The following is a 72,089-nucleotide window of genomic DNA, read 5'->3' as shown; positions in this document are numbered from 1 at the left end:
CATGTTTATTTTAGGGGCAGCTAGATGGCTCAGTGGATAGAGCACTGGACCTAGAGTCAGGAAGACCTGAATTCAAATGTGACCTCAGACACTTATTAGCTGTATGACCTTGGGCAAGTCACTAAGCCCTGTTTACCTTAGTCCACTGGAGAAGAAAATGGCAAAACACTCCAGCATCCTTACCAAGAAAACCCCAGGGACAGTATAGACCTTGGAGTCACAAAGTGTTGGACACAACTGAACAACATTTTTGCTTTATTTCTAAGAGCTTTTGAAAAATACAGGAACCTTTCCCATCCCCATGGCATAAATTCTAGAGACCCATATGACTAAAGCAAGTCCATCCATGTACCAAGTTCTAAAAAGAGCTGCCCACTTTCTCTCCAGCCTTCCTCTTCAACACTAGAATAATACATTTAGAGCTGTAGGATACCTCACAGGCTAAGTGCTATCTGAATCCTTTCATTTTACATGTGAGGAAACTGAGGTCTATGATGGTTAAGGTGACATAAGATTTAAATCCAAGTCCTCTCCCTCTTGAACCACTGCCATTTTCAGCACACCACACTATTTTTTTGGGGGGGGAGGGTCCTAGCCTTAATTGGGTACTAATAATATGAATAATTCTCTCTTCCCTTTTAGCAAAGAAGGCTCAGAGCGGTAAGGAATATTTGAAAAGCCTACAAAAACATTAATATAAGCTGAAGCCATTCTGACATTTTTTCCTTCTAATCCTAAAGTTTCAAGGAACCTGTTTCTTGTTCTCCCCTTTTAGGGCTCCCACACCCATAATCCCAGCCTTTCCCCCAGGATTCCAAATTCTATTCACCTCCAATCCTGTGAAACATACCACATTTGTCTCCACTCTGCACTCCTCCTGAGAATGGGGGCACACTATATGTACCCAACAGCAGCCTAACCTCCATACCCCACCGCCCTAGTTCTTGACTCACCCTGATTCCACCATAAAAGTGTATGTGTGATTTCAATATTTCCTGACTACAGGCGGGGCACTTCTTTGTTGTTGTTCAGTTATTTCAGTTGTGTCCAATTCTTTGTGACCCCGTTTAGGGTTTTCTTGGCAGAGATACTGGAGTATTTGCCATTTCCTTCCCCTAGCTCATTTTATAGATGAGGTTACTGAGGCAAACAGAGTTAAGTGACTCGCCCAGGGTCACACAGCTACTAAGTGTCTCAGGCCAGATTTGAACTCAGGTCCTCCTTCCTCCAGGTCTGGTACTCTATCCACCGTGCTACGGTGACAATTTACTAAAAATAATTTAAGGGTTTGCCAATTTGTCATTTTTTCAGCCTCTGAATTCATCATGACCTGTATATACACGTAGTTCCTACACACATACACATAGATTCATTTCTAAAGGATGAAATTGTACATTTTAAACAAAAAACAATTAAAACCGGTACCTCCAATTTGGCCCTAGAGATGACTTGAGAAAATTGTTATCTCTCCTTTCTTTGCAGAGGTGGGGGACTATGGGTGTGGACTATTGGACACACTGTCAGACACTCCTAATGTGTTGGTTGATTCTGCTGAATTGTGCAATTTCTCTTTATTTTTCTTTGTCCTAAGAAATGGCTCCCTGGCTAGCAGAGGGGATAGGAATATATTCAGAGGAGAAGGAGATGAAGAAACAAAAGATACTAATGAAATGAGGTCTAGTCTTTATCCCCTAATATTAATAAAACTTAGAAGATCTATGGTTTCATTGGGATAGGGAACTTCCTTCCTCCGCCAATGGAAGTAGAGGAACTTAGTTACTTAACCTCAATTTGCCTCAGTTTCCTCAACTATAAAATGGGTATAAAAACTGCAAAATGTTGGGTTGTTGTGAAGCTCATCTGACATAATATTTTTTTTGGATGGGGGAAGGCAAGACAGTTGGGGTTCAGTGACTTGCCCAAGGTCACAGAGCTAGTAAGTGTCAAGTGTTTGGGGCCAGATTTGAACTCAGGTCCTCCTGACTCCAGGGCCAGTGCTCTACTCACTGAGCCACCTAGATGGCCCTAAGATAATATTTGTAAAGCACTTTGCATGGCACCTGGCCCATAGTAGGCACCATATAAATGTTTGTTCCTTTCCCTTATGGTTTTAGAAAGATGCCTAAAGCAAAAAGAAATGGGGGCCACTAATCTGTTACATAAGGATCTCTTTTGGCAGCATATTTATTTCATTTCAAAATTCAGTATAATCTTTTTTTTTTACTGTATTTTCATTTATTTTCTTAAATATTTCCCAATTACATTTTGAAGTGGTTTGTGTGGCACTCCTGCCGCTGACATGTTTGATACCTCTGGCCTAGAACACTGAGAGATTTGACTTGCCCAGGGTCATTAAGTGGCACATGTCAGAGGCAAGACTTGAACTCAGCTCTTCCTGATTTCAAGGACAGTTCTCTGTCAATTATACTAGGCCACCTAGGATTTTTAAAAAATTTAAACTAGGGTCTCAGGATCAAGTTAGACAGGACCTTGGAGGTTATGAAATCCAACCCTGTCTCTCTATTTTGCACATGAGGAAACTGAAGCCTGGGAAAATAAAATGACTTCAAGGTCACGAAGGCAGTAAGTGGCAGAGTAGGGATTAAACTCAGGTCAGCTAATTCCAGACGAGGTGCTCAGTAGACTACATAATGATGCTTTTTAAAGATAATTATTGATGGAAAAAGCAAAGTCATCCTATGTTGAAAATATTGACTGAATAGAGGAAGGATATGGTGGGGGTAGGTGGGATAGGGGGAAGCCGGGGAGGAAAGCACATTCTCTTGTGTTCAGATGACTGGAAACCCAGCTAGGATGGAAAGGCCATTGTCAGGAGATAGACGGCTTATCTTGGCCTCACCACGCAGAGTGGCTTCCTCCTCCTGGAGAGAGGGAAAGTTTTGTCTTCTTCCCATGGCTTGTCATTAGGAGGCACCCTCAGAGAAGGACTTTGCTGAGATCCAAGATTCCTGGTTCCTGAACTAAAAGTTTCTACATGACACTCACCCAGAGGGGATACTCTCAGAATGAACATGCCCAGGGCCCGGAGTCCCCTGGTTGTGTCCACCATGCAGCTATATTCACCAGCATCCTCCAGCTGCACTTCATCCATCACCACTTCAAGTAAGCCTTCACCCAGGTCAGTGAGGTGGACCTTTTCACTGCCTGGGGCTCTCCTGTCCACGACTGAGGTGACAAGGGGTCTGCATTCTGTGGAAAAGAACTGACACCACACCTTCCGGGCCCGGGCATCCTCTGGGTTATAGTGGCACTGCAGGGATATTGAATCACCAGCAGTGGTCTCTATTATTTCGGGAGCAGCACCTTCAACAATGCAACCTGGAGAAGAAAGAGGGCATGGTATAGCAGGTGGTGCACCTTACATGAGTAGCTGATACCCACAGGCATGATGGTATTAGGGGAATGCAAGGCTGGTCTCCCCTTCCCTTCTGACTAAAGGAGGTTGGATGGACCTTAGAGATATCTAAGGCAGGAGTTGTGTGTGTGTGTGTGTGTGTGTGTGTGTGTGTGTGTGTGTGTGTGTGATCCCTTTTTAGAACAGTGTTTCAAAATGCATAAAATAAAATATATAGGATTACAAAGGAAAACAATTATATTAAAAATGAAGAAATTTTTTTCCATCCAACTTCATGGTCTCCCTGATACCTCCTTCACAGACCCCATGTTAAGAACCCCTGGTCTAAGGGGACAAAAGAGAGGAGAGGACTGTCTAGCGCATCAGTGCCAAGCAGCCCCATGGGGGTGTCTGAGTGCTCAGGACCCTTTTCATTGAGAGAGTCACCAACCCTCTTTAGGCCTTACCTGTCATACCCAGGAGAAAGAGCAAGAGTAGGGTGGAGCCCATAGTGGGACAAGCTGGAGGCTCCTCTGTCCAGGGAGCAGACTGAGCTCAGATACTCAGTCCAGAGAATGATAGAGGGCCCTCCCAGATGCAGGAAATGCTTTCTCAGGGTACAATCACATGGGTCTCCCAGTGACCAAAATAGGGGCAGCTCAGTAGAATATGGCAAAGAGGCGGAAGATGTTAGGAGGTTGACAGGCACTTCCACTGAATTGAGATGGATGGGAGTAGGAGTGGAGAAGATGCCATAATGAATCAGTTTGCCAACTCTTACCAATTCTACCTCCACAACATTTCTGATACTGTACTAGCTCAGGCCTTCAACACCTCCCACCTGGACAACAGTCTCCAACCGGTCTCTCTGCTTCTAGTATGGCCAATTCATCCTATCAAATTGATATTCCTAAAATGCAAGTCTGACCATGTCTCCCACCCCGCCCCCTGCCCCCACTCAAGAAGCCCCAGTGGCTCCCTATTGTTTCTAGGATCAAATACAAACTTCCATTTGTCATTTAAAGCTCTTCACAGTGTAGCTCCAGTCTACTACCTCTCTAGGCTCATTGATTACGTATCACTCTCCTTCATCCCATATCCAGCCACGATTGCTATACTGAATCGCATTTCATTTCCCCGTTGGTGACTTTGTACATTCTATGACAGGAATGACCTTTCCTTACCTCTACTTCTTGGAGCTGCTATCACCCTTTAAAATTCTATTCGAATTTGGTGCCCCTCCATGAGTTCTTGATTTCCCCAGTTATTATTAACTCTCAAATTGCATCCCACATAGACAGCCTTTCCTTTCATATGTATATGTGTCCATCAAGCAGTTTCCTTTACAAATTGGGAGGTAAGATGGAATATTTACTTTATGGTTCAACCAGTAAGCCAGTTTCAGTAGAATTTAAAGTATGTAAAGAATATCATAAGACTTCTGTTAACAGGGCTGAGTGAGTGGTTATATCTTGGTCCAGCTTCCCATTATCAGCTCAAAAAAATAAGAAATAGGCCAATGTAAAAGAATAACAAAAAAGAAAAAGAGGAAAGGAAAAAGAATGCTTCACAAAGAAAACTTCCCTGAAAAAAAACACAGTAGAGGGACTAAAGAAATCAGTAACCATAAAAGAGGCCACAATAGAAAAATGGGATAAATGAAATCAAGGAGAAATCTCTAGGAATAATGCTATAATAATAAATCCCCAGATAATTGGAGAAATGCAAATGAAGACAACCTTAATTTAACACCTTATACCCACTGGAATGGCAAAAATAGCAAAAAAGAAGATTTCAGATAAAATCCAGTGTTGTCAGAGTTGTGGGAAAACAAATACTCTAATGCATTCATAAGACTGTAGATTAGTGCGAATGTTCTAGAGAAAAATATGACAATATACAATATAAATACAAAAATAGATCATACCTTTTGATGTAGTGATTCCTAGGACTCTATTACTTTTATGTGTTTTTAAACTAAGTGAATATTTTAAAATTAACAGACATTTTATTATCAAGCTCCTAAAAAGACTTATTGGCTCTTGTCTCCACTTCATCAACACTTTAATTTATTTCTCCCCATTATAATGAGGCTTCTGACCCCCCACCAAATCCATACTGCTCTCTCAAACCTTTTCTTAATGACTAAATTCATGTCTTTTCTGAGTCTTCATTGCAGTTTTTGACACTTTTGGCTACTGCCTCTCCTTCTAGATATCATTCCCTTTCTTGAGTGCCTTGACACTGTTCTTTCTTGGTTTTTCTACCTTCATGATTACCTTTTTAAAACAAAATTTAAATTTAGCGAACACAAAAAAGTCCATTTCCATATTCAAAGTAGAATAGAAAAGAGGATTGCATGTGAAATGATGAATCTCTATTTTATACTCTTTGCTTTTTAAATAAATTCAGTGTGTTCCCTTTATGCTTATGTGTGTGGTTCCTTCTTAACCTTATTTCTGTTCTATGCATTTTAAAAATATGCCTCAATGATTTTCTTTGTTTCTCCTTTTTTGGGAGTGGGAGCAGTGGCAAGTCATAATTAACTTTCCATTCAAACCTCCCACCACAAATAAAGAAAAAAAATACAGTTCTTAATGTATATGTAGTACCTATATTAGATTGCATGCCATCTTGGGGAGGGGGGAGGGGAGGGAGGCAGAGAAAATTTAAAATATGGAAGTAAATGTTGAAAACTAAAAATAAATAAATTTATATATGAAAAGAAAATACAATTCTTGCAGTAAATAAACGTAGTCAAGCAAAATAAAGCCATACATTTTCAATGTCCAAAAATGTACGTCTCATTTTTCATCTTGATTCCATCACTTCTCTGTCTGGAGGTGGATAGCGTATTTCCTCCTCAGCCTTCTGGAGCCATGTCTTTTCAGTCTCTTTTGCTGCTCTGTTGCGTATATCACACCCCTTAAGCACGATTATCCTTTTAGGCGCTGTCCTGGATTCTTATCTCTTCCTTCTCTACTCTCTTTCCCTCGATAGCCTATTGGACATTTCAAGCTAGATGCCCTGGAGATATCTTAAATTCAACATGTCCACAAATGAACTCATTTTCTCCATACCCCCTGACCCCAACCAACGGTACTGCCAGACTTCCTTATTTCTGTTAAGGCACCACCTTTCTTCTAGTGTCCCAGGTTCCTATCATTAGCATCACTCTTGACTCTTCATTTTCCCTTTTCCCCAGTTGTCAAATTTCATTGTTTCTAGCTCCGCATGCCCTGAATCCAATTCCTTTTCTTTAGTCACACAATCAGCACTTTGGGTTCAGACCTCCATCACCTCTTGTCTAGGTTATTGCTACAGCCTTCTAATATGTTTCCCTGATTTGAGTTTTTCCCAATTTTAGTTCATTCTTTACACAGCTGCCCAAAATACAGCCATTAAATGGAGCTTGGGTAGGGTCCTATTGTAGTCCAATCTATGAGCTTCAGAGTGAACTGGGTTTAAGGTTGAGAGAGAGAGAGAGAGAGAGAGAGAGAGAGAGAGAGAGGAAGAAGGAGGGAGGGAGGGAAGGAAGGAAGGAAGGAAGGAAGGAAGGAAGGAAGGAAGGAAGGAGAAAGAAATTAGCTAGTAAACCCCAAGTTAAGTGGGCAGCTTCTGCAATCCTGAGGGTCTTCCCCTCCCAGCTTGATTTTTTTTCTTTTCTTCTAATTAAAAGGGCCATCCCTTGATTCACTTCTTAAAGATGCCTATTTATTGAATGGGCGTTACCTCACTCTAAGTGAGTACATGAACCTAAAATGGCCAGTATCTCCCATTGCATCCTGGGGCATCTCCAGTCATCCTGATGAATATCAGATCATTGGATCCAGATGGCTCTGGAGGAGAAAGTAAGGCTGGGGAACTTGCAGAGCCTTCCCTCCCTCAAATCAAAGTCAACTGCAAGTCACATCATCATTTCCCTGATGTCATGGGCCTCTTCAAAAACGAAGGACAAACACAACACTGCTGCCAAAATGATTATCCTTAACTACAGATCTGACAACATGGCTCCTTGCTCAACACATTCCAGTGGCCCCTATTACCTCTACAATAAAATATATGCTTTTTTTGGCTTTTAATGTCACTTGACCTCTTGGAGTCTTATTTTCTACATCTTTAAAACAGACATAATATATATGTATATAATTATATTTACATATATTTTATTTATATGTATATATAGTGATAATTATATTTATGTGGTAATATTTAATGCTATCTACCTTGTAGGAGTGTTGTGAGGGAAGCTTTACATAAATGAGAACCATTCTTCTTATTATTTTTATTCCTAAACCCTCTTGCCCAAGCTGTGTTTCACTCTACCCTCTTCTCTCCAGCCACCTCCTTAACAACATTCTTGCCAACTACCTTGCTGTTAAATTTGTATCCTGGACCTCTACAATTCTGAAATCATGAGCCATGATCAGATTAGTTCTATTGTTCCTGATTGGGGCATGTCAATCTGTTACCCTGTGGAACTACTCATCATTCTTGTAACTTTGTTGGCCAAAGTGCCTCTCCTGGGCCATGACTCTTTTGTGTGTATTGTTACTTGCATTTGAATATCAGCTCCTTGAGGTAAAAAACTGCCTTTTCTTTTATATCAATATCCCCAACACCTCCTATAGTGCTTGGTATGTTGCAAGTGCCTATTAAATGCTTTTTAAGAAAAAAAATTCCCTGGAAGGAAATAGTGACATTTAATTCCCATCCTCAAGCAGATGGATAGGTAGCCTGAGACTGTCAGGCTAATTCCAGATTTGGCTGTGAGTTTTCATGAATTCTGTATAGGTCTTGTTTGTCAGTTCCTAAGAGGGGACTCTTAGGGCCCTCAGTCCCTTCTTCACCAACTTCAAGAAGTCCCTCTCCCCTCCCTCTAGTCAAGGAAACAGAAAACTGAGGAGAGATAAGAAGTTAGAGGAGGAGGAGGAGAGATGACTACTGTTCCCTTCAAACAGAGACCATAGCATTCCTTCCCCTCCCCCAACACCCACCAGATCTATGGTCTCTTCTCATCCTCAACATCTCTCTGAAAGGCATGATTACAAAACGGTAAATATTGGAAGGGCCATGGGAATACAGAGATGCTAATGCTCTGTTGGAGAAGAGGGAAATTGACCCAGGAATTCTAGAAAAAAAGCCCTTCACAACCTGGCCCCCTCTCACCTTTTTAGTCTTCTTATACCTTATACCACCCCGTGTACTCTGTGATCCAGTAACACTGGACTCCTTGAATCTTCTTCCATAAGACCCTCCATCTCTCAGATCCAGGCATTTCTCTCCCTCCTCATCTCTGCCTCCTGGTTTTCCTGGCTTCCTTCAAGTCCCAGCTAAAATCTTATCTTCAAGATGGAGCTTTTCCTGATCTTCCTTAGTCCTAGTGTCTTCCTTCTCTTGATTATCTCCACTTTATGCTGTTTACATGTTATTTGAACCTGGGTGACTGAGAAAATGAGGGTGCTGACCTCTACATGGAGATTAAAATGGAGGAAAAGTTCCTGTGGATAAAAAACAAAACATTAGTATTTATAGCAGCATTTTTTATTACAGCAAAGGATTTGAAGGAATACAGGTATTCATTGGTTGAATAAATGGTGGTATATAAATATAACAGAATGTTATCATACTCTAAGAAATAATGAATATGAATCATAGGGTGATAGTCTTAGAGTTGGAAGGTGATTTTAGATGCTATAAAATCCATTTACCCCTCACTCTATAGGTGATAAAACTGAAGCCCAGTGAGGTTAATTGACTTGCTCAGGGGTCATACTGTGATAATCATAAGAAGCAAGATTTGAACCCAGGTCTTACTCCAAATCCAGCACTGTATCCACTATAATGTAGTGGTCCTCAGGTGCGGCCTTTTGACTGAGTCCAAGTTTTACAGAACAAATCCTTTTATCAAGAGGATTTGTTCTGTGAAGTTTAGATTCAGTCAAAGGTCCACACTTGAGGACCTAGAGGGCTACATGTGGCCTTGAGGCTGCAGGTTCCTCACCCCTGCACTACATTATCTTGCTACTCTGAAGAAGTCAGAGAAGGACATATAATAGAACTGATATGAAGTGCTGTAAGCAGAATCGGGCAAACAATTTATGTGATGACAATAATGGAAAATAACATTGAAAGACTTTCAGAATTCTAATCAATTAAGTGTCCAATTGAGTGTGATGGTTAGAATAAATATAGTGCACCACATGCTGTCTGGCTAGGAAGATGTTATCATCTCCCTCATTCTGAACACTAACCTTCCTTTAATGCAGCCTAAGCATTTTTGACTGCTCTCCCACACTCTTTACTCATAGTAAGCTTACAATTCACTCAAAGTTCCATTTTTTCAAACGTGGTGATGTTTTGAGATTCTTAAATTTCTCATGAAAATTCTTAAATTCATAAAATTCTTCATTTATAATTAGCATTTTTAAACATTAATTTCTTGAGATGGGGGTGGGGGTAAAAGGGCCACACAAAGGGACATGTGTGAGTATAGAGAGAGGCAAAAGGAAAAATGACCCACTGTAAACCTACTAAGAGTGTGTGTGTTTGTGTTTGTATTGTGTGTGTATCTGCTTGAGCACAAATATTAGAAGAAGGAAATAAGGTTAGAGGACCATTGGACCATAGATTTAGAGATGGAGGGGACCTCAAAGACCATCAAATCCAACGCTTTCATTTTACAGAGGAGGAGACTGAGTTCTGGGCAGGTAATCACAGACCTTTAGTCCCAGTTCCTAGCCTCATCTTTTAGATGACTGTTTCTCTTCCCCTATTCCATGAGAGAAAAGTCACTTGTCCTTTATGAGACAACTCCACATGTCACTGAGTCATCAAAGCAGAGAAATACAGACCAAGACTGCCATCAGAGAAAAGTGGGGGAGGTGGTAAAGTGAGAGGCTTAAGGATCAGGGTAGAAAGAGTAGGGTACAGGACTGGGAGGGATTGAGGAGAGGTCTCAGGGGGAGAGTATCAAACTAGGAAATTTGGTACAGAGGTCCAGGGGAGTAGCTGAGGGTTAGGAAAGGGCATCAGGGAAAGGGCCTGGGATCTGGAGAGCAGAGTATAGGGGTAGGCAAAAGAGTAGAGGGGAAAGGAGGAGTGGGGGGCCTGGGGTTTAGGTTTGGGGGTAGAGGAGAGTCATGGGTTCAGTGATAAGGCTGAAGGGGGGCCTACAGCTTCCTGAGGCTATTCCTTCCCCAAAGTCATAAAACCAGCAGCATTCATACTCATGGCCCTAGTTGGGTGGCTCCCCAGGTCTGGGAAAAGCACAGCAAAGAAAGGGCTATGGAGTCAACAGTCTAACACACAAGCTTCCAAAGCTGATGATATCTAAGGCTTCATTAAAAGAGACAGTGTCTGCAGTGAAGGAATTGATAATGCCACTTTATTGTGCATTATCTGATTAAGCTCTATTTTGAACACCACATTTTAGGAAAGACATTGGTAAGTTCAGAAGGACTGTGACCAAGATGGTGAAAAAACTAGAAAGACAAGGCCACAAATCCAAAAGAACTGGAGACACTTAAATTAAGGGAGAAAAGACTTAGGAGTATTATAATGGCTATCTTCAAATGTTCCATGGCCTGTGAAATCGAGTGTGTTCTGCCTGGCTCCAGAGGGAATAACTGGGAGAAACCCATGGAGCGACAGATTTTGGCTCTACTTAAGGAAAAAAAATCCAAATGATAAAATCACCCTAAAGAAGAGGGACTTGAATGCCAGACTAAAGAATGTGAAGTTTGGGACTTGATCATTAAATAGCTGTGCGACCTCAGGCAACTCACTTTCTCCTTCTGAGTCACCTAATTTGTCGGGGAGGCAGCTAGGTTGCACAATGGATAGAGTGCTAGGTTTGGAGTCGGGGAGACCTGAGTTCAAATCCAGCCTCGGACATTTCTGACTGTGTGAGCCTTGGTCAAGTCACTTAACCTCTGTTTACTTTAATTTCCTCAACTATAAAATAGAAATAATAAAGGCATCTACCTCCCAAATGAGGAAATATTTGTAAGGTACTTAGCATAATGCCTGGCACATAGTAGGTGCTTACTGGGTAATTGTTCCCTTCTTTCTTTCCTTGTAATATGAGGAGCTAAGATTCGTTGATCCCTAAGAAACTCCTAACTCCAAAAATGATGTGATTCCATTACTCGATGAGACAGACAATAGGAAGCCCTTGTTCTCGGGGGTGGTGGTGATATAATTATAGTGATCAGCAGAGAGTCTTTACCAAAAGAATGAAACCTTTTCACATACATTACTGTCTTGCCTTTTCCTGAAATCAAGCGCAGCCCACTTCCCTACTCCAAAGCAGATTCTCATTATAGTCTTTTCCTCCTGTCCCAAGAGACCCTCTTCATGTTTGAAAAACTAGACTGATGCTTTTGGAAGGTTTTGGAAGATTAGCATAGCAGTGACAATGGAAATGGCTTTAGTATGAGAGGAAGCTGAAGAGATTGGAGTCGCAGAGGTCAGAGAGAAGACTGCTGCAGCAATCCAGGTGTGAGGTTGTCGTTAGTGGTGGTGGTGGTCCTTCACTCTTGAAGAGGATCAATGACGCGACAAGGGTGATGTCTTGACTTGAGTATTAATTGGATTTGAGTGAAGCAGAGCTTTGCAAAGTTGTCAACCTCACTCCCTCCTCCAGAGGCATCAGAGTCCAGTGGCACGACAAAGGTCAAGATGAGTGGCAATGGCTTAGGATACTGTGCTTGACCTTGGCCTTTCTAAAACATGGTCTTTCCCAGCTCTCAGTTTGTCTTTCAGTGAGTAAGGGATGAGTGCCTGAACTAGAATGGAAGTGGGAATAGAAAAAATCAGGAAAAATGTGAAACATGTAATGTGGCCCTCACCCAAGCAGGGTAGGCAATGAGCACTACTATGTTCATGCAGAGGGAGATGTGATTCCTAATTGCTGGTGAGAAAGCTGAAGTGACACTGTTCCAGCTTAAGGGTTGGAGGTGGGACAGAACTTTTAGGAGAGAGAAAAGTATGGTTTCAGAGATTCTTCAAGAGACACACATGGAGAAAAAAGCAGTAAATGTCCAGGGAAAGCTGACTCTTCAACATGTCTCTGATTTCTAGCTTGTCTCCCTAGATATTTCTTTAATGTAACTCCTTGGGTGAGATTAGGCCCTCTCTCTTGGTTTGAATTGAGATCCTCTCTCATTTCCAGCTAAGGATCACTCATGTTTTTAAATTCAAATTTAAAAATGTATTTCCTTAACTATTTACCAATTATATGTAATTTTTAAAAATTTATTTTTTAAAAATTTGAGCTCCAAATTCTCTTTTTCCTTCTTGCTTCTCCCCTACCCATTGAGAAGTCAAGCAATATGATATCATTATACATGTGAAGTCATGCAAAACAGATTTCCATATTAGCCATGTTGCAAAAGAAAACACACTCACACAAACAAGAAGAATCAAGAAAATTTTTAAAAGTGTGTTTCAATATGCATTCATAAGTTCTTTCCCTGGAGGTGGATAGCATTTTTCATCATGAGTCCTTTGGAATTGTCTTGGATTATTGACTTGATCAGAGTAGCTAAGTCTTTTACAATTAATCATCTTTACAATAATGCTGTTACTATGTATAATGCTCTCCTGGTTCTGCTCACTTCACTTTCCATCAATTCATATAAGTCTTCTCAGGTTTATTGAAACCATCTTGTTCATCATTTCCCATAGCACAATATTATTCCATCACAATCATATACCACAACTTGTTACCTCATTTGCTCTTGAATATTCTTTGTTATGGGTATAGGACTCTTTCATTGGCAGAAATAAATACCCTGCTCTGTGTAAGGGACAGGGCAGAGTCATCCAGAGCGGGAAAACTCTAGCCTTCTTCAGTCTTCTTTGGGACTCTTCAAGGGTTTTAAAAAATCCTTTTTAAGCTCTTCTATGGCTCAAATCCATATTTTTCTTGGAGGCTTTGGGTGTAGAAGCTTTGATTTTATTGTCTTCTTCTGAGTGTATATTTTTGATTGTCCTTGTCACCATAGTCATTTTCTGTAGTCAGAGGTTTTTTCCATTGTTCACTCATTTTCCCAGGCTATTACTTGACTGTTACTCTTTGTTAAAGTAGGGCTTTGCTTCTAGGGTGGAGGGTGCATTGTCCCAAGCTTCAAGGTTTTTTGCAGCTGTTTTCAGAGATACCTCTAGGGACTTGTAAGTTTTCAGTTCTTCCAAGGTGGTATTATCTAAGAAGAAGTGTTTACTATTCTCCTGGTCTGTCAGTGATCACAAGCACTCTTATGCGTGCTGTAACTGTGAAAAGAGTCCCACCTCCACTGTGGCTGCAAGCTCTGCTATGCTAGTGCTCTTCATCACTCTGGACTGCCACCCAGGATTGCAGCCCAGATCTGAGAATGGGCAAAGCAACAGAGTCCTGCCTCAGTGTTAGCAAAAAGATCCCTGTAATCTCCTTCTAACCAGTTATTTGATCTCCTTATCATCTGTAGGCTGAGAGCTCTGGAAGCAGCCACTGCTGCTGGTGCTTCAATCACTCTGAAGACCTTCTCTTGGTTTGCTTTGGCTGGACCTGTGCTGGTGCAACCTGCACTGGACTGCGTTCCTTTCTCACTCTGATGCAACAGATCTTTCCTGCCAACCTTCCAAGTTGTCTTGGGCTGGAAATTTGTTTCACTCCATCTTTTTGTGGGTTTTGTTGCTCTAGAATTTGTTTAGAGTCATTTTTAAAGATATTTAGAGGGGTTTGGGGGAGAGCTCAGGTGAGCGCCTGCCTTTACTCCACCATCTTGGCTCAGAACTCAAGTATTGAGTCACTTCTAGCATTTCTGGCTTCCAGCTTCAAGAGTGAATCTGGAAGAGACCAACCTCACTTCATATTGCTGAAGCAAAAGATCCTGAGAAGGAGCTGACATGAGGGGAGCTGGCAGTCTTCATCATGCCCCTATCCTTAGCTTGCTACAATTGAAACTTTGGAGAGTTGAGTAAGATCTAGGATATTCTGTCTTGGTTGAGCTGAGCTATCTTGCTCCCAATGGGAGAGCTCCTTCACTCTGTACTGTATAATATATATTATCCTATGTATACCTTCTCTGATTTCTGTTTTGTCACAATTTGGATAAATGGATTTCTTTGTTATTTGCTATCTATGTTTTTTATGAAATGTATTTGGTGGGAAAGGGTCACATCTTGGATATAGAGCTCGAGGGCCTCATTTCCCCACTAAAGCCATCAGAAGTTAGCTTGAACCTGAAAACCATATCCCTTAGAATAATAATATTTGAAGGACCAGATATATATAGTTCTAGCTTAGTATCCCCTCTCTCTGAGGAGAGCAGAGTGGACAAACCTCTGGCCCTCATATCCTGCTTCCCCTCCTGGCAGGAATTAAAGTCTCCCTTGGAGAAGTGTGAGGAGAGAAGAGGTTAGAGACGTTTATTCTGCCTCCCTTCAAGCCACACAGTGATATCCTTACACTACAGATATGGAGACAGCTCTCAAACATGTGGGGCCTTGCTGCAAGTTAAACCTCTCTATACTTGGACAAATGGGATTGTTTACTATTTGCTATTTTAATGGTCTTTTGTATAATCAGTATTTGGCTGGAAGGAGCTAAGTTAATGAGTGAAAATGAAGAGCTTCTTGTTGTTCAGTTTTATCTGACTCTTTGTGACGTCATTTGGGGTTTTCTGGACAGATACTGGAGTAATTTGCAATTTCCTTCTCCTGTTCATTTTACAGATGAAGAAACTGAGGCAAACAGGTGACTTGCCTGGGGTCACGCAACTAGTAAATGTCTGAGGTCAGATTTGAACTTAGGAAGATTAACTCTAGGCCCAGCACTCTATTGACTATACCACCTAGCTGCCCCAAAACTAAGACCTATCTTACCTCCTGAAGAATGATTAGGACTCAGGCCAAAGTGGCTGCCTGAATGGAGGCTGGCTGTCTAGATCTCCATACCTCCTCTAGCAAATACCTGAAATCTATGCCAGATCAATTACAATTGGAATTATAATTGGAAATTATAGTGAGTTCTTCCACCTCAGAACTTCACAAAAAGGCAGCCAGCAGCCTACATACAATAAAAGCCATTGCTAGATCTAGCCTACAGTCAAATAAATCCATAGTTTCCCAGAACAACCAGCAATAGGTTAGAAACATATAATGTGCAAGCTGTGAAGTCTGGAAGGAGCAAGAACTGAAAAAGCCCCAGGATGGTCAGAAAGCCCCAGGGTGAGGATCATGTAAACTCTGGGGATCAGCAAATACCAGAAGAGCCTGGTAGCACTCACATGGACTGGGCTCAGGGACTGTAGGGTCCCTAGCATTGAGTCCTGAGATGCTAGATAGCAGGGATTCTTATTCTAGGATGCAGTATAATTGCTCCTTTTAAAAATTTCTGATAAATATCTTTCAGTATAATCGGTTTCCTCTATAATCCTATATATTTTGTTTGCTACATTTAAAAACGTTACCCTGAGAAAGGGCCCATAGGATTCACTAGACTGTCAAAGATGTTTAATAACACAAATATATTTAATAATCCCTGCCATAGAGAGCCATGAATATTCAATATTGTGAACCACAAAGATCTGAGGGGTAAAGAGAGGTGAGCATAAGTAAGCTTGGGAGGTGAGCATCTCAGGGGTCCCAAATCAAGGTTAAGCGAGACCGACCACCCCACCCAAGAGCACAGTGTGGGGTGGAGATTGACCCTGGAATAAAGCCCCAGTACAGGAACTAAAGTTGGAAAGATTAATAAATCCAAGGAGACATCACCCAGTATATAAAAATTTACAAATCTAAAGATCCCCTAATAGAGTAACTGTTAATACCTGCAAGTAGGGACTGAAATTAAAAAAAAAGAATTTTCCAGGGAGACTGAACAAATACATCAAATAAATGAAGTAAGAGATTAAAAAAGAAGATGAATTAAAAGCTCTGGAGGAATAAATTAGAAGGGAAATAAATAGCTTAGAAGAGAAAGTAGTAAATGTAGCCAAGAAATAAACTCCCTGAAAACCAGAATAGAGCAAACAAAAATCAATGACTGTGAGAAACAGTGGGGAAAAAATCAAAGAAAATATAATATCTATTTTCAAAAACAACTGACTTGCAAAGCAGTTCAAGGAAAGATAATTCTAGAATAATTGGACCCTCTGAAAACCACAAATAAAAAAAACCTTGAACACTAAATTTCATGAAATAATAAACGAAAATTGCCCACATTTATTAGAATCAGAAGGCAAAGTTAAAGACAGAAAGAATCTACTGGATGGATCATCCTCTGAAAGAAACACCAAAAGGTAAAGTTGTAGGCTTGCTATAAGACAAAATCCAGAGTTTGTACATCAAAGAAAAAAACAGATCAAGTACAGAGGAGTTACAGCCAGCATTACACAACACCTGCTAACTCTTATTAAAATAGGAAATCTTGGGCAGCTAGGTGGCACAGTGAGTAGAGCACCGGCCCTGGAGTCAGGAAGACCTGAGTTCAAATGTGGCCTCAGACACTTGACACACTTACTAGCTGTGTGACCTTGGGCAAGTCACTTAACTCCAATTGCCCTACCTTCCCTCCTCCCAAAAACAAACAAACAAAAATATAAAATGAGAAATCTTGGAATACCATATTCCAAAGGCAAATGATACAGATTTATAACCAAAAAATAACTTGTCCTGCAAAGCTGAGTATGATCAATGTCTATTCATTAATATTAAGTTTTGAATTAAGTTTTGTTTGTATTATTGATGCCTGGGATACATGAGGATGCTTGGTTCTCATTGGCAATTGTATCACGTGGAAAATGTATTTTTAATGGAATAGAGAACCTTAAAGAATGCCTGATAAAAACATCAGAGATGAGTAGAAACTTTGAACTGTGAACACAAGACTTGAGGAAAACCTAGACAGATAAATTAATTTGAGCATTTGGAAGGGGCTATATGATGAGGTAGTGTTAACATTTTAATAGGGAGGAAAGAAATAAGTGTTATAATAAGTCAGAACCTTAATGTTTTCAAAGGATATTGGGGGAATTAAACAAGAAAAAACTGAAATCTGGGGGCAGATAAGTTCTGTTCTGAAGATTTTAAGAAGGGGAAGAGAAGGAACAGTAAAAGGTACACACTATTGCAGAAAGGAAGAAGAAGGAGGTGCAATTTTCTATTTCTCCTAATTTCAGTAGGTAAAAAGAAGAATATGCAAATATGGAGGAAGAGGCGGTGGGAGTGAGGATAAAACAAGCCTCTCTCTTATCTGAAATGGACAAAGGGTGGAACACATCCATCCACAGACAGTTTAGTGTAAAAATACATCAAACAATGTAGAAACAAGCAGGAATGGGGGAAGATAATATAAAAGAGGGAATAATAACCAGCTGAATAAACTTTCTGATCCTGAGGAGGAGATTTTAAGGGGGGAAAATGAAAAGAAAAGAATTAAAATCTGAAAGTCCCCATCAGGTTATTCAATGTCTGAATAAGTTGTGGTATATAATTGTAATGAAATGTTATTTCACCAAGGAAAAATTTTATAATAATGTTTTATTTTTTCTCAATTACATGTCAAGACAATTTTTAGCATTTATTTTTATAAGATTTTGAGTTCCAAATTTTTCTCCCTCCCTTGCTCCCCTACCCTCTTCCTAAAATGGTAGGTAATTTGATATAGGTTATACATGTGCTATCATGTAGGACTTATTTCCATATTCATCATAGTTATGAAAGAAGAAATAGATCAAAAGAAAAAAAAACATGAAAAGGAATAAAGTAAATGAATACTTTGATCTGTATTCAAAGTCCACCTGTTCTTATCTGGATGTGAATAGCATTTTCCTTCATGAAGGCTTTGTGCTTGTCTTGGATCCTTATCTTGCTGAGAAAAGCTGAGTCATTCATAGTGGATCATCACACAATGTTGCTAATACTGTATACAATGTTTTCCTGGTTCTGCTCATTTCACTTGGTCTCAGTTTGTACAAGTCTTTCCAGGTTTTTTCTGAGATTTGCCTGTTCAATGTTTCTTATTGCACAATAGTATTCCATTACATTCATATACCACAGCTTGTTCCAGCCATTCCCTAATGATGGGCATCCTCTCAATTTCTAATATTTTGCCATCATGAAAAGGGCTTCTATAAATATTTTTTCACTTGTAGGTCCTTTTCCCTTTTTTTAATGATCTCTTTGGGATACAGACCTAATAGTGGTGTTGGTGGATCAAAGGGTATATACATTTTGGTTGCCCTTTGGGCATAGTTCCAGATTGCTCTCCTGAATAGTTGGATCAGTTCCGAACTTCACCAACAGTGCAACAATCCCATTTTTCCCACATCTCCAACATTTATCATTTTCCTTTTTTTTTTGTCATATTAGCCAATCTGATAGGTAGTACCTCAGAGTTGTTTTAATTTGCATGTCTTTAATTGAAAGTGATTTAGAAAAATTCTTCATATGCACATAGATAACTTTAATTTCTTCACCTGAAAACTGCCTGTTCATATCCTTTGACCATTTATCAATTAGGGAATATTCGACTTGTATTCTTATAAATTTGACCCAGTTCTCTATATATTTGAGAAACGAGGCCTTTATCAGAGATACTTGATGTAAAGATTGTTTCCCAGCTTTCTTCTTCTAATCTTGGTTGCACTGGTTTTGTTTGTGCAAAAGCTTTTTAATCTAATATAGTTGAAATTATCTATTTTATATTTCATAATTCTATCTCTTGTTTCATCATGAACCTGTAATTTAACTTCTCCTTTAAGAATTTAGATGCTATACCACTTGGTGCATACATGTTTAGTATTGATATCACTTCATTGTGTATGGTACCTTTTAGGAAGATGTAGTTTCCTTCCTTATCTCTTTTAATTAGGTCTATTTTTGTTTTTACTTTGAAATAAGGATTACTACCCCTTCTTTTATTTTTTACATTTCAGCTGAAGCATAATAGATTCTGCTTCAGCCCCTTTACTTTGTGTGTGTCTCTCTGCTTCTAATGCATTTCTTGTAAATAAGATATTGTAGGATTCTGGTTTTTGATCCACTCCACTATCTGCTTCTGTTTTATGGGAGAGTTCATCACATTCACATTCACAGTTATGATTATTAACTGTGTATTTCCCTCCATCCTATTTTCCCTCCTGTTTGTCCTCTTTCCTTTCACCCTTTCCCTCCTCGACAATGTTTTGCTTCTATCTATCACTTCCTCCAGTCTGTCCTCTCTTTTGTCAGTCCCCTCCTTACCCTTTTACTTAATCTCCTCACCTCCTACTTTCTTGTTGGGTAAGATAGATTTCAATATTCAACTGATTGTGGTTATTATTACCTTTCCAAGTCAATACTGATGAGAGTAAGGTTCAAGTGATGACCATTGCCCAGGCTCCCATCTTTCCTTCCACTGTAATGGGTTTTTTATATCTCTTCATGTGAAATAATTTACCCCATTCTACTTCTCCCTTCCTTCTGTACCCAATATACTTCTCTTTCTCATCTCTTAATTATTTTTTATGTAACTCCCTCAAATTTACCTTATTCCCATACACTCTGTCTATGTATATTCCTTCTAGCTGTACTATTAGTAGTTAAATTTTTAAGAATTACAAGTATCATCTTCCCATGTAGGGATGTAAATAGTTCAGCTCCATTGAATCCCTTTTGTTTAATTTTCCCTTTTTTCCTTTTCCCCTTCTTCAGCTTCTTTTGAGTTTTAATATTGGAGATCAGTTTTTTTGTTCCATTCTGGTCTTCTCCTTATGAAAGCTTGAAATTCCTCTATTTCATTGAATGACTATTTCCCCCCTTGAAGTGTTATGCTTAATTTTGCCAGGTAAGTGGTTCTTGGTTGTAGTCCTAGCTCCTTCGCCTTCTGGAATATCATGTTCAATGACCTTTGATCCTTTAATATTATAGCTGCTAAGTCCTGTGTAATCCTGATTGTAGCTTACTGACATTTGAATTGTTTCTTCCTGGCCACTTTGTAGTATTTTTCCTTGACCTGACAGTTCTGAAATTTGGCTATAATGTTCCTTGGAGTTTTTATTTTGGGATTTCTTTCCTGAGGCGATCAGTGAATTCTTTCAATGCCTGTTTTGCCCTCTGGTTCCAGGATATCAGGGCAGTTTTCCTCGATAATTTCTTGAAAAACGCTTTCCAGGTCCTCCTTTTGATTTCAGGTAGTCAAATGATTCTGACATTGTCTCTCCTGGATCTATTTTCCAGGTTAGTTGTTATTTCAATGAGACATTTTCTTCTTGTTTTTCATTTCTTTCAATTTGTTTGATTGATTCTTGATGTCTTACAGAGAATTAGCTTCCACTTGCTGTAATGCCAATCATGGGAGCACACTTGAGGACTGCTGCTGTGAATAATTTCAAGGGTCTAATTGCATAGTATAATGAACTCTATTTATTCAGCAATAAACTAAAACATTGTTCAATAAACTAAGCATAACATTCATAATGACACCCTCAAGCAAAATGTATCATCTAATACATATATATCTATACACATACATATATATCTCATAACACTCAGTATATCATATGGCACATAGCATGTATCATTGCATTCAGTAGCATTCCCCAAAATACTTGTTTACACAATCAGGGGGTCTTAGGCTATGGTCTTCCCTAGCACAACACAGCCTTAAGAGGTAGCAAAAAGTACCATACCATGCACCCCTAGGTCACAATAAGAACAATCTTCTTAATCAAGCATCAAAGTAAAGTCCTCTTTCCTCTTGACTTGAGGTTGACTTCTAAGTCCCATGGCTCTTCCTCTGAGGGGTGACCTATCCCGACTCTCTCCTGGATTCACACATAGGCAACTCTTCACTTCTGCTCCCTGTCTCAGCTCACAGGGAGTGTTCCACTCCAAGTTCTTCCTACTCCTGCCTGACAGCAGGTTCCAGGGTTCCTGCCTGAAGCTTCTGCCTCTGGGAAAACAAAGCTTAACAGGGCAACAACACACACTACCAGCACCACCATCTCAATTCACCTCCAAAGTCCAGAGGCTCTATGTTAACAGCTCAGTTCACTTTAACAGCTCTCAAAAGAGGCTTGAGCTAAACCTCCTTTCCATGGCCAGGTTTTTGCCCTAAACCTCTATTTACTTTCAAGTCTCTGCCATCAAAGGTGTCTTCTCTGCTCTCAGAGGTCTCCTTCCAGCTCTCAGAAGTTTCTTCTCAGCCCTTAAAGGTTTCCTTTCAGCTCAGCTCTCAAAGCTCATTCTTCTTCTTCTTTGTCTCTTCTCTTCATTCTCTTCTCAATGCTGGCTCACCCTCTTGAGGCCAGCTCTTTCAATGTCTGCTTTATCGCAACACCTGCTCTCTTTGTATATAGTTCTAGTCAGCATCTGATTAGCTGAAACTTACTCCACGTGTCTGACTGGTTAAAACTCACATATAAGTCTCTGATTGGCTAGAACTCAATCCAGCCAAAAAAAAAAATCCTACTTTGCTTGCCATTACACTTTGCCAATTCTAACTTTTTTCCCAATTCTAACTTTTAAAAACTTGTTTTCCTCAATTAACTTTTGTACTTCCTCTTCCATTTGGACAATTGTACGTTGAGGGAGAAAAGAAACCCAGGGATGTAGGAATCCCAAACCAAAGTCCCCAGGGCAAGGTCACCTAGAATGAATTCATGATCACAAGCATTCTTTAAGTCAAGGTGGTGAAGATTTATTACACTTTACAGCAGGCAAGAGTTCTTAGGGAACCTGCAACCTTAGAGGAGTGCAGGGAGAGCTTTTGTAAGAGATTTAGGAATGAAATATGCCAATTAGGTGTTTTGGGGTGGGATTAGGGAGTGGTTAAGGGGTGGTTAAGGAGTGGTTAGTTCTTAAAGGAACATGCACATTTTATATCTACTGCACAGGCATATTACCTAGAGTTCACTGGGAAATAGCTCAAGGGGGAGTTACAGTTTTGACTGAAATGTCACTAAGTTTACTATTGGTCAGGGCTAAAGGGGAATCTCTATGTAGTTTCTCATCTAATGTCTTGTTAGACAAAATACTATGTCTGGGATGCATATTAGAAAGGTCAGTAAATAGCAAATACGGTCATGACTCAGTGTATAGTCAATTATCAGCAACCAGCAATCAATCCATAGATAAGCATAGCTGCTTACTGAGGACGGAGCAGAGATAAGCTGGGGCACACCACCCTTTAGCTAGAGAGAGACTACCTGGAACACAATATGTTTTGAGAACTTTGGAATTAAGGTTTAGGCACAGTCATCCAAGCAGAGGCTGTTAGAGTTAGGGTCCAAGCACAAGTACCCCATCAGTACTTTTTAAGGAGTTGCTTTGTTCAGTGGATTTTTGTATCTCCTTTTCCATTTGTCCAGTTCTACTTTTTAAGCAGTTGTTTTCTTTTTCCAAGCTGTTGACTTTTTGTAATTCTCTTGCATCACTTCTATTTCTTTTTTCTCATTTCTTTTTCTTCTTTCTCTCTTATACGATTTTTAAGATCAATCACATAAGCTCCTTTTTGAGCTCTTCCATGAGTTCTTTCTGGACTTGAGACCATTTCCCATTTTTCTTTGGGCTTTTTGCCCATAGGTGTTTTGATATTGTTGGTGTCTTGATCTTTCCTGTCACCATAATAACTTTCTATGGTTAGATATTTTTATATTTTTTTTGGTTATCTTTTTTGGCCTTTTCCCTTACTTTTAAATTTGAGCTCTGTTCCCAGGGTGGAAGGGTCATTGTCTCAGATTTCTTGTGTCAGAGGCTGTAGGCCCTGGATGTTTTACCTGGTGCTGCTCTGATGTTGTCCTGAGACCCACAGGAGACTCTCATATATGGTGCTGTGCTGAGGGGGTGGGGTAGGGAGTTGCTGGTGCTACAGGAAGTTGTAGGGGTTTGGCAGATTACCTGGTGCTGAGCTGGAGTCTTAATGCTGATGTGTGATATGTTCTGAGGCCAGTGGGGTACTTCTGTGTTTTGCCAGGGCTACACTGAACTACATGGTGGTCTGGCCAATGGAGGTTGCCTATTTTCCTGGGGCTATGCTGAAACACATGGCAGTTCTTGGAATTTGGAGTCTGTGATTCCTCTGACTATACTGAGATCGTGGGGAAGGCCTGGTATTGGCATTTGCCTGTTACACCACACTGGGGCTCAGGGTCTTCCACTGGTTTGCTGAGATGTGATACTTCCTGTCTTGGACTTCATTCCTCCTTAACTTGAGTGAGATGGACCAATCTTCCAAGTTTCTTGAACTAAATGATTGTTTCACCCTTTCTTTTTGCTGGTTCTACTGTTCCATGACTAGTTTGGGGGCCCACATTTAGGCTTATTTGGAGGTGAATATGGGAGAGCTGTGGCTATTTACTGCTTTTTATTTACCCACCATCTTCGCTCTCAGAAGTAGATGATGATTCTTTTGAGAGAGAGAGAGAGAGAGAGAGAGAGAGAGAGAGAGAGAGACTATTTTGCTTCTGATGTCCTCCACCAAAAGAAATTTGGAAAAAAGACATTTGCAGACAATCAAATAGTAAGAACCAGTACAAAAATGAAGTGAACAAAATCGGGAGAACAATTTATACAAATATAGCAACATTGTAAAGAAAAACAATTCTGAAAGACTTGAGAGCTCTAATCAGTTCAATAAGCAATTATGTTTATGGCGGATCTATGATGAAACATACTATCCACCTATGCACAGAGGGGTGGTGGACTCACAGCATAGGAGACATGTTTTTGGACATGGCGTGTTTTTCTCCATTATTCTTATTTGTTACACGTTTTTTTTTCTTTCAGCTTTTTAATTGGGGTGATTGAAAGAAGAAGGAGGTTAACCATACCCCCAAAAAGGGAAGTTCATATTTTTAAAACACAGAGAACACATTTTTAAAAGCAGAGAAGAGAACAGAGAAAGTTCAGAAGGAAGTATAGAGAAGCAGGACAGTTTTGAAAGTGATGTGTAGAATTTATTATCTACTAAAAAACAAAACGATTGGTATGAAATGGGGATTCACGGCTTCGTATTCAATCTCTTTTTGTATTGCTGAATATATGAAAATGCTCTTTTTGTGGGGGGGGTGTATCAGGAGGGCAGAGTTTATAATCTCAAAGAGGATCATAAACATGTCTGAAAGGTTCGGAATCGCCGGATAGAAGAAACTCTCAAAGTAGAAGGCAGAAGAATCAAAACATTTATTTAGGCTCCACAGTAACCAACCCATGAACCAGAAGCCCCATTTTGATATGTTGATCATAATCTTCCAGGCCCAATAAGTACGCCTTGAAAGAGTAACCAGGAGGCTACAGAGAAACATGATTGCGTAAAGCAAAATCATGTTTCCCCCTTTTATGGTAATAAGATTACCCACTGGACTGAAGTCTTTGTTCAGCTTCCTCCCGTAGATCAGCTCTGCTACTGGCAGCTCCTGCCTCAGCTGTGTCTGTGTCTGTAACTGAAGCTGCAACTGTAACTGACGATGTAACTGTCGCTGTAACTGACGATGTAACTGTCGCTGGCTCCAACCGAAAAAAGGAAAAGAGAGTCCTCAAGCTGTCCTCTCCCCTCTTATAGGGTCTCTGACATCATCAAGCTCCGCCCGAATGACCAGGGCCGATTGGTTCCTGAGTTGGCCCCTCCCCCTAGGGTAGAGGTTAACACCTCCCCTCAGCCAGCCCCATGACTCATCACACAGGAAGTTGTCTGCTTCCCGGCATGCTCCCCGGGCCTCCTGCCCCGGAAGAGCAAGCCACAGTGTCCAGAGGCTCAATGAGGCAAGCTGAGCCATTCAAAGAAAACAAAGGCCATTCTGGTTACACTCCACCCCTTGTTATAGGATACATAATCTAATCAGCCATGTATCCTAGAACATACATTGTGATTCAATTACAAAGGAAACTAAAACATATCATTCACAATAAAGCAAAACATATCATTCAGTGACATTCCCAAACATTGGTTAACGATTCAAATGCGATCCACCCCTAGATCCCAGCAAAATAATCTCTTCAATCAATCATCCCCAAAATAATTATTAATAATTCAAATGTCCACCCCTAAATCCTTGTATCCATTACATAGGATCAATAATATCATAACAATAAAACAACACAGCAAGGATAACACAAAATAAGTAAACAGAACACTATCATCATTTCCACCCCCCTTGAACGATTGGGGCTCAAAATCTTGGGGTGAGGGGTGAAGGTCTCATTTTCCATAGCTTCTTCATGCTGAAATTGGATGTAGAGATGGCCCTGCCCCCAAAAAGTCCCATTCCAGAGGTCATTTCTTTAACGAGCTGGCAGGAATTCCAAGAATGCTACATGCTTAGGCAGTCACCGGAAAGTGCAGGGTGCTTAAGCCTGAAGGAAACAAAACTAGCAACAAGGTTAGCCAAAACAAAGGACAAAAAGAATAGACAAGTATGGACTATAATTCTTCAAATAAAATCATCTCAAGTTTGGTTGAGATTTCAGTTATGCAAAGATCCAACATCAGAGCCAAACTCAGGTGGGAAATGTTTCTTTTCAAAAGGAACATAATGAGGAAGCCAAGAGGATCCCACCCTAGATAGAGACTAAGATTGTCCTCCCAGCCTTTCCCAAATGTACAAGTTTTCATCCGTTAATCACACAAGGTCACCTTCAGTCTGAGTGGCTTGTGGGCTTGCAGGAGCAGTTCTTATTTCCCTATTTCTCGTGTTATCAAGTCCTCTATACATTCTATATAATTCATTGGTTGGAATTCCATCTATCATTTCAAAACCTACCCCTGCTCTCAATAAAGTAGTAAACATTTCTTTCCTTGTTACTCTCCTTTGGCGCCAAGTTTGCTGGTTATTCACCCTTCTCTCTCGAGGAGATCTATCCCTTCCCCAGTCACCTAAGTCATATAACTGTAAAATCTTATTTATCACTGTTGTAAGACGGCTCCCTACTTCTCCAAGTAATAAATTCAAAATTAGTTGTTTATAAGCAGGGGGAGCTGTCCTAATTATTAAATTCCTATGAGGCAGTTCCATTGAATCATTGTAATATTTGTCTGCAGTTCCTGTCATAATGGCAGTCTTCATTACCTCCTCCTTTAGTCTCATGATACAATCTCTAAGTGAATACCAGGGTCTGTGCTCAGTGGGCCACATAGAATCAGTAGCATATCTCTTATTGCATCCCACAGCGGCTAATGCCAACAGAGTAGTCCTGCTATCACCATCTCCTTGCTGATGATGTTCCCTAAAAGCTTGTTGAACTAGAGGATCATGGCTGATACCTATGAATCTCATGCAGTCTGTCCCATCTACTGATATTCCACCGGCCCCTTGATCACTGAGTCTTACCATCCAAGATATCAATGGTTCTCCTATTCTTTGGCTGAATCTACTGAAAATATCTGTGACCTCTTGCGGTGAGAAATCTTCCTGAATTTCCCTTGTAACTGAATCTTCACCTCGGGTTTCTGTCTTCCTCCTTTGTATGGGTCGAGCCCTTGTCTGATCATTTAACCATCTCCTATTCTCTGTGTGAGGCACATCCTGAACCCCAGTAGTGTTTTGTGCCTCAGCCCCTAACATTGTCTCATTCTCTCCCCACTCACTTCCTCTGCCACCATGGCTAGGACGAAGCAGGCAGTCAGGCTCTTTCTGGGCTGGGTTGAAATGCACTCTGGGCTTTTTTGGTCTCCTGTTGCTCTTAGCCACATTAATAGAAAAGTTCTCATTTGAGTCAGTTTGGTCTCCTGCTATCTGAGATTCCTCTTCTTCCTGTGGGGTAGGAGTGCCCCCATGTCTTTCACTTAATCTCAATCTTTTGTATACTAGCCGGTAAGCTGATAACACTATCCAGCTTTGCCTAGATAGTGATGCCCCTGACTGAATCCCAACTTCTCGTAAACACTTTTCCAAATCCTTAGGATCTCCTCTCCGTAGCCTTGGTTCCCAGTTTTCACAGGGTCCAGCTTTTTTAGCCAATTCTTTTGCTAGGGAGGAATAAAATGGATCCTCCCATCCTGGGATATTCATCTCTTCCTCTGGAATTGTTCTGCTTCTAAATAGAGATCTTATACCTAGCGATCCTGTTCGTGACGCCAAATGTATCAGGAGGGCAGAGTTTATAATCTCAAAGAGGATCATAAACATGTCTGAAAGGTTCGGAATCGCCGGATAGAAGAAACTCTCAAAGTAGAAGGCAGAAGAATCAAAACATTTATTTAGGCTCCACAGTAACCAACCCATGAACCAGAAGCCCCATTTTGATATGTTGATCATAATCTTCCAGGCCCAATAAGTACGCCTTGAAAGAGTAACCAGGAGGCTACAGAGAAACATGATTGCGTAAAGCAAAATCATGTTTCCCCCTTTTATGGTAATAAGATTACCCACTGGACTGAAGTCTTTGTTCAGCTTCCTCCCGTAGATCAGCTCTGCTACTGGCAGCTCCTGCCTCAGCTGTGTCTGTGTCTGTAACTGAAGCTGCAACTGTAACTGACGATGTAACTGTCGCTGTAACTGACGATGTAACTGTCGCTGGCTCCAACCGAAAAAAGGAAAAGAGAGTCCTCAAGCTGTCCTCTCCCCTCTTATAGGGTCTCTGACATCATCAAGCTCCGCCCGAATGACCAGGGCCGATTGGTTCCTGAGTTGGCCCCTCCCCCTAGGGTAGAGGTTAACACCTCCCCTCAGCCAGCCCCATGACTCATCACACAGGAAGTTGTCTGCTTCCCGGCATGCTCCCCGGGCCTCCTGCCCCGGAAGAGCAAGCCACAGTGTCCAGAGGCTCAATGAGGCAAGCTGAGCCATTCAAAGAAAACAAAGGCCATTCTGGTTACAGGGGGGTGGAAGAGTTGTTTCAAAATCTTAAAAGAATATTTTAAAAATGAAAAACTAATTACCAGAGAAATGGCTTTTCTTTTGAACCAGACCAGTACCCCTAGATGACCAATATTTGAGGGGGCAGGTAGATATACTTGTAGCCCTATATTCCTCATACACATAGGTGAGAAAAAGAGTAAGCATCTCGCCATCACCCTTGCCCTGTTCCCTTCAAGGTGGAAATTGCAGTCTCTCTTATAATAAAGTATCCCAAATTCCGGAGATATCTATCCCATGCCATCACAAGCTCCAATCTATATAGATAACCCATGTGGACATACATCTCTTATATTTTGGCCTAATACATGTTACAGCATAACTGATTAAATTAAAGGACATCATGGTGGGGTAGGGGTGGAAGGGGGAGAGTCAGAGATGTCTTCAAGGGGGACTGAAAAAACATGATGGTGCTACTGAATGGCCCTTGGTGCCTCCCAGGGCCAGATACTTCTCCTTCCATTCCCACTCAAAATCTCCCTTCCTCCCCGGGCTCTTAATCCAGACTACCTTAACCTTAAACATAAAAAAGACTGATTTTTATCAACAAATTCCTTTAATGTCATGTTATACAGAATTCTGCTTGTTTCTATTTACAAGTTCCTGCTCAACTCTCTTAGCTGCATCTGGGAGCAGTGTGAGGGACTTGGGACAGACGGACCTGCCTCTACTCTCCACAAGGCAGGCAGAAGGTCTGTGCGTATTCCACCAAGGTAGAACACATGTGTTGGCCCATGAGAATCAGTGAATGGACATATTAGTAGTTTGACTAGTGTGTGGCGCCTCAGGAGGCTTCAAGAGTGTTATGGAGGGTATGGTGGGGTGGAGGAAGGTGTGGAAAATTGGCTGGAATCCAAAGTTGCTCCTCTTCTCCCTCCTCTTGGCCACAGGAGTAGAATTTCCTTTCAGACTTCACCTTGCCCTGCAAAATACAGAACAATCTAACATTTACATGGCCACTTTCCCGCTTGCCTTGTGGAAAGTCGGGGCTGAATGTAGACTTGCAGAAATGAATAGGTGGCATAGTGGACAGAATGCTGGACTTAGACTCAGGAAGACCCAAGTTCAAATCTTGCCTTACACACTTAGAAAAAACATGACCCTGGACAAGTCACCGAAGTTCTGTCTGCCTTGGTCTCCTCCTCTATAACATGGGGATAATAATAGCATCTACTTCCCAGTGTCATTGTGAGGATCGCATGGGAATGTATACACACACACCTCGTACACACACACACACACACACACACACACACACTATAGCACACTATATCCTACCTTCCCAACCTCAAATCACCCCCCACATCTTCCCTATCTCTTTCTTGCTAGACACCTCTCCACGCTCACCTGGCAGGGGTTGGAGCTGGTACCCGTGACTGTGCCTACTCTCTGGTTTCATCTTCTGGCTCCTCTTGTGCCAGGCTATGGCCCAGAGGAACCCTACAGCCAGGAGTTTGCTGATCAAGAGTCCGGCAACCAGGAATGAGAAGACAGTGGGGGAGAGTGGGTGCCTGGTTTCTGAAAGGCTCCTTTGGGAAGACAATAGCACAGAATTGTAGAGGTGGAAAGGACCTCAAAACCACATCATCCAACCCCTACCTGAACAAGAATCCCTTCTATAATATACCCAGCAAATAGTCCTTTAGTCTTTTCTTAACAATGACTCATGAGGGGGGACCAAATATTTTCTTTACCCAGGACAGCCTTCCTTCCCATTTTTGGATAACTCTAGTCAAATTTTCCTTACTTCAAAACAATGTGGGGGCTCTTGGGGTGGGGTGGCAGCATTGAGGACACAGGGTAGATAGAATTCACTTGTCCCCTCTCCAGAAAACTAACCAAGAGAAATCCCAGGAGCTTTTCCTCAATTCAGAATGTCTCTTCCTTGCTCCCAAATAGAGTTATTAGGGGGCCAGTGGTTAGAGGAGAACCCACATTAACCTGCTCAGTTTCTGGTGTCTAGAAGCAATCTAGGATTTTCCTGGAAAGTGGGTTAGGATTAGGGAGCTGTACCTGGAGATGCTGGCTTGGACTTCAGGGTCCTCAGGGCTCTGGGGCTCCTTCAAGATCTGGGGATCTTCAGGGATCCAGGAATCTCCTGAGCTTTGGGGTTCAAGGGGATCTATGGAAGAAAGCTCGGTTGTTCCTCCTGTCCATTCCTCCCCACCTCTGTGAGGCAGGCAGGGATCCAGATACTGAGAAGGTCCCCAAGATTCTTTGCTGACCCCATAGCACTCCAAGCATTTTTCCCCCAGGGCTCCTCTTTGTTCCTCTTTCTAATAATCTATTGCATATCTCTTTCCCCCCAGAGAGAGCCCCCATCACTCAGGATTATATTTCTTTCCTCAGGGCTCAGATAAGGGGTGGGAGGACTGTGAAAAAGAGGTGATTTATTCTCATTTGCCTTTTCAGTGTATTTGTGGAATGGAGAGGTATTTCAAGAAAGGAAGTGTCTATATAATGGTTCTAGAGTAGGAAGGATGAGATTTTCTTGGTTTCATGGAGTGGGGAATCACAAGAAATGTGTTGTAGGGGAGGATGGGTGTGAGGATGAGTGAAACATTTGGAGAGCACCCAACAGGTCAGCTGAAGAATTTGAATAATACATAATGGGAGATCCTGGGGCTAATATTTCAGGTCTGATCCCCTCATGGACCAGCCAGCTTCTCTCTCTGCTCTACAGTCATAGACTGTGCCATTCTTTTCTAACATTGACCCACCACCTTGAAGTCATATGCCATTGGTCACCAAAGGGAAGAGATTAGCAAATTCCATGCTGCTCATCCCCACTTCTGTAACCACAAACTCAGCATCATATAGGTTTAGAGTGGGAGATGTTAGAGATCATAAGCACAGATTTGGGCATGACTTGCTCAAGATAACAAAGTACTAAGTAGCAGAGGTGAAATCTGAACCCAGGAACCTCGGATCTGAAATCCAGCAAACTTTCTTTATCCTATCCTGTTCAAAGAGTATAACCTACTAACACTCACAGCCATCTACATGTAGTGCCTCCATTTCTCCTGTCATTCTCTTCTAAACCTTCTGATATCAGCTTCCAACTTCATTAAATTGAAACTTCTCTTACCAAAATTACCGGGGATCTCTTAATTGACAAATCTGATAGCCTTTTTTTAAAACAATGCTCATCCTTCTTGATCTCGCTATAACTTTTGACAACATCAATCACTCTGTTCCATACACACTTTTCTTTCTGTGAGTTCATGATACTGCCATGTTGTGGTTCTCCTCTTACCTGTCTGACTGCTTCTTCTTAGTCTGCTGTGATAGATCTTGAGCTAGGTCATATATACTGACCATAGGTATCCCTCAAGGTTCTGTCCTGGACACTTTTCCCTTCATCTTTATATTATTTTGCTTGATGATCTCATCAGCTTTCATGGGTTCAAGTATTATTTCCCTATGGATGATTTCCAGATCTAAATATCCACTCCAACCTTTCTCCTGATCTCCAGTTTCATATCAACACCTGCCTTTTGAATATCTTGAATTGGATGTTCTGAGGCATCTGAAACTCAACATGTCCAAAGCAGAACTCATTATCTTTTTCCCTAAACCCTTCCCTCTTCTGAACTTCCTTATTACCATGGAAGATACCACTACCTTCCCAGTTGCCCAGGCTCACAAATTCAGTGTCATCTTCAACTCTTCACTGGCCCTTATCCCAGTTAACCTATCTGCTGCTGTCTTGTTTCTACCTTCGTAGCACCTCCAATGTACGCTCCATTCTCCCTTATCATACAACTGCTTCCCTGGTGTAGACCCTCATCACCTATTGCAATACCCCACTGTTTGGTCTCTCTCCCTCAAGTCTCTTCCCATTCTAATCCATTCTACATTCAGTTACCAAAATGATTTTCTCCTGAACAATATCCTCTAGTGGCTCCATATCTTCTCCAGGATCAAATATATAATCTGGTTTTGAAAGCCCTTCGCCATCTGGTCTCTTCCTACTATTCTCTTCCACATACGCCATGATAGTTACAGGCCTGCTTATGACACTCCAGCTCCCAACTCTATTCCTTTTCAGGGGCTGTCTCCCATGTCTGACACGCTGCCCCTCCTCATCTCTGCCTCCTTGAAGACTCAGCTCAAATCCTACCTTCTGCGAGACACCTTTTTCCAGTCCTCCTTAAAGCTAGTGCTTAGCTTGAGATTAGCTTCCACTGACACTGTATATATTTAGTGTACAATTTTTTTGCATGTTGTTGTCTCCATTCAGATGTGAGTTCCTCAAGGGCAGGAATCATACTTTGGCCTCCCTATGCATGGTGCCTGGAACATTGTTGTTGTTCGGTTGTTTCAGTTGTGTCTGACTCTTCATGATATCATTTGGGGTTTTCTTGGCAGGGATACTGGAGTGATTAGCCATATCCTTCTCCAGCTTATTTTACAGGTGAGGAAACTGAAGTAAACAGGGTTAAGTGACTTGCCCAGGGTCACACAGCTAGTAAGTGTCTGTGGCAAGATTTGAACTCAGGTCTTCCTGAGTCCAGGCCTGGCACTCTATCCATTGTGCCACCTAACTGCCCCTGCTTGGAATATGGTAAGTGATTAATAGATGTTTGTTGGACGAAGTGTGGAAATTGAGTCCGTTGCTTTGAGCCCTGTGCTGCGGGGGACCCATCCTGCTATAGGAGTAAGAGTGGCAGTTATTCAAGGAGGTAGCCAGAGGGAGGAAAAGGAGGTGTTTTCCTCATCTACCGAAAAAGACCTGAAGAGTTCAGCCCTTGACCCCCTGGGTATAGATCCAGTAGTTCTGGTTCTCTAGAAATTGGTTCTCTAGAAAAAAATATTCACACACTTTTAAGCTTAATCTGCATTAACATTCTCTACCACCTTCTTAAGTCTACAGAGTAGACAACCAACAAAACAACAAATCAAGCCCTGATCTATATATAGCATTTGCTGATTTCTGTGGTTTAAATGCTCACATTGAAAATTTAACAATCGACTATCCAGAGCAGGTTCAGGCTGACTCCAGAAAATCCCTGCCTCCATCACTGCCCCCATTCTCCTGCAGAAGTGGGGCTGACCCTTATCCATAATTTACTACCCTTTCTACTCTTCCTCATGACCCTTCAAGCTGCATATTCCCTTTGTGATATCACCTCTTCTGCTTTTCCCCTTCCAGGCTACCCTGGATATTTTTTTGAACCAGTCTTCACCTGGATAAAAATTTTGGTTTGGAATTAAGGAAATGTGTGTGTGGGGAGGGGTGGGGAAGGAGAATTGGGGATGCAGCTCATGCCTGCCAACATTTACAGTACATTATCAGGAGCAGAAACAGTAGGATTGTGCACTGGAAAGAATTCTGAACTTGGAATCAGAACTCCATTCAAACCCTGGTTGTACCACTGAATCACTGTGATATTAGCAATTCAGTAAACTTGTTGGGGCCTCAGTCTCTGATTCCATAGAGTGGAAATGTTGCATTAGGGGATCTCATCTCTAAGGTTCCTTTCAGTTCTTTCGTTCTGTGATTTTTTTTCTTTGAGGCAATGGGGTTAAGTGACTGGCCCAGGATGACACAGCTAGTAAGTGTCTGAGACTGGATTTGAACTCAGGTCTTCCTGACTACAAGGCCAGTGCTCTATCTGCCTGCCATCTACCTGCCCCTTGTTCTGTGATTCTGAAATAGGGTCCAGTGATGCGACTACTCACCCTTGAGCACCTCCACCATCACCTTCCGCAGAATGTCTGCCTCCCCATCCTGGTGGCTCTGGCATTGATAGAGTCCAGCATCGTGGGCACGGAGGTCTTTGAGAGTGATGGTCAGCCTGCCAGCCAGGGCATCATCAGCAATGCCTGTGCTCCCATTCCACTTCTTTAAGAAGGCTATCAGCCAGGAGCGGCGAGCACTGACCACATGTTGGCAGTGCCCCTCCTGCTCATGCTGCCGGCACCAGGACTTCAGCTGCCCCCAGTACTTTGCAGGGTCGTAAGGACAGGAGATAAACAAGGTCTGGCCCTGCACAGCCTGCAGTACTGTGGTGTTATGGGTGTGGGAGAACTCTGTGGGAGACAGACATGAGATGAAAGAGTAGGCATAAGCCCCAAGGAAGCCAAAGATAGAGTGGTCTCGTATATACCAAAGTCTTCACAGCAGCAATTTTTGTGGCAGTAAAATAGTAGAACTACAGTAGGAAGGCTTGTATGTATTAATGTAGAGTGAAATCAGGGCAGCTAGGTGGCATAGTAGATAGAGGCCTGGGTCTGGGGTCAGGAAGACTCATCGTCCTAAGTTCAAATCGAGCCTTTGGCATTTACTAGCTGTGTTACTCTGGGCAAGTCACCTAACCTTGTTTGCCTCAGTTTCCTGATCTGTAAAATGAGCTGGAGAAGGAAATGTCAAACCACCCCAGTATCTCTGTCAAGAAAACTCCAAATGGGGTCACAAAGAGTCAAGTGAACAACAGTGAAATCAATAGTACACCAGGAACAATTCACACAATCACGACAATAATGGAAATGAAAATAACTCTAAAAGGTAGTAGAACTCATTAATTATATGAACAATCAAAGACCTGGAGAATTGTTGGTTAAACAGTCAGTTAGTCAATAAGCATTTATTAATCACCTAGTATTTACTAGGCACTGGACTAAGCCCTGTTTACAAAGAAAGACAAAAGATAGGCCCTTCTCTCAAGCAACTCAGTAGAAAGATAATAGACTATGGACAAGGAAGGTGGTTTGCACTATCATGATTCCCAAGCTTATTGGTTTTTGCATAATTGCTTTCTCTCTCTCTCATTTTCTTTTTATAAAAGAGGGGTCAATGTGTGTATATAGGCAATTTAAGAGGAATAACTTTTTTAAGGCATCAATACAAGTAGAAATGCACAAGAGGTAAAAAAGTGAGTGAGACTCTGGGAACCCAACCTAGCCTAAGGACCCAGAAATGGAAGGGGAGGGAACTGAGAGACAACTGGAGGAGAAGGAAGAAAGCTGGCGTATACTTGGGGAGGGGGAGGGGAGACGAGCACACAGGGAAGATGAAGAGGAGACTGGAAGGCATAAGGAAGTATATGCATGCCCAAGACAACGCCAATTTTTATTGATTATCTAGTTTTCTCTATCTGTGCCAGCCTTGCCCATTGAGAGACTCGGACTGACAAAACACTTTTCCCACCTAATGTAAGCTAAGACCTCTCCTCTCTTCCAAGGGTCTAGACTTTAAGGTCTGCAGGAACACCCAGGAACCAGAGGAACACCCTGGAATGATTCAAAATCCTGAGGCTTAAATAGGAATGAGAGTGGGGGATATGGGTGGGACAGTTAGGTGGCAAAGTTAATAGAGCTCCAGGCCTGGAGTTGGAAAGACCCTTCTTCAAAACTGGCTTCACTTACTAGCTTTGTGACCCTGGGCAAGTCACTGAAATGCTGTTTGCCTCAGTTTGCTCATCTGTAAAATGAGCTGGAGAAGGAAATGGCAAACCACTCCAGGATCTTTGCCAAGAAAACCTGAAAGGGGGTCACAGAGAGACAGACATGACTGAAACAATCCAGCAATATTAACATAACAATGGGGGTTATAGGGTCTGGATTAGGTTGGAAAGTGAGTTCCTTATCTTTGGAGGTCTTCAAGCCGTGTCTGGCTGCCCGCAGATGACGGGTAAGGGATGCTTGTCTTGTATAGGTTGGAACAGACGATGCCTTCTGAGATCCTTTCCCAGTCTGGGAGGCTTTGAGTGGCCTGCTCTTCCCCTGCTGTCCCTTCAGGGTCTCACTGGTGACTTTTCAGCATCCCACTCTTTCCTGCCTTGTTCTTTTTGCTTCCTCATTTTTCATAGATTGTTCTCCTTTTGTCTCTAACTTGTTTCAGGGCTATTTTAGGCAACAAAGACAGCTCTGATTTGGGAGCCCCTCTCTTTGGCTGAGGGAGCAATGGTCATTGGAGAGCTAGATCCAATTTAGGGATATGCTGGTAAATGTTTAGCAACTAGATATCGGGGAAAATATATGTACAACATACTTTCAAATTTAATCTGAATTATTAATATTTTCTCCATCATTTTTTAAAGTCTAGAGATAATCAATGAAACTACAAATCAAACCCTGGCTTGTAGCATTTGCCAGTCTCTGAGGTACATATCTTGTTATAAATATTCTGAGGTATAAATTGTTGTTCATTCGGTTTCAGTCATATCCAAGTCTTCATGATCCTATTTGGGGTTTTCTTGGCAAAGATACTGTAGTGGTTTGCCATTTCCTTCCCCAGCTCATTTGACAGATGAGGAAACCAAGGCAAACAGGCTTAGGTGACTTGCCCAGGGTCACAGAGCTAGTAAGTGTCTGAGGACTGATTTGACACTAGCCCTGGCACTCTCTCCACTGAGCTATCTAGTTGCCCTAAGGTATAAATACCCACACTGAAAATTTAACAATCAGCTCTCGCAAGCCAGTAGTTACTGGCTCCAGCACACCAGCACTCTATTTCCTCATTAGTGGAAGTTACAGAGGACCCATAAACAAGAAACATTCTGCTTGACAAAGTACTGTGGAACTCTAGAGTCGGAGGAGCTGGGTTCAAATGCTACCAGTGATGCTTCCCACTTATGTGACCTATCCTATGAATCACCTAGAATCCCTGGGCCTCAGTTTCAACATCCGTAAAAGGAAAGCATCTGACTAGATGGTCTGTGAGGTCTCTCTCTTCCAGCTCTAGAGCTATGATGCTATGATCATTTTGTACTTTCTTCTTTCCATCCTTTGCCCTTCCTAGAAGACTGTAATGTTATAGGCTCATTTTGAGGACAGGGACTGTATTATAAGTATTTATGTATGTACGTGCATGTATATAGATAGATATAGATAAAGATACAGATATCTTTTCATCTTTGGAGTCCCAGCACCTTGCATGTTTTTTGAACTGAATTGAATTTCCTCTCAGGCCCTTCATCTAGATAGGGTCCTGATTGTTGTAGAGAGAAAAAAAACCATGAAGTTGGCATCAGGAGGCCTGTATTCTAGAGTTGGCTTTGCTATTAACTAAGCAGATAGCCTCAGAGAAGGTATTTTCTCTCGGTGGGCTTGCATTTTCTCATCTTTCTTCTCCAGGTTGTATGCCAGACTTTCTCTACCATGCATGCTGTTGCATCAAGTGCCCGTCCTCCTTCCAGTCAATGTTTCCTCCTCATGTGTAGTTTTTCCCCATTAGAATGTAAGCTCCTTGAGGGTGGGCGCTGTCTTTGTATTTGTATTTTTATATACTGGGCTGTTAGCATAGTTCCCAACCAGTATACAGCAAGCACCTAATAAATGCTTGCTGATAAACTAATCCATGAAATGAGGAGGTTGGACTCAACCATCATTAAGGTTTCTTCTAATGTGGACATTCTATGACTCCCTTCAAACTTTCAGGCTCTGTGATCCTCTCTATTCCCTGATTCTATCCTACACATACCATAGATTACAGATATCTTTTTCGTTTGTTTGTTTGTTTGTTTTGGCAATTTGGGTTAAGTGACTTGCCCAGGGTCACACAGCTAGTAAGACAAGTGTCTGAGGCTAGATTTGAACTCAGGTCCTCCTGACTCCAGGGCTAGTGGTCTATCCATTGCTCCACCTTGATTACAGATGTCTTAAAGATAGGTTTGATGCAAAGTCCCAACAGCTCAGATCCTGTCAGCAGAATCTGAACCCCCTTCTTTCTGCCGAGCAAAGGGAAAATTGCCTCCTGTGCAAGTTGCTTCTGTTCCTTCTCCTTGATGGCTGCCGCCCCCTCCCCCTCTTTCCCTCCACCTTGGCCAGAGAGGCCAGGGACTCATCACTGGAGGCCGATAGTCACAGATAATGAGCTAGTGACGTTGTGGTGAGAGCCTGATGGTTTCAGTGAGACCTGGAAGGATTTGCATGAAGTGATACAGAATGATGCGAGCAGAATAAGGAGAACAATTTATACAATAACAACCACTTTGTAAAAACAAACAATTTTCAAAGCCCTAAGAACTCAGATCCATGTGATGACCAACCGCCATTCCAGAGGGCCTGTGTTGAAGCAGGCTACCCAGCTCCCGACAGATCAGCGATGAATTCAGTGCACAATAAGATGCACACTTCTGGATAAGGCCCCAAATTCTGGAACTTGTTTTGCTTGACTATGCATATTTGTTAGAAAGGTTCAAAACTTACTGCACAATGGTGGTGGTGGATGGGGGGGCAGATGGGAAGGAGAGAAAATAGATTTTTGTTGATTAAAATACCAATAATAATAATAAAATTTAATTCAAAAATAATCAAACAACAAAGAAAGAGCCCCAGATTTTTGTATCAAAAGATCTGGATTCATATCTTGATTCTGCTACTTGTTGGCTGCATGACTTGTTTAGACCTCAGTTTACATATCTGTAAAACTAGAAGATTGTACTACTTGTTCTCTGAGGTTCTTGCCAGTTGTAAGCCTATGACACTGACCTGCCTTATAGAAACAACAAGAGACACCACGGTTGAGTAGTAAGCTACAGAGATCATTCCATTTATCCCTGTGATTACTGAAATGATACTCCAGCCATAGCCCAGCCCATAGTCCCAACCCAGAGGGCTGCCCTATATCATTTTGGCTGATGTAAGGAAACTGAGATTTCACTGTTATGGCCAATTTTCTGAGGCAAAACCCACTGAACTCAAGTTCTGGCAATGCGTCATGGGTAGAGGAGATGTCAGTGTTGACCTCCATCCTGGGAGCAGGTCCAAGATTCAGGGGCTAAAAGCATCCTTTCTCAAAGAACATCTTTTTTCTTTTCTCCATTTTTTCCTCTTACTAAGCTTTGATGGCAGGGGTGCCTGCTCGTTAAGCAGGAGAGTGTCTGGCAACCCTATTATTGGCATCTGTTACACACTATCCTCTGTCACTCCCTTAAGACTGACCTTATATTAAGGCAAAATGTGTGTGTGTGTGTGTGTGTGTGTGTGTGTGTGTGTTTGTGTGTGTTGGGGGTGGGGGCATCATGAATGCTCAAGAAGATCCCTCACTACTGACTGGAGCTGGAAACCCACATCATTAATACTTCATCCCTCTTAAAATGAAAAGGGGCCACCAGGGATGGTACAACCTTAAACACTTACACTTCAGAGTGAATAAAGGACCCAGAATCCTAGACTGGAATGGACCTCAGAGGCCACCTATTCCAACTGCCTCATTTTACAGATGAGGAAACTGAGGCCCAGGAAGGCTGCAACTTACCCAAGGTCACACTCTCAGAGGCAGGATTTGAACCCAAGTCCTCTGACTCCAGAGCCAGGGCTTTTCCGACTGTATTAACCCTGCCACTTTGCAGTAGGGGAAACTGAGGTCCAGAGAGAGGAATGAGTTTGAGTCATAGGCAGGACTAGAATCCAAGTATCTTAACACTCAACCCCTGACTTTGTGGTGAAGGCATATTTTACCAGGAGGTGGGGGAAGGTGAGAATAAGAGTATCAGGAACTTGGTGGGAGGGGGTGCTGCTGTAGAGGGGGGAAAGAACAGGAGATCTGTGAACACCAAAGTTCCCACCTACTTCACAGGTTTGCTGAGCCCACCTCCCCCAACTCCTAGGCTCACGCTGCCTCTCACTGGAGGATTGGGAGGAAAGGGAGGTGATTGGAGAAGAGGGCCATTGGAGGAGAGGGAGGAAAGAGGAAATAACAGACAAAAGGGAGGGATGGGAGAAGGTAAGGGGGAGGGGGTACTTGGCGCTCCTCCTACCTGTGATAGAGAGCAGGATGAGGAGACCCAGCAGCCTCATGTCTCCTTGTCCAGGATGGAAGGAAGAAGAAAGACAGCCAGCGAGTAGCAGGAACAACTTGAACAAAGGACAATTTTCCCTTTGCTCTGCAGGAAAGAGAGGGGTCAGGCACTGAGAACAGGAAATGGGCTGCCCAGGGATTGGGCAACAGAGTCGGAACAGGAGTCTGACTTGGTGATGCACAGAAATGGGGGGGAGCATCTCAGTAGGGGGGTGAATCAAGGGACCTAGGAGAGAGCAGGAAGGGGAGGGAGAGAGGGAGAGAAATAGATGGAAGACACATGGAGGATAAAGAAAAAACCATAAGGGGTGTGTGTGTGTGTGTGTGTACATACATGTATGTATATATGTATATACACATACACACATATATAATACATGTTTAAAAACATACACATGCACACCCATATATGTCCTGGCCAGAAGATCCCAGAATTCCAGACTGCTTCAGAAGACATTACCTCACTCTCTGTGCCTCAGTCAGGACAGTTCCAGACCTAGCCTAGATAGCTGTATGTCTATCTTATGGTTGTGGGGAAAGCAGTGATTTAGGTTAGCTAGAGGAATATAGCACAAAGGTTTAGAGCTCCATCTTGTCCTTGCCAGTCTTACAAAATGAAGCTCCAGGAAAATTAACTAGTATCGAATTTAATTCAATAAACATTTATTAAGCACCCACTAAGTGCCAGGCACTGTGCCTGGGGACACAAATAAGAAAAAGGGCTTTACAATCTAATAGGGGAAGACAACACACAAAAGGAATCTGAGGATGGGGCAGAGGCATCTTATTCTATCTTTCTGTGGAGCTGGAACCAAGAGCTGCAGATGGAAAATAGTGTGAGATGAAAGTCCAAATCCTGCCCTGGGAGGGGCTTAGTTATCCACCCTCCACCCTCCAATCAGAGGACAGAGTTTACTAACCCAACCCAAACATCAGGTAAGAATGTAAGGAGTTAGGAAGGAAGGAAACAAGCATTTATTAAGATCCATTTATTATGTGCCAAGTGCTTCACAATTATTATCTCATTTGATCTGTACAATAATCCTGAGAAGGAGGTGTTATTGTTTACCCCCATTTTACAGATGAGAAAACTGAGGCAGACAGAGGTTAAATGACAGGTCCAGGGTCACTTAGCTAGTAAGTACTTTCAGGCTGGATTTGAATTCAGGATATTCCTTATTCCAAGCCCAAGCTATCCAGAGTAATTCCTAAGACAGATTTTTCTGTGTAGATTAGTTCATATAGTCTTAGATCTGGAAGGGATCTCAGAGGCCATCTAGTCCTACCCCCTTATTTAACTGATGGGGAAACTGAAGTTTAGAAGCTGTCTGTAGCCACAAAAAAGCTTTAAAAGAAAAAAAAAAGCCCTGAGGTTATGCACTACTAGAGTCATCAAAGAGCTGACTCAGCAGGTGACAATAGCAACTCAGCAGAGAATGAACAGCTGACATTCAATGGAGAAAACAGATGACATCGGTAAGGGCTATCAGTCAAAGTAGTAGAAGTATTTGACTAAAGTGGGGTAGCTAGGTCGTGCAGTGGATAGTGCCCTGGGCTTGGAATCAGGGAGACTCATCTTCCCGAGTTCAAATCCAATGTCAGACACTTACTGGCTATGTGACCCTGGGCAATTAAGTCACTTAACTTAGTTTCCTCTTTTGTAAAATGAGCTGGAAAAGGAAATGGCACTCCATTTATCTTTGCCAAGAAAACCCTATAAGACAACAGTAAGAAATGTGAAAGTAGGAATTCCCTCTCCTCACAGTGGTGTGGGAATCTGTGAGAAATCTTGCCCCTGGGTATATGAGAGGGTTTTCCTTCTTACTTACCTTCTTTCTTGGCAATAAATGGACAAAGAGCAGACCTCAGAGATGGGACAACCTGGGTTCAAGTCCTGTCTCTGACTAGTTGTGTGACCCTGGGCAAATCATGTAACCTCTCAATGCCCTAAATAACTGTCTAAGACTAGAAATTGCAAAGAAGGTCTTTATTGGTGGAAGGAGTTTATTGTTGAAATCACCAGTCTGATAAAAATCTCTCAGTTTCTCAAGTAATCTCTCTTTTGTTTGGTTCTATCAATGGTTTCATTTGGACTTGGGTGGGGAGAGATGCGATTAAAATATCTGACTCAGATCTCTGAATTTGAGGAGATGTGGGGTCCTGACCCAGAAACATGGGGGAGTTTCTGCCCCCTTGGATATTATAGCAAGATTCTTGACACTATGGCCAAAGCAGTCCCAAGGTGCTTGCAAGCGGTTGTGGCAGTGGTCAATTTGCTCGAATCTGTTGCTCATGCGGTGTTGGATTCCCTTTTGTGTTTGTTACTCAACAGTTACCACACTCAGCATTTTTCAGCCAGACACTTCACCAATTTAGAAACTGGTCTCCTCAGCAAGTCCAATGTCACCATTGAGCCCTTCTGAAGAAAACTCCTGCTGCTGTTTGGATGATGGAGCCCACTGGTCACCTGATTGCAGTCATCTGGAAGGGTCAGAAGCCACTGACTGTAGATGTAGACAGTGTCTCCCAAGAGACAAAGAAAATGACATCCAATGTTGACAGTGGTCCCAAGACTCAGGATGTGGGCTGACTAATTCTGAATATTTTATCTTGCTTTGCTATTGTGTTTTTGTTATTGCCTTCTTGAATATTTTGATTAGAGTCTTAGGAGCTCCCATGCCTATGTTTAAGCTTCTAATAATTCTTATTACCTTGGTCTCTGGTTATTTCCTGGGGATCTCCATCTACTGGCCCTTGCCCTGATTCCCCTAATCAGGTTGCTCTTGGGCTTGATCTACACCTACTCCTGTTTCTACCACCAGATGCCTGCAATATGAGGCCAGTTCAAAAAGGATGATATTGTGGTTAACCAGACCTTTTCAGCCAAGGCTCCAATAGGGCTGTTCTTCCTTTGTGTCACCTCTCTCTGTCTTACTATTCTCCCTTTTTGGAGTGGGACCTGTGGACTTGTGTTCCAGTACCATCCATGCTGGTCAAGCTTCCTCTGCTGGTGGTGGTCTGTTGGCAGGATTAGGAGCTTCACTGCACAGTGAAGTAACCCTCTCATAGCTCTCTGCTCAGGGGGCCTGAGACATCAACACCACTGCCTACTCCATGCTGTGAGTTCAGGGTCAACTCAATTCTTTGGCCAAAGTGGTTCTATAGAATCCTCAGGTGGCCTTACCTCCTGTAACCAGAATGACCTTTGTTTTCTTTGAGTGACTCAATTTATCTCAGTGAGCTTTACTAGGTGCTAAGCCCCAGGCCCAAACCCCAATAGGTGTTAACGTAATCCATGTGGATGTGAACCTCCCAAGGTCCTAAGGGGAGGGGCCAACTCAAGAACCAATCACCAGAGCCTGAGCTCTGGTGATTCAGATGATGTTTGATGTCTGAAGGGATAAGAAGGGAGGACAGAGTCATTTGTGCTGGGGCTCTGGAGATGGTGTTGATGAGGAGACTCTGGGCAGCTGTAGCTAAGGAGCCCTCCAGCTTGTAAACCTGGATGCTGAAACTTTGTTGAACTCTGGTAACTATGTGTTGGGATTTGAATCAGACAGTCTGTTGCTGTTTGTAATTTGTTTGCATTTTGTTTTGAAGTTCAGCGTGCTGGTTTTTTCCCCTGAACTAACTGAATGATATTTGAATGTTGAATTAAAAGTAAGCTCATCAACCCCTTCACATTGCTTTCCTTAATTAAGCAGGTCAGAAGAACCTGTGCTGTTGGCAGCTTTCTGGGTGCTGGCTGTGGGTGAATCTTATACCCCCACAGAAGCTGCTAGCCAGGTTGTTGAAACACCTCTTCAAGTGAGAGAGCCTGCAAATTCATGAAAGAGGATTGTTATTTGTCCATGAACAAATCCAGACCAGAGGTGAATGACATCACTGAAATCATCCAAAATATCGACCCGTATTCCTCCTGGCACACATTTTCAAGCTCCCTGGACCTCTTTGGGTGGCTATCTGGGGGCTTGGGCCTTATCTTCCACTCTATTTTGCTTTGCTTGGTCACTTTGCCCACCTTAGTAACCTTCAGTTTCACTGGTTTCAAGCTTGTTATCATTGTCTCTCTTGGCTCCACTGCCTTAATTAATCAGATCATGCTCCATGTTGTTGTCCCACTTTGGCCATCAGGGGATGGACCGTCCATCCCTTCAGCCAAAAGGAAGGAATATAGAGACTGTGAAATTGAGTTAACAGAGGAATGCATTTAACAACCTTGAGTTGCAGCTTCCTTACTATCCAGGAGAAGGTGAAGGCTTGGAAAACTCAGAACCAGCCAATCAGAGCCTGCCTCCTGCTTGACATAACTGTGATCCTCTGCTGCAAGTCCTGAAACTAGTTGCTAAAGCAAACCCAGAGCCAGGAAGGCATGCTGGGGCTTGCACCACAAGAAGTGTCTACATGCAGCTTTTACCTGATTATGAATACCTAGAAAATGCAAGGCTACTTCCAGAGACCATTATCTAGAATTAACCAACACTGTGGTTTTTAGCTTTAAATATTCTGATGTAACCCATTCCTGGTGGGCTCTCATATTAGGTTCTGGGTTGCTCCACTTGCAAGCTAACTTTGCCTACATAATAAAGCTGACTTCTGCTTCAGACTCCCTAGTGTCCTGGCTTTGTTCTTTTGGTACTTCCCCAGGGCTTGAGCTTGGGATTTTGGGGACCCTGGACTTGAAATTAACAATTCTAAAGAACTAGGTGGCTCAATGGATACAGCCCTGGGCCTGGAGTCAGGAAGACCTGAATTTAAATCTGACCTCAGACACTTACTAGCTGGGCAAGTCACTTCACTCTATTTGCCTCAGTTTCTTCAGCTATAAAATGAGCTGGAGAAGGAAATGGCAAACCGCTCTAGTATCTCTGCCAAGAAAATCCCAAATGGGGTCATGAAGAGTCAGGTATGATTGAAAAATGACTGAACAACCAACAACGAAAGAGGCACAAACCTGGAGAAGCCAAACCTATGGGCAATCATAGGTACTACGTTGTTAAAAGCATCAAGAGGATGAGACAGTTGATGGCTTTTAGGAGAAGTCTGGTATAGTATTCAACAACTCAGTCAAACTTTCTTGTCTAGTCTCAGTTCCTCCTCCTGCAATTTAAGCCTCTGAGTCATTATATTTGTTCTCTCTGGAAATAGAGAATAGATGTTCAGTGTCCTCTGGACTTGGTGAATTATTCTGTCTCCTCAGGCTTTCCTTCTTAGAGATAAACAGCTGAAGTCTTATGTCTAGGGTTCTTTTTCAGTTCTTTTTTTTTAAATAGTATTTTATTTTTCCAATTATATGTAAAGACAATTTTTAACATTCAGTTTTACAAAACTTTGAGTTCCAAATTTTTCTTCCTCCCTCCCCTCTCCTCTTCCTAAAATGGTAAGCAATTTGATATAGGTTATATATGTGCAATTACATAAAACATATTTCCATATTAGTCATGTTGTGAAAGAAGAAACAGACCAAAAGGAAACACACACACACACACACACACACACACACACACACACACACACAGAGTATGCTTCAATCTGTATCCAGACTCTATCACTTCTTTCTCTGAATGTGGATATTATTTTCCACCATGAGTCCTTTGTAATTGTATTGGACCATTGTATTGCTCAGAAGAGCTAAGTCATTCGTACTTGATCATCATACAATGTTGCTGTTACTGTGTACAATGTTCTCCTAATTCTGCTCATTTCACTTTGCATCAGTTCATGTAAGTCTTTCCAGGTTTCTCTGAAATCTGCCTGCTCATCATTTCTTATCGTACAGTAGCATTCCATTCCATTCATATACCAGAGCTTGCTCAGCCATCCCCCATCTGATAGACATCTTCTCCAGTTCTGAAGCATCACCACATCATTATAAGGCAGACAGCAAATCTAGACTCTAATAGAGCCTTGACCAAGGCATAAAATCAGACCTTAAGAGCTGGGAGGGTCTAGTCTATGTCAGCTAGTCTAACCCCTTTATTTCATAAATGGGGAAACTGAGGTAGTAACTCAGCCAAGTCCACACAGCAAGACAATGTCAAAGTGGGGACCAGAAGCCTACTCTCCTACCTGTCTACCTGGCAGGTGGGTGTAGTAGAGTTCTGGGCTCAGAGTCAGGAAGACCTGAGTACTTACTACCTATATTCACTGGCCTTAGATACTTTCTCACTGCCTCTGGGCAAATCACAACCTCTTTCTGACCCAGTTTCCTCAATTATAAAATGGGGAATAATAATACCAACTACCTCCCAAGGTTGTTGTGAGGATCAAATTGAGATAACATTTCTAAAGTACTTGGCACATAGTAGGTACTTAATAAATACCTGTTCCCTCCTTCCCCACCAAACCGAAGTGTCATTGAGAAAGAGGGAGTAAGCTACTGCTTAGGACTGGTCCTTACTGGAATCTTTTGCTCATTTGCTGCCGACAAATCAAAAGTTCACCTTACAAGAAAGGTTATGCTTCAGTTTAGGAGTCAGGAGGCCTGGGTTCCACTTTTGGGGGGAAAGCAATAAGGAGACTATTGCAATAATCCAAGTAAAAGGTAAAGAGGGCTTGGACCAGAGTAAAGGCTGTGTGAGAGGAAATGAAGGGATGGATGCAGAGATGTTGTGGAGGTAGAATGAACAAGCCTTGGAAACTGGCTGGAGATGAGGGATGAGGGAAAGAGAAGAATCATGGATGACTCCAAGGACATGGGCCTGGGTGACTGGAGGGATGGTGGTAGGAAAATCAAGAGAGAGCAGTCTGACAGAAACCAAGGGAGGACAGTGTGCCCAAGAGAAGGGGGGTGGTTGATAGTGTCAAAAACTAAAGAAGATGAGGTTCATTAGAATGGGCAAAGGTCATTGCATTTAGCACTTAAGAGATCATCAGTAACCTAAGATAGAGCAGTTTCCAAAGAGTGGTGAGGTGAGAAATCAGATTCCAAGGGACTGAGAAGTAAGTGGAAGGTGAAGAAATGGACTCAATGAGTGTGGACAGCCTTTCCTATAAATTGGATTGTGAAAAGGAGAAGAGAAATCAGAAGACAACTTGGGGGAATGGTAGGGGTTGAATGATAGTTATCTTTTTCTTTATCTCTCTCTTTTTTCTTTTTTTGGAGGAATTGGTGTGACTAACCCAGGATCACATAGCTAGTAAGCATCTGAGGTCACATTTGAACTCAGGTCCTCCTGACTCCAGGGCCGGTGATCTATCCCCTACACCACCTTGCTGCCTCCTTTATCTCTTTTCTCATAATGGATTTTGCTCTCTCTTGCCAAGACTGGAAATGTAAGGGCCTCTTATGACCTGATCTCTGATGAGCATACATACATATATACAAGACATATATATATATGTATGTATGTATGTATGTATGTATGTATGTATACACACACATATATGTATGTATATATACATATATTACACACTGTACAGGCAAGCATGTTTGTATGCATGTATGCATTATGTACATGTGTTTGCACACATGGTATATATTTGCGCACACAAATATAACAATACATGTATACACTGCATACATTCAATACATGCGTGCATGCATAGCTTGTGTATGCGTATGCATGCACATGTGTGCATATATTTGTGTATATACATATGGAGATACACATATTTAGTTCTCCTTTCCTCTCTTCTCCTCTCTCTCCATTCCTCTCCTCTTCCTCCTCCTCTTCCTCCTCCTCCTCTTCCTCCTCCTCCTCCTCTTCTTTCTTCTTCTTCTTCTTCTTCTTCTTCTTCTTCTTCTTCTTCTTCTTCTTCTTCTTCTTCTTCTTCTTCTTCTTCTTCTCTCTCGCTCTCTCCTTCTGAAAGAGAGCCACCTGATACCTGCCAATCTTGACAATTATCATCTACTTCTGGTATTTTAGGTGGAGACAAGTGATATTCCCAGAAGAAACCTAGAAAATGTTGCTAGGCATTATGAAGCCCTAGACTAGAAACTGAAGATAGAGATTTTCATTTCTGATTGGAAACAAGGGCTTCAGAAGAGAAAGGCAGGTTGAAGAAGTGATTGGTTGTTGTTACCAGACTGTGACAATAAAGTCACAGCTTAAGGAACTCTGATATAGAAACTCCCTGTTACAATGCAGATCAGCACCTTCTCTGAAACTTAAAATCATAGAGTGTTTGGGGCTAAAAGTGAATAAGTGGTTAAGTAAAGGAAAAACAGGAAGTTCCCCCATCCATCCTCTCTTCTCTTTCCCTTATCTTCACATTTTCCTTATCTACTGACTTCTTCCACCTTCACCCCAACCTTCCACCCAAAGGCCCTTGGTAAGAGGTGGAGTTGATATAATGAAGAATGGGGAAAGTATATTTGATTTGATCAAGAGCTCTTTAAAGTGGAAAGGAAAGGGGGGAATACTGCCTAGGTGTACCTGTCAAGGTAAACTATAGGAAGAAAACAGTAGAGAAGACCAGGAATTTTTAAGAGACAACATCCAAGAAGAGAGCCAGCAACAAAACCCAGTGAGTTCCATTGTCTATACACAAATACAACCAAGTATGGGTAATAAAGAAGGTGAATTAATTATCTTAATACAAGGAAAGTAAATTTAGTCTCACAAGGTATCCGTGAAACTTGGTGGGATGGGACTTATGGCTTGAATTTGGTATTATACCTTATTAAAAAAGAACTGAATAGACAAAAAAGATGATAGAGAAATATTGTATATTAAAGAAAATATGTTCATATAAGGAAATATAAGAAGCAAATATTGAGGTGGAATACATTCAAATGAGGATAAACAAAGGAAGTAACAGAAATGACATTGTCTGGATCATCTGGATGGAAGAAGAAAATAGATGAAAAGTTCTGGAAACATGACATACCATATTTCCCTATGTATAAGACGCACCTTAATTCTGGGGCCTGACATTTGAAAAAAAAATGTATTACATAAAATTATCGAACTCAAGTTTTATTCATCATAAAATTCATACAACAATACGATGAAATTCAAGGACCTTCTGCTCATAGCTTTCAGGCATCTTTTGTGCAAGTCTGGTGCATGTCCGTTTGATGAACCTGAAGCACCAATTGTGTCCTCCTTTGAAATCAGTAACTTCTTTTTCATCAGCAATTCTTCTTACCTCATGCTGAACCATCTTTGTGGACACAGGAATTCCAATTGCCCTTTGTTCTTCAATCCATATCTTTCTTCTGCCATGGCATTTTCAGTAGGGTTTCTTCTTCCTGTAGCCAGTCTCGGATTGTTTTCTCTGTTGGAGGAGGACCAAACTTACGTTCAGCAGCACGATTTCCATTCACTTTTGCAAACCGGATCACTTTTAACTTGAATTCAGCACTGTACGAAAATCTTTTCTGAGCTATTTCTGGGTAGAATGTGGCAAAACGTAACCTAATATAGCAGTAACAAATGTGAAACAATGAGTGCAAAGACAACAAGCGTGAAAAAGCAGGAAGTGCAAGTAAAAAAATCTACAATCACTGTATAAGATGCACCCAGTTTTTAGATCCCAAATTTTTCAAAAAAGGGTGTGTCTTGTGCATGGGGAAATACAGTACTTAGGATGGAGGCATGATGTTTGCAGTGATATGGGACCTTGATCATGTCTGTGGAGTTCTCCCTGCCTAAAACAAAGCCGCTGAAATATTCTTGGCTTACCTTAATAATAGTTCCATTCTTCAAAAGATAGAGGAAGTGACGAAGGGAACTGCTATTCTGGACCTCATTCTGACAAAGCAGAAATGATAGAAGCCTTGGGAAAAAGTGACCACTCCATCTTAAAGTTTATTATTATACCAAAGAAGAGGAAAGCCAAGTATAACCTCAGTGTGCCCTAGGTTTGGTGGAGAGCAAATTTCAAAGTGAAAAGATATGTAGTTTATTATGATTTAAAATTTAGTAGAGCTTAAAAAGCAAGTCTAGAGTCAAGAAGATCTGAATTCAAATGCAGGCTCAGACATTTATTAGCTTCAAGACCCTAGGCAAGTCACTTAACTTCCGTTTGCCTTAGTTTCCTCAACTGTGAAATGGACATTCCAGGGTCATTGTGAGGAGCAAGCAGTATTTGTAAAAGTCCTTAACACAGTGTCTGGAACACAGTAGGTGCTATATAAATATTCATTGCTTTCCACCTATTAGATCCAAGAAACATAGGGAACATTCTGCAGTCACAATTTTTTCCCCAATAGATAAGAGGTGACCATGTTTAAAGAGATGGATGCATAACCTACTCATTGACAAATTTAAATATTAAAAAAAACATATGTAGAAGATGATATTAAAAACAGACAATATGGGGCAGTTAGGTGGCACAGTGAGTACAGCACTGGCCCTGGAGTCAGGAGGACCTGAGTTTAAATCTGGCTTCAGACACTTGATACACTTACTAGCTGTGTGACCTGGGCAAATCACTTAACCCCAATTGTCCTGCCAAAAGGAAAAAAAAAACAGACAACAGAAGACAAATAGAGAAGAGTAGAAGGTTCCTCTAAAATATGTGTCTGGAGTGCTAATGTTCATAATGAGATGAGATTTGAGTTGAATTCTTAGGAGAACGATGAGGACTTTTTAATTTATCAATTTACCATTTATTTGGAAATTACTACTCTGCCTCCCCCTCCCCTGCCAACTAACTGATCTGGTAACATAAGCCTCTGTAATGCCCAGATTTCTTGGGGAGAGTGACCTTTGGTGCTGCCCCCCAATCGGTTGCACTGCATTTCCCCATGAGCCATTCAGGGAGAAGCTACCCCACTGTCCTTTCCCCTTGTAGCTGATATAAGGGCTTTATATAGTCTGTATTACCCACATAGTTGGTAGAGAAAGGGAATACAAGGCACAGACCTGAAGGATGTCCCTTCTCATCTTCAGCGCTCTGGAGACCTCTACTGGCAACAGAGAATATCCTTCAATAAACATCATTAGGTGCCTAAGTTCCCCACATATGACTTATATTGTGGCAGTTATTTCATCACCAAGTCACTTATTCTGAGTGTGATGCCAGTAAAGGTAGAGAGTATTATGGAAAGGAGAATATGATTAAAAATCCTTTTCAGTTATTTCCTGTGGCCCCCCAAAGGAACCCTAACTGCATTAATTCAGTAATAAATGCTTTCTCTTAGGGCAGATAAGTGATGCAGTGGATAGAGTGCCAGGTCTAGAGTCAGGAAGACTTATCTTCCTGAGTTCAAATTTGGCCTCAGACACTTACTAGTTGTGTGACCCTGGGCAAATCACTTAACCCTGTTTGCCTCAGTTTCCTCATCTGTAAAACGAGCTGGAGAAGGAAATGGCAAAGTACTCTAGTATCTTTGGCAAGAAAACCCTAAATGGGGCCATGAAGAGTCACATGATTGAAAAATGACTTAAATGCCTTCCCTAACCTATACTCATAAGATCATAGATCTAGAACTGAAAGGGACCCAAGAGGCCATCTAGTTCAATTCCCAGTCTCTCAGACACGGTTGAGGAATAAGAATGGGGCAGACCCTTCTAAGCCACTCTGGTGAAAGCCAAGTTGTAGATAGACTACAGTTATCTTAGGATAAAATGTTCATGCTCTTTCAACTCATCAGTTCTACACTTCTGTTTGTGTTTCTTTTCCTGTAGTTTGTTGGCAAAGTTTCTTCCATTTCCCTCAATTCTAATTTGTTGTAGCTAGGCTAAGGCAATAAAGACAGGGTCAATACCTAGATCTACAGGAAGGGGCAGGACACCTTATAAATATCAGTTCTACTGGTGGCAAAAGCAGTGATAAGTGCAACTTAGCTCCCCTCTTACCCACCCTCACCCCTACCCCACCCCACTCCCACATCAAAATAAGCTTTAGATTCAGAGCATAGCTCTTTGTTTTTCACTCCATCCAGATCAATCTGCAATACTATTCCTTTTATTGAGAGCTAAGAATCTTTGGTAGGGTGATCTGGAGACAGAGTAGTGGAAACCTACACTGAAAAGACCTGGATTCCAATCCTGGCTATGACACTGACTAGCTTGGGCAAATCTGTTTACTTCTTTCAGGTGGATAAAGCAATTATTAGTCAGTCAATAAATACTTACTATATGCTAGGCACCATGTTAAGCACTGGGGATAAAATGAGAGAGAGACAGAGAGAGAGAGAGACAGCGACAGAGACAGAGACAGAGAGAGAGAGAGAGAGAGAGAGAGAGAGAGAGAGAGAGAGGATCAGGAGGAGAAGGAGGTGGAGGAGACAGAAACAGAAACACATACAGAAACAGAGAGAGACAGAGAGATAGAGAGACAGACAGCAGGTAGAATCAGAGATACAGAGAAAGAAACACATAGAGAGAGGAAGAGAGAGGCAGATGGCAGACAGAAACAGAAACACAAAGATAGAAATACAGGCAGAGATGCAGACAGACAGACAGTGAAAGGGAGAAGTGGAATATACTTAGGAGCATCTCAGAGAACATCATAGATTCACATAAAGCTCATGTAACCTGGAAGAGAATTTTTCAATCATGGTGTCCTTCTCAAATAGAGATGAGGCCACTAAACTGTACATTAAGGATCCTTGCAAACAGCATATCAGTTTAGAAAACCACAGATTAACATTATCTATTTCCTATTGTATTTTCATTTATTTTGCAAACTATCTTCCTATTATATTTTAATCTGATTCTGGTTGCACTCAGGAGTGTGGGGCCAAGTGTTGGACACCTGTGTTGGACTTAAAACCCCTTGTTTTATAGATGAGAAACTTGAGGCTCAGAAATAAGTGATTTGCCCAAGGTCGTACACCAAATTAGCATCAGAAGCGGTCAACAATAAATCAACCAATTAGTCTCACACATTTGAATGGTTAAGTCATGCAGATTTTTTTCTCTGGAAATGGAAGGGTTTATAGTGGCAGTTCAGGGGCCTGGACTTAGTGATTGATGTAGATTATGCAATGAAATTCTAAAAACTGCCACTTTGCATCAGTTCATGTAAGTCTTCCCAGGTTTTTCTGAAGGCATCTGTTATGGGCTCCCAAAGCCTCCTAACTATGCTTGGGGTTCCCCCCAAGCCCCAGGCCTTTGCCTAAGCAAAGGACCTGATCTCATGGACAATGAACGGGGTGAGAGCCAAGAAGAGAGATGGTGAAGGACTCCGTTTATTATTTCAGCAAGCAGCACATTTATATCTTTAGTGACGTAGGTACATTCTTTGGTTACGTGGGTGAAGGACAGGTAAAATTCAATACACCTGGGTCCTAAGGACTGCCCCGACTCCACCTACTCTCCTCCCCTTCTCTTCCCGTGCTAACCCCACGCAAAGAACCGGAAGTTCCACATGCTCTGGCAAGCCCAGACAGAGAGCCAGAAGTTCCATGTGGTCAGGCAAGTCCGGGCAAAGACCTGGAATTGCTAGAGAGGCAACAAAGGCGAGACCCCTCCTCCTGGCTCCACCCATATCTCAAAGCCCTGAGTTTATCTCAGCAGGCCCCTGGGGCTGGAGGTCCGAGGAGGACAGGGCTTGGCTCTAACTTGGCCCCTAACAAGCATCCTGCTCATCACAATCATACACTACAACTTGTTCAGCCTTTCTCCCATTGATGGGTAACCCCTCAATTTCCAATTCTTTGCCACCACTAAAAGAGCTGCTATAAATATTTTTGTACAAATATGTCCTTTTCCTTTGATCTCTTTGGGAATCAGACCTAGTAGTGTAGTGGTATTGCTGGGTCAAAGGCTAAGCGTGGTTTTATAGCCCTTTGGGCTAGTTCCAAATTGCTCTCCAGAATGGTTGAATCAGTTAAGAACTCCACCAACACATTTTTGAAAATCAAAATTTTCTGTGTGTCCCAAGGTCCTATGTTTGCCACATCTTTTATTTCACAGCATTTTCTAACTCAGGGCACCACTGATCTGACCTTTTCTGAACAAAGGAGTCTGTCAATTAGATACTCCTCCTGCTTCAATTTTTCAGAGTACAGGTGCTCACTGTTGAGCACCCGGGTCTCCATGAAAGTCTTTCTCTGATGCCCCCTGGTGGTGTAGAAGTGACCCTCAAGGGCACTCTCAAGTTATACTAGTCAGAAAACAAACTGTGATAGGTCCTGCCAAGATGGGAAGGCTTTGAGTAGGGGACCAGATGGTATCTGTTATCCAAGTCCCATCACAACTAAGTACATCAGCAGAGGTTGTTCACTAGATGGAAACTTATATGACAATGGAGGCCTGTGAAAGAAATTAAAAAAATTAATATGCACAGGCTGATTAGTAACTTGGATGACAAAACTGGGGTTTTGTCAAACACCAGGCTTCCAAGGGTTACGATCACACTGGCACCCTACCTTCGTCCAATTACTCCCCCTAGTCTTATAGATGAGCATCTCTAATTCTCTTACCCTATGACAAACGTGTTGGGGTCTCCTACATGCAAGGTGCTAGGACTCCGAAGATGAAAATATGTCTATATTTTTGTCTATATCTATATACATCTACATACATATATCCATATATATATATATATATATATTCATACACATACATAAATATAATGCAGTCCCTGTCCTCAAAATGAGCCTATAACATTACAGTCTACTAGGAAGGGCAAAGGATGGAAAGAAGCAAGTACAAGACGATCTCAACATCATAGCTCTAGAGCTGGAAGAGACCTCAAAAGCCATCTAGTCTGACCCTTTCCTTTTACAGTTGATGAAACTGAGGCCCAGGGATCCTAGGTGTGTTGGGGTCTGCTGCCCCCCCAACACCCAGGCCTTTGTCCAGCAAAGAACCTGATCTCGTGGACGATGAATGAGGCGGGAGACGAGATGGTTAGTAACTCCGATTTATTCAGGTTAGCAGCAAACTTTTATATCTTTGGTTACTAGGCACTAGGACCGCCCTGGTTCTGCCTACTCTCCTCCCCTTCTTTTGCCACACTCTCCTGAAGCTCCCTGTGGTCAGGCAAGTCCAGATAAAGAAAGACCTGGAATTGCCACATAGGCAACAAAGGTGAGACCCTTCCTCCTGGCTCCATCCTGTTCCTCCCATATCGCAGAGCCCCAAATTTACTTCAGCAGGCCCTGGACGCAGAGGTCCATGGAGGGGAGGGGTCGGCTCTAACTCGCCCCGTTACATAGGTGATTCATAGGATAGCCCACATAAATGGGATACATCATTGGTAACATTTGAACCCAGCTCCTCTGACTCTAGGGTCATGACTTGTTCTCCTGTACTATAACAGGCAGAATGTTTCTTGCTTTTGGGTCCCCTGTAACTCCCACTAATGAGGAAATAGAGTGCTGGTGTACTGGAGCCAGTAACTACTGGCTTGTGAGAGCTGATTGTTAAATTTTCAGTGTGAATGTTTACACTTTGGGGCAGCTAGATAGGTCAGTGGATTCAGGCAGACTCATCTTCATGAATTCAAATCCAGCCTCAGACACTTACTAACTGTGTGATACTGGGCAAGTCCCCTAAGCCTGTTTGCCTCAGTTTCCTCATCTGTCAAATGAGTTGGAGAAGGAAATGGCAAATCACTCCAGTATCTCTGCCAAGAAAAGCCCAAATGGGGACACAGAAAATCAGAAGCAGCTGAAAAATGATTTAAAAAGATGCCCTCCTGGTGGCAGTCTGAGTTCTCTTTTAATACTGGGCACTGTTCTGGTAGAAAGAACAAAGGACTGGAAGTTAAGAGATGAAAGTCTCTCCTTCTCCACTAGCATGCTGTGTGACCTTCGCCAATCAATTATTCTCTAGGGATCTAAGTTTCTTCTCTTGTAAAAATGAACTGGATGAACTGGAAAAGCAAGAAAGGAAATGGTGAAAGGTTTTTCACTAGCCTTAAAAAACACAATATGACAATACAGAAAATGCTAGACTTTGAGGCAGGAAATCTGAGTTTAGTCTTGGTTTTGTCATTACTCATTTAAGGGTGGGGGACAACCTTGGATAGTTCACATTCTCTTTCTAGGCTTCAGTATCATCGTCTATAAAAATGAGGGGGTTAGATGAAACGCTTTTGTGAAATTTGTTTGGTGTAGTGGAAAGGGCCCTGAATGTACAATCAGAGGGCCTGGATTGAAGTCCCATCTCCTCCAGTTACTATCTATATTTTAGTAGTAGTAGTAGTAGCAGTAGTGGTAGTGGTGGTAGTGGTTGTCCTAGTAGTAGTAGTAGTAGTAGCAGTAATAGTAGTACTTTGGACAAGTCAGTTCTACGCCACTTCCACACTAGAGTAAATAAGACCTAGAACATTGGGTGTTGTCTGGATTAAGAATTAGGCACTAGGGAGGGGTGGGCAGCCAATACGATCAAGAGCAGAGGTTGTGCATGATGGCACTGAGCTTCTTTGGAGAACATGATCTTGATAAAAGCTTTATAAAAATGTACATCCATCTACACATTTGCAGAGATGTATTTTTACAATTGTCCAACCTTAGAAAGCAGGGAAATCAGGGCCCCAAATGAGATCACTATAGATTGGAGGTATGTAGAACTTAGAGAAGATCAGGGAGCACTGGGCTAGTTCCCAAGGTCAGTTCCAAGTAGAAAGAGTAACCAAATGATATTTTTGGTAGCTCTATGGAGGCATGGATATTGTTGTCTGCCGTGTGCAGGAATTTTGTGATTCCACATGATGGAGGAGGTTTATCTTGAGGTAACCGTCGAAGAAATGAATGAATGAACAAAGACGTCAAGTGGGTTTATGTGGGTGTAGCACAAGGGAAGGTTCTGATAAAGGGATCTACTACTAGCTTTCCTGGGGCAAGTCATTGACCTGCCAATGAGGGAAGTCAAGATGGTAGTGGGGCAGAGCCAAAGCATCCTGGGAAGAAGACTATTCAGTTTAGGACTAGGCAGATGAGATATACATTCGGTAGATGGGATATACATTCAGCAGATCACTCTACCAAACATATCTGGCAAGTCAAAGGCCAACAGAGGCCCTGAGTAGGGCTGGGTGTGGGCCAGGGCTAGGGACCAGCTTAGAATAGAAAGAAACCTGAGTATTTGTTATTTGGGCTCTTATATTCTGTACCATTTTGTATATCATAAAAGATTACAGAATTTAGAAAAGAAGGTATCTTTGTGATCATTATATTCAAACTCTTATAGGTGAAAAAAATGGAGGCCCCAAATCCTTATCTGTGACTTGCTCAGGGTCACAGGGCAAATTATTTACAGAGCCAGGACTAGGTTGGCTCCTCTATAATTTGTGTGACCTTGGGCTTAACCTTGTTGTGCCTCTGTTATTCCATCTAGAAAGTGGAAAATGATATCTATGGTATCTTCTACTTATTATCTTATAGCCAGAAGTCTATTGTTATTTATTGTCCTGTGTAGATCCTTGACCCCTGTCCATCACAGTGGCTGGTTAGAGTGCTCAGGAAAAGGGAGGGTTTTGGATTTCACTTTTTGCTTAATTGAGGTCTCACCCTTGAACACTTTTTTTTCCTGTGGGATCATACACTTTATTTTATTTATTGTTGTTAATCAATTGGGGTTAAGTGACTTGCTTAGGGTCACACAGCTAGTAAGTGTCAAGTTTCTGAGGCCGCATTTAAACTCAGGTCCTCCTAACTCCAGGGCCAGTGCTGTATCCATTGTGCTACCTAGCTGCCCCATCATAGACTTTAGAATTGGAACAGGGCTTCAGAGCCTAATCCAATTCCCTTATTTTAAGATAAGGAAACTGAAGCCCCGTGGGAAGTAAGCGATCTGATCCTTTGGCCAAATCAGTGATGGGGAAAACCTGGAATAGTCTCCTCAGAGTGGCTATGGATTTAGATCTGCTCACTCATGTCACAGAATAACAGGAATTGTAGATGGGGATTGAATGATCAGAGTCAAACTGTCTCATTTTATACAGAAAGACACTGAGATGCAGTGAATTGAATGAAATGACATCTGAGATCACATGAGTAGCATGAAACAGAGCCGAGATTCCAACCCAGGTTCTTTGTAGAATGCCATAGAATTGGTGAGTGCTGAGATTTTTCATCCCAGGGAACGATGGTGAGGTAGCATGAGAGGGCTGAACACCAGATGAGATGAGGTGGGGTTCAGTTTTTAAGGTGACATCTTGAAATGCAGAACTTTTGCCATCGGAAACCCTACCCTACCTAGTATTTTTCATACTACACAATTTTGCTGAGGTTTGACTCTTCTGAGTCAGGGAGAAAAGAAGCGTCCTGTGGCCAGGCGGAGAGTGGGGGGCTCCCCCGCTTGTCTGGGAAGGAAGCTCTTTGTCCCAAATGGCCAGACAGCGACCAGCCCCTCCTTTCCCCTGCAGTTACTGAGTAGGCCCAAAACCCCATCAAAAGGCTTGGCACTTAGTCCGCTCTGCATCTATACTTTGCCTGTTTTCAGCTACACCAGAACAACACATCCCTCCGGGGTTGAGCTCATCCCCTTTAATGTCATCACTCCCTCAGCATCCTCTCCCCTCACACTGGCAGTCTGCTTCCTTCACCTGCACCACTCTGCATCTGCTGCCCTGGCTCCGTTTTTTGTTTTGTTTTTCAACTCTAGGGAAGAAGAAGATGACCCCGCGCCCGTTACCAGCTGGTGCTCCCCCCTCATCTTTTGCGCCACCCCCCCTTTCTGGACTCCTTTTGCACATTGTTTCCCTCCCTTACATTTTAAGTATCTTGAGGACAGGGACTATCTTCTTATCAATTCTATCCCCAGTGCTTAGGCACTTAACAAAAGTTTACTGGATTGATTAACAAATGTTTGCTAAATTGTATGGAATTGTATAAGATGGAAGGCACTTATTTGAAGACACCACCAGGCAGAATATTTAGAGAATACTAGTATTTTCCTGGCCAACCCCATAGATCCTATAACCATAGAACTCTCAGTCTTCTTTGTTGTTACTGTTCACTTGTTTCAGTTGTGTCCCACTCTTCCTGATCCCATTTGGGGTTGGCAAAGATATTGGAGTAGTTTGCCGTTTCCTTCTCCAGCTCATTTTACAGATGTTTGCTGAGGCAAACAGGGTTAGGTGACTTGCTCAGGGTCACGCAGCTAGTAAGTGTCTGAGGTCAGGTCTCAACTTGTGAACATGAGTCTTTCTGACTCTAGGCCCACCACTCTATCTACTCTATCCACTGCACCACCTAGCTGGTGTAGTGCCTACAATAAAGACCCCCCAAGAGCAGCAGCAGGGAGATCAGGACCACACCCAAAATAAAGGATTATGGGAAAGTATGTCAGATATGAAAAAAATAGAACCGAACTATGAGAAAAGGTGGAAGCAGTTTTGTTTCCACAGTTGAAAGTATCCCTCTTCTCCCCCACCCCACCCTCCCACTTTAGCAGAATGTAAGTCAGGTGACTGATTAGAACTAGTTCTAACCAGAGACCAGGCTTCTGGTCTGGTGAAAGGTTAGAGGCTTGTACGCATGCTTAAATAAGCCATTTAAGGAGGGCATGGTGTAGGCAGTCAGGGGGTTACATCTGGCCAATGAAGAACCTGGAGGGAGATTTGAATTGGAAATCAATAAAAGGACTGGTGTCTATCTGAGTCCTTGAACTCCCCTTACTCTGTTCAGGGGATGTACCCATTTATTCAGACCAAATAAATGTGAAATATAAATACAACGTTCCTGGCTTCCCAACAAGTAAAGCTTATTCCTAGACAATGTGCGTATATTTATAACAAAACTATCCTGGAGAAAGAGAACTTTCTTTGTGCCTAACATAGTAGAATGAGCAAATTCTAACACTAGGGGACTACTAGTCAGTCCCTTTTGGGACTTTGGGACTAACTCCCCTAACCTTAATCTTTCCACTCCTTATCATTGGATTTTTGACCCCTGTAACTTGGAGTGCACAGCCTCTTGTCAGAGAGTCAGCTGAACCTCATGTTCCCTCCCCGACTGACTTGTTGATAAGAAGGTGGGAAAGAATCTGGCCTCTGTGGAGAATATTCTTCACCCAGAGTGATCCAAAGAGGCAGCCAAGGGAACCTCAGGAAGCCTCTCTCCTTGTGCCGGACACACCATAGTCTGCACTGCACTCTTATCTTACTCTCCTCTCCTGTCCATTCCCCTTCCCCTCCCTCTTTCTCATAACCTCTCACCTCTCTCAGTCCTCTGCTCCAGACTCTCCTAGGCTGGCATCCATAGTAACAGCTACAATTCTATAGCTCCTCTTCTCTTTTCTCTCTATACTATCATCTCTTGGTGATGCGATCAGGTCTGTTAACCCTGAAAATACTAAAGAGCTCACAGAGGTTGTACACCAACTATCACCTCTGAAAAGTAAATGACCAAAGAGCCACACAGTATAGGCAAAAAGCTTTATTTATTCTGTTGGAGGAGTGAAACTAGACATGTGTGCTGGGGTTTCCTCTAGGACCGAGAAGACCCAAGGCAGCGAGGCTAAGACTTGATGTATAGATATAGCTGTGGCTAGACAAAGAATCAAGTAGCTAGGTGTAACAGTAGCAGTCAGGTGTAACAGCAACAGGGTCTATTAAGAACAGGGCTTCATGACCAGAACATAGTTCCTGCTGGTGCTTGCCCAAGCTCAGGGACCACCTCTTCTGTGACTTAGCTTCATCTAGAGGGTGATTGCAAAGAATTGTTATGCCAAGCTCAGGGCACAGCTTGCTTGCTGGGCCTCAGCTCTGGAAAACAAGGTATCTCCTAATAATAAGAGAGGAGTGAAAAGAGGAGTGGTTCCCATGGGTTCAATTATCATCTCTATGCAGATGACTCCCAGATCTATATAGCTAATCCTAACCTCTCCCCTGAGCACTAGTCTTGAATAACCAACTCTAATTCTATGTTCCATAAACATCTTATATTCAACATGTTCTAAAACATGTTCTAATCCACCTTCTTCTGACTTTCTTGTTATTGTTGAGAGCATCACCCAGTCATTCTAGTCTTGCAAGCTCTGTGCCATCCTTGACTCATGTCTTGAACCCACTACACATATCCAACCTGCTGCCATGTTTTGTAATTTCTCCTTTCCCAGCATCTCTTTAGTTCCCTTCTCTCCATAGCCACCATCCTAGTTGGGGCTCTCATTACCTCACACCAAGACTATTGCAATTTCTCCCGGCTGGTCTCCCTTGTCTCAAGTCTCTCCTTACTCCAATCCAATCTCCACTCCAATGCCAAAGTGATGTTTCCTAAAGTGACTATCTCACTCCCTTATTAAATAAATTGCAGTGATTCCTGGTTGCCTCTAAGATTATCTTGTCTTTGGCATTTAAAACCCTTTACAACCTTGTGACTTCTGATCTTTCTAATATTTTTATACTTTACTCCTATCTATATACTCAATGATCCCACAAGTCTTGTTTTTTTTCTTTTCCTCTTATGTTTATTTTTCTGTCCTGTAACTTTGTGCCCATTCAATGGTTATCTCCTATTCCTAGAATGATCTCCCTGCAGCCTCCTAGCTTCCTTCAAGATTCAGCTCAAATCCCATACTCTATAGGCCTATTCTAGCCACCCCTCCCCATCCTGACTGCTAGTGTCTTTCTTTTCTCGGGGGGCTAAGACAGAGGGAGCCCTCAACCCTCAGTCTGGCCCCAGGGTAGGTAGAATGGGGGTTGGGACCATTATTCTATTCTAGCTTCCTCTGAGAGTGGTGCAGAGCCCTGATGGTCAAAGTAGGAGGAAAAGAGAGAGCAGAAGCAATGACCTCAAAGGAGATTAATGTGAGAGTCCATCATTGTGTGACTTCCCAAATGTCAGGTCTCTGAATCCTGAGCTAGGGCTGAGGTCTCTCCCCTAAAACAGTCTGGGCCCTTGGAGAATATGCCTGCCAATTAGCTAGTCTTACCCTTTTAGAAAGATCTGTCAGCCAAGTTGCACACAATGAATCAATAAACAAATACTTGTTAAGTACCTTCTCCACGTCAGGCATTGTATTAGCTGCTGTGAATGAAACAGTCCCTATTCCAAAGGAACAATGTAATAGGGAGACAAAAAGTACATATAGAATATATACAACATAAAATATAAAGTTAACAAATATGAAGATACACAAAGTAGTTAAACAGAAATAAGGCGGTAGGAGGATCAAGAGAGTGCAATGTTATGAAAACTCAGAGGAGAAAGAATCCAGAAAGAGAAGGTGGTTAACATGTTAAATGCTATTGAGAGATAAAGATAGATGAGGATGGAGAAAAGGGCTTTCAATTGGGCAATCAACGTTGGGAGGGCAGTTTCAGTTGAGTGATAAGGTCCAAAGCCAGATTATGCAGGGTTTAAGAGAGATTTAGAGAAGAAATGGAGGCTCTGAGTATGGATGGCTTTTCCAAGTTTATCTGAGAAGTTGAGGACAGAAATAGGATGATAGATAATGGTAGTGAGGGTTTTTTAAATGATGAGAGAGACTTGGTTGTGTTTTTAGGCAGCTTGAAATGAACCAGTAGGTAGGGAGACAGTAAAGATTAGAAAGAGAGGGGAGAATAGTTGGAATAATCTTTTGGAGAAGTTGGGAGGGGATGAGATAGGGGCCAGACCTTGTCAAGGGGAAGGGCAAAGGAGAAATAGTTGGTGGGGTGTAACATCAGAGGGATGGGGGATGAGGTCCCCCTATCTTTGGAGTGCATTCCTCCATCACCCTCCAACTCATTGAATTCATCTCTTCTTTCAACTTGAAACTCAAGTACCACCTTCTTCATGAAACTTTTCCTGATTCTTTCAGCTGCCACTGCCCTCCCCTACAAATTACGCTGTAATTAACTACTTCATTATTCTCTTTATATTTATTCTGTATATACTTATCTATGTCCTCTGGTCTCCCTTAATTAGAATATCAACTCCTTGTGAGTAGGAATCTTTTCATATATTATATTTATATGCCCAGCTATCAGTTCAGTGACTGGCACATGGTTGGTTGTTGTCTTTTGTTCTCAGAGATGACCAAAATGACATCACTATGTCGGGGTCAAGGTACAGCGTGTCCAACTGTGGCTGATCAGACAAATATGAGCATGGGCAGGCCCTACCACAGGTCAGGCACAAATAGTCCACATGAACTTTTGGAGGGAAATGTATCTAAATTTGGCGCATAGTAGTTACTTCATGGATGCTTGTTGATTTACTGATTGACTGAGAAGGGGAGAAGAGGATATTCACAAGGAATAGCCTCAACTTTTTTTAGTGGGGAAAGAAAATACTGTGGGAGGTTTGAAGAAAAAAGAGAAAGTTTAGAAGAACCACTGGGGTGGATAATATAGAAAAGTGTTATCAAATTCTAGTAGAAACAGAAGCCATTAAACTATACATAAAAGATCCCTGTAGACACATACCAACTTAAAAAAAACACATATTATTTATGTTTTATTGTATTTTTATTTATTTTGCTAAATATTTTATAATTACATTTTAATCTGGAACAGGTGACTCCAAAGAAACAGGAGGTGTAATCATGATGTTAAGGCTAGACCTGCTGAACAAGAACCCCCCCACTTAGGGAAGAGGGGGTGGTTTGAGGAAAGCAGGATTGCTGAGTAGCAGTGAGGGCCCACCTGTGGTGGCAGGTACACCATAAACATATACTGAGAGAAATAAACTCATTAATATATTGCTTTTGTAATTATTCTTAAGTGGTTTCTTGTTTTCATCTCTCCAATGAAAATGTAAGATGAAGACTAAATTGCCAGCTGTTAATTTTTCACAATCTTCTTCCATCCCCTACAAATTCCCTGCTTCTGAAGAAGCAGACTTTGGGTCTATTACAGGGCTCACAATCAAGGAAATCCCTGCTAAATTTCTGATTAATTAATCAATAGGCATTTTTTTGTATTTGGGTTAACTTTATTTTTAAAAAATAAATTGATTATATTTTTTAACATTCATTTAAAAAAAATTTTTGAGTTCTAAATTTTCTTCTTGCCTTTAGTCCCTCCTCTACGAACTGAGAAGGCAAGCAATTTGATATCAATTATACACATGAAATCATGCAAAACATATTTCCATATTAGTAATCAACAGATGTTTATTAAGCAGCTACAAATGACTAACTCTCCCTGCCCACTGGTCATAGAGGGTAGTTGACTTGGGCTGCTGATAGTCAGTCCTTGTGATGCTGGCATATTCCACATACTCAAGAAGGGTCTGCATAGTCTTCGAGCTAGAGCTCTTCTTTGTGTTTGTGGACATTGGTTCTCTGGGGCCAAGGTAGGTCACTGAGGAATAATGGAGGTCCCCAGCACCCTCTTCAGAGTCCATCTCCCTGGCAACACACTAATAAAAAGAAAATATCAACTAGAAATTAAAGATTGGGGATGGAGGATTTGCCAGTGCCAGCTTTGGTGCTCACATTACGAGTCTTTGAAATACTGCGATGGTAAAGGACAACATGCCTAGGAATCATCTCCAGTAATGTTATGGGTTCAAGTATAGAATGTGGGAGGTAGACATTCCCTTAGAGATTGCCTAAAGCAGAAATTCAGAAATTCAATTTATCCCTGAATAGGATAAAAATTATTTCTTTATTTTCACTGAACTCTAACCAAAATTGAGCATTTCTTTAATTACAAAGTTAAGCAATAAACATTATTCTGAAAAAGGGTCCATTAGCTTCCTAGGATTTCCAAAGGGATCCATCTGGCACAAAAAGGCTAAGAACTACCCATCTACAGCAACATTCTCACTTAAGAGTTGAGGAAACTGAACTCAAAAGAAGAGAAGTCACTTGCTAAGGTCACAAGTGGAGTTAGTGGCAAAGCTGCTTCTACCCCTCTATCTAGAAGCTATCTGTAGGTAGATAGTAGGAATATCTGGAGTCCCAGTCACTGTCTTGCTTCCTTAGAGTTCATGGTACTTGGTAATCAGTAAAATATTGAAATATGACTAGTATCTTGAATGAGCACTGTGGAAAATATTATACTATTTTATATCATTTCTAATTTCAACTAGACCCAAAACCTGAATTAATGAGTAACTGGATGAAGATCCAGGACCTGGGCTTCTTTGTTCTCTCTAAAAGTTTGCTCAGGAAATACCCTTACCTCTGTCAACAAGGCCAGATTAGACTGACCTAAGGACATTACCCTAACCCCAAGAGAGATTACCTTGCTTAATATTCTACAGGTATATACTATGTTATGGAATGTAATGAGACACAGAGACGCTGGACTGTAGTTTCAACTGATTTTTTTCAACATCCTTTACAACTCTATTCAATTAAGGAAAATCCTCTTCTTGTATCATGGTTAAACATAAAGAATGAGGTAATACAGGCTTGCTAGCTTTGCTAAAATAACGTATATAAGTTTTCTCATTCCTTTGTTCAGACAGCCAGAGTGGTCAAAAGCAAAACTCCTTTGAGTGGAAGGGAGAAGGGAGAAATAAAAGCATAAACAATGGCAAAGATATGGACTTCATAATAACCTGGAAAAGCCTACATAATATAATGCTGAGTCAGTGGAGCAGAACCAGGAGAACATTGTGAACAACCACAGATATGTTGATTCTCTGATGACTAACTCTGATACACTTGACTTTTCTCAGCAATACAAGATTCAAAGACAACTCCAAAGGACTTGTGGTGGAAAGAGCTATCTACATCCAGAGAAAGAACTGTGGAGTCTGAATTCAGATTGAGCCAAACTATTTGATCCCTTATTTTCTCTCTCTCTTTCTCTCTCTCTTTTTTTTTTTTGGTTTGTTTCTTCTCTCTCACAATTCATTCCATGGCTCATAATTCTTGTTTACAACTTGACTATTGTGTAAATAAGTTTAATGCGAAGGTATATGTAGAAGATATATTAGATTCCATGCCATCTAGGGGGGAGGGGGAGGGGGGAGAGAGGAGAGGAGGGGAGGGGAAGAAAATCCAGAACTCAAAAACATGCGGAACTGAGTGTTGTAAACTAAAAATAAAAAAAAAAATCTTAATTTAAAAAAAAAAGAGCTCACCACATGTGTCACATCATATAAACATATTTACTTGATTTGGAGATAGTCTAAGCTTGAATTCTTTGGGAAGACACTGTGACACACATGCCTTGCACCTCAAAATTTTGGTAGCCCATATGGGACTGTCTCAGTCTCTGGTTCTCTCCAACTCAAGGTAAATCTATTTCTTTTAGAGCCAGCACCACAGCCTGGGTAAGGGTAGTTTGTGGGCCTCTGCATCCTGTGATGGTTCTCTGTGCCCTATGGTGGGTCTCTGCACCCTGTCTGCAGGTTCTCTCTAAGTGGTAGATGCCCTGCTTGAGAACTCTGTGATTTTTCCCCTCCCAGTGGGATGCTGTGCGTGGAGGCAGGTGGCTTGAAGGGAAGGTGAGTTATACTGATTTTTTTATAGCACAATAGGGTAGTCCCTTTCCATAACAAGGGACATGACATTAGGCTGTCTGTGAGAGATTAACAAAAACTAGGTTTCCACTGTGTAAATAATTGTCAGCTTGAACAAACAAGGGAGTGAAAAAATAACCAAGGCACATGGGCCCAGCCAATCAGACAACAACTAGTGGTTTTGAGAAAATTGCAGGTCCAGTATATTGGTAGAACCTGTTCAAAACAGCCCAAAACCAGTCAGGACTAAAGACAGGACAGGGCCAAATCACTACTGCACATGCTTAATGAGCCTCATGAATGTAAGCAGACACACCTCGCATAAAATGAGAGCCTCATTAACTGAACATGGGACGTATGATGAGGGAGGGGGGACATGCTAATACATATTAAGGGGGAACATACCGTGAGTGTATCAGGAAGAGTGTAACCCAGAAAGGAGCAGACCAATCCATTCTCTAAAGGGAGTGACTGTGCAGGACTAACAGTATAAAGCTCATCTTGCTTCTGTATGCATTGCTTCCTCTTCCAGAAGAAGAATGAAGTGCATTCCTTGCCAGGAACATATGCTTGCCTCCTTTGAATTCCTCAATAATAAATTGTCATTGATACCTAAATCTCAGTGCCAAGTGTGTTTTTGACACCATCTTTTACAAAACTGGAAGAAACTCAGTCTTCAAGATCTTTAAAAAAGATACCCTAAACATTTTTGCAGTGTTTCCTGGCCTCAATATAATCTAGAGAACTAAGAAAAGTGGCCTGTTTTTGGGTCCCTTAACTATAACACTATTTTATTAGAAGGATAATCCCCCTTCCATGGAGTAATACTAGCATATTCATAATGGGAATGTATTTTTTTTCTTTTTTAAGTATTTTGTTTCTCCACAGTTACATGCAAGAACAATTTTTAAAAATTATTATTTATTTAATATTTTAGTTTTCAACATTGATTTCCTCAAGATTTTGAGTTACAAATTTTCTCCCCATTTCTGCTCTCCCCCACTCCAAGATGGCATATATTCTGATTGCCCCATTCCCCAGTCAACCCTCCCTTCTTCACCCCACTCCCTCCCCATCCCCTTTCCCCTTACCTCCTTGTAGAGCAGGATAGATTTCTATGACCCAATGCCTTTATATCTTATTTCTCAGTTGCATGCAAAAACAACTTTTTCTTTTGAGCATCTGATTTTAAAACTTTGAATTCGAAATTCTCTCTCCTCTTCCCTTCCCACCCAACCTCCCTAAGAAGGAAAGCAATTCAACATAGGTCACACATGTACCATTATGTAAAACACTTCCACAATACTCATGTTGTGAAAGACTAAGTATATTTCCCTCCATCCTATCCTGTCTCCCTTTTTTCAGTTTTCTCCCTTGACCCTTTCCCCTTTCAAAAGTGTTTGCTTTTGATTACCTCCTCCCCCATCTGCCCTTCCTTCTCTCAATCCCTATTTTTACCCCCTCCCCCCACTTTCCTGTGGGGTAAGATACCCAATTGAGTGTGTATGTTATTTCGTCAAGTCAAATCCAATGAGAGCAAGATTCACTCTTTCCCCTCACCTGCCTCCTCTTCCACTACAATGAACTGCTTTTTCTTGCCACTTTTATGTGAGATAATTTATCCCTTTATATCTCTCCCTTTCTCCCTCTCTCAATATATTCCTCTCTCATTCCTTAATTTGATTTTATTTTTTTAGAAATCATCCCTTCATATTCAACCCACTCTGTGTCCTCTGTCTATATGTGTGTGTGTGTGTGTGTGTGTGTGTGTGTGTGTATTCCCTTAAACTACCCTAATACTGCAAAAACAATTTTTAACATTTGTTTTCAAAAATTTGAGTTCCAATTTTTTTCCTTTCCTCCCTCCCCCTAGTCCCCATTGAGAAGGCAAGCAATTCAATATAGGTTATACATGTATAGTTATGCAAAGCATAAATGTTGTGGTTTGGAGTGCCAGGAACCCCAAGCAAGGGTACAGGGTGTAACTGCCTTGAAAGAATTTGATCACTCAAGTCTTCTTTCTGTTGGAGCTGTGGGGAGCCAGCTATATCCTGTTTAGGCCTCTTAGACCTCTGCAAGGCAGGGTCGATTGAAAATGGGCCTATGCATGGCAAGGCCAGTTTTAGGATAAGAAGACTTGGCAAAGAAAACCTTCCTTTGTAGCTGATTGCCCACATGGGCGATGACAGAAATGTTTCAGTCTGGTTATCTACATGTGAGAGAACATAAATGTTTCAATTTGGTTAGCCTTGAGTAAAAATAGTGTCTCATTCCTAGGAACAAGGAGATAAAAAACTTAATCAGTGTTTTATTGTACTTTTCTTTGAAGTCAGGATGACTCGGTAATTAACCTGTATAAAATACTGTCAGTAACTCCATTAAAATCAGTCTATAGCCTGACTATACAACTCGCCTAGCCCCATGTCTTTGTCTTTTTGTGTCAATTACTTCATTATATATTCATGCCACTGTGGGCACAGGAGCAGTGAGGTTTTATTATTACACCAGTTAGGCTAGTGAGATTCCTAATGAATCTTTGCTTAATGGAGGTGAGAATATTACTTTATACAGAAAAAAGCAAAGGAGTCAGTGAAAAGATCTGGATGGGATTAAGGAGTGGTAGGTAGCCTGGGGTGGGCCAGGTACAGATAAAGGAGTTAAATGGTCTGGGCCAGGGTCAGAGCGCCACAATGAAAGGACAGTTAAAAGGATTACTGGGATGACCCAGATGCCTCAGGTGAATGCCAGGGATCTGAGCTGCTGAAATGTCTGGGCAAGTTTAGAGGTCTAGATCACCCATCATATTCATAATAAGTCATGTTGTGAAAGAAAACATAGACAAAAAAATTAAGAAAAATAAAGAAGTTGAAAAAAAAGTATGATTCAATCTGTATTCAGACACCATCAATTCTTTCTCTAATTGGGAGGTGTGACAAGACAGGCATGTTAAACAGATGGTTAGAGATGGGATAAAAGGGAAATAGGAAGGAGAATTTACCATACACATCATTCTCACTAACCTGTAGGCTGAATTAGAGGCTGTGACTAAAGGAAATCTGACTTCAGGTCATAGTAAACGTGCCGTTTCCTTCATCAAATCATTTTACAGATGAGGAAACTGAGATAAACAGGTGATCTGCCCAAAGTTGAACGGCTAGTAAGTGTTTGAGGTCAGATTTGAATTAAGGAAGAAGAGTCTTCCTCACTCCTGGCCTGGCCCTCTATCCCCTGTGCCACGTAGCTGCCATGTTTATGAATGTGTATGTAAAAGGCCTGGGCTACCAGGCCCTGAGGGAGATACAATGATGAAAGTGATGCTATCCCTGGGCCCTAGGAAGAGAGATACAATGATGGTTGAAATATAGTCCCTGGGGCCCTGGAAGCTCACAGTCCACCAAGGGGATAAGGGAACTCTAACCATAACATAAAGTAACATGAGATGTGTCATAGGGGAGAGAAATATAAAGGCATCAGCAGAAGAATGGCCCAATGGCTCTACACAGCCTGTCCTGGGTCATCTTTCCCCAGACCCTGGGACTGAAATGCCAGATGTGAGGGTGTGGAGCATGGGGGCAGTGAGAGGCAGGAAGTCAGAGGGAGGTGACAGTTTTCTCTCTCTTACCTTTCTTGGCTTTCTGGTAGAGCTTCTTGATGTACACAATTCAAGGACCCCCAATAGGAGCACACCCAAAATGATGAATTTCTCCTTTTCTAAGAAACTTATGGAAAGAAAGGTGTGTCGGGTGAGAAGAAAAAAAAGAGAGAGAAAAAGAAACAAACTATGGGACATTAAATTATTCTGTGTCTGATGTATGAGAATGGATGGATTTTGGCTGTAAGAGCCTCCTACCACCTTTTGTGACTTTTCTTCCCAATGATCTCAAATTTCTCCTTCTCTTTGCCCTCAGCTGCCAAGAGTTCTCTATTTCAGTGCTTAGTAGTTCAAAGCACTGTCTCTTATTCCAAACCTTTCCCAGTATCCTCATCTCACCAAAACTTAACTATCCTGTCATAAGGTCATAGGTTTAGAGATAATTTAAGAAGGTCTCCATCGTAGAACTCCAGAGCGTAAGTATTCTAATTCACCTGCCACCATCTGCTCACTTTATGCCTTGCAAACGCTCTCTACCTTTTAAATTGCTGCCTGCCTAGGAGCAAATGATTTTGATTCCTACTTCCTCTTTTCTCATTTCCTTCTTCTTCAACCCTTCCTTTCCCACTCCAACTCCAATCTCCCCTTCCACTGTGCCTCTGGTATTCCTATTCCATAGTGAATAAGCTTTCATTCTGGACATGACTTCCCCAGATTAGACGGCACTCATGGCCATCCTCTTCAGCACTGGCTATACCTTCTCCCATATCGTTTCTTCCCACCCTCCACCCCCTGCTAATCACACTGGTCCTGAGAAGGAAGTCAGAATACACCCTAACTACCCACAGCTACTTCTGGATTCTTTTTTGGCCACCATTACTCAGTAAATTTCTCTTTTTTGAAGTTTACTTGATTCAGAATTTTCACCTAATATTGATCACAGTGGCTGTTGTCTACCAGCCCCCCAGTTATTTTCTTTTCTCAAGGAGTTCAGTATTTGGTTCATTGTCTTTTTCTCTTCCTCAGCTTCTGCCCTTTCTACTAGATTTCAACATTTATGTTGATGCTTTGTCAAATACACTAACTTCCTAGTTCCTTAGTCTACTCAAATCCCATAACTTCCTCCTCCAATCCAATTTAACCGTATACTGTGATGGCCATACCCTGGATCTCATTACTCACAAATGTTCTACTTCCATAAAAACTGACTAAAAAAAGAAAAAAATATCTGATATTACCCCACTTTGACATCACTTCTTTTTTTTCAAGAATCTCAAACCGGCTGACCTGGGTTGACCCCACACTGGCTTCTATTCATGAATCCTTTGTGTCTCATTGTTCAATTCTTTCTATATCCCAACCCTAGATTACTCCCACCATTTCCCTCTTACACTGCTACTCACATACTGATGAAAGGAACTGGAAAAAGTCACAAGAACTGAACTGACTTCATCTTATTTAATCTCAAATGGGTCCTCATGGATACAAGACAATATTTTCATTTCTGTCTAATTAATTTCCTATTTGACTCCCTACAGTAGTTATTCCAAATCTTCCCTTCTCTCCTCAGTTCTTCTATGGTGACTCATCCCCTTCATTCTCAGCTGAGGATTTAAACTCTTCCTTTAATGAAAAAAAAAATTGAGGCCGTTCTTCAAATGCTGCCTTTACTCACCTTCTCTTTTTCTCAGAGCTCCTTGACACGATCTTCTAAGCTTTCCTCTTTCTATTTTTGATGAAGTGGCCCTTCCCAAGGACAGCCTTCCTATGTGTGCCCTTAATTCATCCTTTACTGTCTTCTCCAGTGGATTGTTCTCTTAATCATCCATTCTCTCTCTAAGCTTCAATCTCTTTCTATCAGTTACTTCTCTGCTTCCTTCAAACTTACCCCAGTCTCCCCCACTTTCAAAAATCCTTCTTTACAATTCATCATCCCTTTAATCTGTCATTCATGTCTCTTCTCTCTTCCTCTGTCTTTTATATATTCCTCATACAAACTTTTTATTTCCTGGGAGCCTGCAGCATACAGCTTCAGGTCACAGCAGTTTGGGTTATGAATTAAGATCCTTTCCCTGGCCTGACTGGAGAATACAAGGGTAAGAGGGAACCTAGCTTCTTCAGAGAGCCTCGTCATCAGGACCATGCTACAAAGAAGCAGCCCAGGCTTCTCGGAGCGCCTCACTCTCTGTCCCCTGAACTAAGGGAATAAATAGAGAAGGAGAGTCCTTGTGGGGAAAATAGGCGGATGTAGAAGGAGAACAACTGCAGAGCTCTAAGGGGAGATCCAGAGGGGAAGAGTTCCTACTGAGGAACCTACACTTATGAAATCTCTGAGCCTGAGGTTGGGGAAGAATTCCTCCTCTGCAATCGCC

At 41.8% G+C, this 72,089-nt stretch overlaps 2 protein-coding genes across 2 annotated transcripts in view; both read right to left on the bottom strand.

Annotated features, from left to right (window-relative positions):
- Positions 1-3,935, bottom strand: part of TREML1 (triggering receptor expressed on myeloid cells like 1) — a 10,282-nt gene extending 6,347 nt beyond the window's left edge. The window contains exons 1-2 of the mRNA XM_036765838.1: positions 3,823-3,935; positions 3,007-3,339 (exon numbers count right to left, since the gene is read on the bottom strand). Of these exons, the coding sequence (XP_036621733.1) occupies positions 3,007-3,339; positions 3,823-3,865 (376 nt within the window). The 5' untranslated portion in view covers positions 3,866-3,935. The remainder of the gene's footprint in view (positions 1-3,006; positions 3,340-3,822) is intronic.
- Positions 3,936-28,726: 24,791 nt separating this feature from the next.
- LOC118857279 (triggering receptor expressed on myeloid cells 2-like) lies at positions 28,727-39,997 on the bottom strand. Its single transcript, XM_036767952.1, has 5 exons — positions 39,885-39,997; positions 33,862-34,212; positions 30,190-30,298; positions 29,524-29,705; positions 28,727-29,098 (listed from the first exon to the last, which is right to left on the bottom strand). Exons 1-5 carry the CDS (start codon positions 39,922-39,924, stop codon positions 29,082-29,084), a joined length of 699 nt encoding a protein of 232 aa, XP_036623847.1. The 5' UTR covers positions 39,925-39,997; the 3' UTR covers positions 28,727-29,081.
- Between the last annotated feature and the right edge of the window lie 32,092 nt (positions 39,998-72,089).

The sequence above is a fragment of the Trichosurus vulpecula genome, chromosome 7 (genome assembly GCF_011100635.1).
Source record: "Trichosurus vulpecula isolate mTriVul1 chromosome 7, mTriVul1.pri, whole genome shotgun sequence".
Taxonomy (NCBI): domain Eukaryota; kingdom Metazoa; phylum Chordata; class Mammalia; order Diprotodontia; family Phalangeridae; genus Trichosurus; species Trichosurus vulpecula.
Note: the sequence above shows the minus strand (reverse complement) of the source record. Positions and strands in the feature narration are given on the sequence as shown.

Bases quoted from the DNA above. Each gene is read 5' to 3' on its own strand.
- LOC118857279 (XM_036767952.1), bottom strand. From the start codon at position 39,924: ATGAGGCTGCTGGGTCTCCTCATCCTGCTCTCTATCACAG. The intron at 30,299-33,861 runs GTGAGTAGTCGC...TTTCTTCCATAG, and splicing joins GATGGTGGAGGTGCTCAAGG to ATCCCCTTGAACCCCAAAGC. The intron at 29,706-30,189 runs GTACAGCTCCCT...GTCTTCCCAAAG, and splicing joins GTCCAAGCCAGCATCTCCAG to GAGCCTTTCAGAAACCAGGC.